The sequence below is a fragment of the Phocoena sinus genome, chromosome 5 (assembly GCF_008692025.1).
Source record: "Phocoena sinus isolate mPhoSin1 chromosome 5, mPhoSin1.pri, whole genome shotgun sequence".
Taxonomy (NCBI): Eukaryota; Metazoa; Chordata; class Mammalia; order Artiodactyla; family Phocoenidae; genus Phocoena; species Phocoena sinus.
The window spans coordinates 6,705,843-6,777,931 of record NC_045767.1 but is presented as its reverse complement, the minus strand read 5'-3'; positions in this window follow the sequence as shown (position 1 = coordinate 6,777,931).

Sequence of the window (72,089 nt, the reverse complement as noted above, 5' to 3'; positions counted from 1 at the left end):
GATATTTTGGGGGACTGATCTCAGGCAAAGGCAACAAAAACAAAAGTAAACAAATGAGATTACATCAAACTAAAAGTTTTATCCACAGCGAAAGAAACTATCAACAGAGTGAAAAGGGAACCTACTGAATAAGAGTAGATATTTGCAAATCATGTATCTGATAAGGGTTTAATACAACTTAATATCAAAAAACTAATCAGATTAAAAGTTGCAAAGGGGACCTGAACTGATATTTTCCCAAAGACGACAGACTGCTACAAGAACATGAAAAATGGCTTAAAATCATAAATCATCAGGGAAATGAAAATTAAAACACCAGTAAGATACCACCTCACACCTGCCAGAATGGCTATATTCAAAAAGACAAAAAATAAGTGCTGGAGAGGATGCGGAGTAAGAGGAACCCTTGTTTCTTGTTCACTGTTGGTGGGAATGTAAATTGTTGCAGTTGCTATGGAAAACAGTATGGAGGATCCTAAAAATTAAAAATACCCAATTTCACTTCTGGGTAATATTTACATGAAGATAATGAAGAAAACTAATTCAAAAACATGTATGTGCTAAGTAAAGGTATTATCCTAAGTAAAGTAAGCCAGACGTAGAAAGACAAAAACTCTATGATTTCACTTATACGTGGAATCTAAAAAACAAAACATATGAAAAAACAAAACAGAAACAGACTCAAAGATACAGGGAACAAAAACTAGTGGTTGCTGGTGGTGAGGAGAGGAGTGGGTGAAATAGGTGAGAGGACTTAAGAGACACAAACTTCAGATTATAAAATAAGTGTCATGGGGATGTAATACACTCAATACGGAATACAATCAATAATACTCTAATTGGTAACAGATGGTACCTAGATCTATCGTGGTGACCATCTCATAATGCATATAAATGCTGAATCACTATGTTGTATTGAAAAACTAATATTATATTGTATGTCAATGATTCTTCAATAGGAAAATTTTTTTTAAGCAAAATACATGAAGCACTAAACTGATATAACTGAAAGGAGAAATATAAATATTTCCAATTTTAGTGGGAGACTTCAACACACCTCTCAGGAATTGGGAAACAGAAAATCAGCATGTATTTTATACTCACTTTGGGATGTAGTACCTGTAGTAGTGACACAAAATTGAGGTAGGAAGAGTACCATTTTAGCAACCTAAGAAATATATGTTTGTATAATTATGTGTGTATGTAAATGTCTATGTTTAGATAAGATAAAGGAGTGAAGGGGCTTCCCTGGTGGCGCAGTGGTTGAGAGTCCGCCTGCCGATGCAGGGGACACAGGTTCATGCCCCAGTCCGGGAAGATCCCACATGCTGTGGAGCGGCTGGGCCCGTGAGCCATGGCCACTAAGCCTGTGCATCCAGAGCCTGTGCTCCACAACAGGACAGGCCACAACAGTGAGAGGCCTGTGTACAGCAAAAAAAAAAAAAAAAAAAAAAGGAGGGAAGGAAGAGGAGAAAAGATAAAGGGAAGAAAGAAGAAAAAATAAGAATGAATAATAAAAGAAAGACTTCTAAAAGCATAACTACCAAAATATTAAAAGTAAGTCTGGAGACAGTGATAAAATATTTGTTCCACTATTTATTAATCTTTGTATCACATGAACATTTTATGGTAATTATAGAGTTGTAAAAATTCTGAGTGAAAAGCTATTTCCTTTCTGAAAACTGTTGATATGACTGTTATCTTCTGGTGATATTAAATTTAATAATATCCTGCAAGTGTTAAAAACGATCTTTTTCCCCATGTTAAATTTTAACTAATAATGTTTTTTGTAAAAACTCAAAATTATACTAAATGGATATTAAGAATGAAAAGATTCATTTTTTGTTTTATTCTACTTCCTTGGAAATACATTTATTGAAAAGACATTTACCACAAAAGGTAACTATACTTCTCAACCATTCTCTGTGAAACATTTAATCAAATATGGAACAGAATAATCCTTAAGCAGAATAACATGGTTATTATAAGCACTGGGTGATTTTTCCTTTTTTTTCTCCTCCTTTTGTAAATTTCTACAGAAGTGTATTTGCTTACATGAAAGTTGAAATTCATTCAGTTTCTAAAATGTTTGTTTCACTTTTGTACAGCCCATGCTCATTGGAGTAGAAGAAATGATTGATTGTCCATGAAGACAATGCCTAATGGAATAATTAAGAAATATTCATCATGTCTTAGGAACAAGAATGATGTTACATTAAAAGACAAAAAGAGCAGGAATAAAATTAATTATATGTAAGATGTTTACCTTATTTTAAAACAGAAATGAAGTTGCAATATACATCATTTTTGCTAATAACTCCAGGTAAGACCACTACGGGGCTGATACCAGTTTTTGTTAAAATTAGTACTTCTTTTTAAACATCTTTATTGGAGTATAATAGCTTTACAATATTGCGTTAGTTTCTGCTTTACAACAAAGTAAATAACCTATATGAATACATGTATCCCTATATCTCCTCACTCTTGTGTCGCCATCCCACCCTCATTATCCCACCCTTCTAGGTGGTCACAAAGCACCAAGCTAATCTCCCTGTGCTATGCAGCTGCTTCCCACTACCTATCTACTTTACATTTAGTAGTGTATATATATCGATGCTACTGTCTCACTTCATCCCAGCTTACCCTTTCGCCTCCCTGTGTCTTCAAGTCCATTCTCTACATCTGCATCTTTACTCCTGTCCTGGCCCTGGGTTCATCAAAAACTTGTTATTGTTAAGATTCCATATATATGCGTTAGCATATGTATTTCTTTTTCTCTTTCTGACTTACTTCACTTTGTATGATAGACTCTATGTCAATCCACCTCACTATAAATAACTCAATTTTATTTCTTTTTATAGCTGAGTAATATTCCATTGTATATATGTGCCACATTTTCTTTATCCATTCATCTGTCGATGGACACTTAGGTTGCTTCCATGTCCTGGCTATTGTAAATAGAGCTGCAATGAACATTGTGGTACATGACTCTTTTTGAATTATGCTTTTCTCAGGGTATATGCCCAGCACTGGGATTGCTGGGTCGTATGATAGTTCTATTTTTAGTTTTTTAAGGAACCACCATACTATTCTCCATAGTGGCTGTATCAATTTACATTCCCACCAACAGTGCATGAGGGTTCCCTTCTCTCCACACCCTCTCCAGCATTTATTTTTTGCAGATTTTTGATGATGGCCATTCTGACCGGTGTGAGATGATATCTCATTGTAGTTTTGATTTGCATTTCTCTAATGATTAGAGATGTTGAGCATCGTTTCATGCTTGTTGGCAAACTGTATATCTTCTATGGATAAATGTCTATTTAGCTCTTTTGCCCATTTTTGGATAGGACTGTTTGTTTTTTCTGATATTGAGCTGCATGAGTTCCTTGTATATTTTGGAGATTAATCCTTTGTCAGTTGCTGCGTTTGCAAATATTTTCTCATATTCTAAAGGTTGTCTTTTCGTCTTGTTTATGGTTTCCTTTGCTGTGAAAAATCTTTTAAGTTTCATTAGGTCCCATTTGTTTATTATTGTTTTTATTTCCACTTCTCTAGGAGGTGGGTCAAAAAGGATCTTGCTGTGATTTATGTCATAGACTGTTATGCCTATGTTATCCTGTAAGAGATTTTTTTTTTTTTTTTTTGCAGTACGCAGACCTCTCACTGTTGTGGCCTCTCCCGTTGTGGAGCACAGGCTCCAGACGCGCAGGCTCAGCAGCCATGGCTCACGGACCCAGCCGCTCCGCGGCATGTGGGATCTCTTCCCAGACCGGGGCACGAACCCACGTCCCCTGCATCAGCAGGCAGACTCTCAACCACTGAGCCACCAGGGAAGACCCCTCTAAGAGTTTAATATTGTCTGGCCTTACATTTAGGTCTTTAATCCATTTTGAGTTCATTTTTGTGTACGGTGTTAGGGTTCTAATTTCATTCTTTTATATGTGGCTGTCCAGTTTTCCCAGCACCACTTATTGAAGAGGCTGTCTTTTCTCCATTGTATATTCTTACCGCCTTTATCAAAGAAAAGGTGACCATATGTGTGTGGGTTTATCTGTGGGCATTCTATCCTGTTCCATTGATCTATATTTCTGTTTTTGTGCCAGTACCATACTGTTTTGCTCACTGAAGCTTTGTAGTATAGTCTGAAGTCCAGGAGCCTGATTCCTACAGCTCTGTTTTTCTTTCTCAAGATTGCTTTGGCTATTCGGGGTCTTTTGTGCTTACATACAAATTGTGAAATTCTTTGTTCTGATTCTGTGAAAAATGCCACTTGTAGTTTGAAACTGATGGCATTGATGTGTAGGTTCCTTTGGGTACTATAGTCATTTTCACAATGTTGATTCTTCCCATCCAATAACATGGTATATCTCTCCATCTGTCTGTATCGTCTTTAATTTCTTTCAGCACTGTCTTACAGTTTTCTGCATACAGGTCTTTTGTCTCCTTAGGTAAGTTTATCCCTCGGTGTTTTATTCTTTTGTTGCAATGGTAAATGGGAGTGTTTCCTTAGTTTCTCTTTCAGATTTTTCTTCGTTAGTGTATAGGAATGCAAGAGATTGCTATGCACTAATTTTGTATCCTGCTACTTTACCAAATTCATTGATTAGCTCTAGTAGCTTTCTGGTAGTAACTTTAGGATTCTCTATGTATAGTATCATGTCATCTGCAAACAGTAACACATTTATTCTTTTCAAATTTGGATTCCCTTTATTTCCTTTTCTTCTTTGATTGCTGTGGCTAGGACTTCAAAAACTATGTTGAGTAAGAGGGGCGAGAGCGGACATCCTTCTCTTCTTCCTGATCTTAGTGGAAATTCTTTCATTTTTTCACCACTGAGTATGATGCTTACTGTGGGTTTGTCATATATGACCTTTATTATGTTGTGATAGGTTCTCTCTATGCCTACTTTCTGAGAGTTTTTACCATAAACGGGCATTGAATTTTGTCAAAAGTTTTTTCTGCATCTATTGAGATGATCATATGGTTTTTATCCTTCAATTTTTTAATACGGTATATCGCATTGATTGATCAATGTATACTGAAGAATCCTTGCATTCCTGGGATAAACCCCACTTGATCATTGTGTATGACCCTTTTAACATGCTGTTGGATTCTGTTTGCTAGTACTTAACTGCAGATTTTTGCATCTCTGTTCATCAGTGATATTGGCCTGTAGTTTTCTTTCTTTGTGACACCTTTGTCTGTTTTGGTATCAGGGTGGCCTCATAGAATGAGTTTGGGAGTGTTCCTCCCTCTGCTATATTTTGGAAGAGTTTGAGAAGGATAGGTGTTAGCTCTTCTCTAAATGTTTGATAGAATTCGCCTGCAAAGCCATCTGGTCCTGGGCTTTTGTTTGTTGGAAGATTTTTAATCAGTCTCAATTTCAGTGCTTCTGATTGGTCTGTTTGTATTTTCTATCTCCTCCTGGTTCAGTCTTTGAAGGTTGTGCATTTCTAAGTATTTGTCCATTTCTTCCAGGTTGCCCACTTTATTGGCATATAGTGGTTTGTAGTAATCTCTCATGATCCTTTGTATTTCTTCAGTGTCAGTTGTTACTTCTCCTTTTTCATTTCTATTTCTGTTGATTTGAGTCTTCTCCCTTTTCTTCTTGATAAGGCTGGCTAATGGTTTATCAATTTTCTTTGACTTCTCAAAAAAACAGCTTCAAGTTTTATTGGTCTTTGCTATTGTTTCCTACATTTCTTTTTCATTTATTTCTGATATGATCTTTACGATTTCTTTCCTTCTGCTAACTTTGGGTTTTTTTTTCTTCTTCTTTCTCTAATTGCTTTAGGTGTAAGGTTAGGCTGTTTATTTGAGTTTTTTCTTGTTTCTTGAGGTAGGATTATATTGTTATAAACTTCGCTCTTAGAACTGCTTTCGCTGCATCCCATATGTTGTGGGTCATGGTGTTTTCATTGTCATTTGTTTCTAGGTATTTTTTGGTTTCCTCTTTGATTTCATCAGTGATCTCTTGGTTATTTAGTAGTGTATTGTTTAGCCTCCATGTGTTTTTATTTTTCACAGATTTTTTCCTGTAATTGATATCTAGTCTCATAGTGTTGTGGTTAGAAAAGATATGTGATATGATTTCAATTTTCTTAAATTTACCAAGACTTCATTTGTGACCCAAGATATGATCTATCCTGGAGATTTTTCCATGAGCACTTGAGAAGAAACTGTATTCTGTTTTTTTGGATGGAATGTCCTACAAATATCAATTAGTCCATCTTGTCTAAAGTGTCATTTAAAGCTTGTGTTTCCTTATTTATTTTCTGTTTGGATGATCAGTCCATTGGTGAAAGTAGGGTGTTAAAATCCCGTTACTATTGTGTTACTGTCAATTTCCCCTTTTATGGCTGTTAGCAATTGCCTTATGTATTGAGGTGCTCCTACGTTGGGTGCATAAATATTTACAATTGTTATATCTTCTTTTTGGATTGATCCCTTAATCATTATGTAGTGTCCTTCCTTGTCTCTTGTAATATTCTTTATTTTAAAGTCGATTTTGTCTGGTATTATAATTGCTACTCCAGCTTTCTTCTGATTTCCATTCGCATGGAATATCTTTTTCCATCCCCTCACTTTCAGTCTGCATGTGCCCCTAGGTCTGAAGTGGGTCTCTTGTAGACAGCATATATATGGGTCTTGTTTTTCTATCTATTCAGCCAGTCTGTGTCTTTTGGTTGGAGCATTTAGTCCATTTACATTTCAGGTAATTATCAATATGTATGTTCCTATTACCATTCTTTTAATTGTTTGGGTTTTTTTTTTTTTTGTAGGTCTTTTACTTCTCTTGTGTTCTCTGCCTAGAGAAGTTCCTTTAGCATTTGCTGTACACCTGGTTTGGTGGTGCTGAATTCACTTGACTTTTGCTTGTCTATAAAGGTTTTAATTTCTCCGTTGAATCTGAAGGAGATCCATGATGGTAATCTTGGTTCTAGGTTTTGCCCTTTAATCACTTTAAATATGCCCTGCCACTCCCTTCTGGCTTGCAGAGTTTCTGTTGAAAGATCAGTCGTTAACCTTATGTGAATTCCCTTTTATGTTAATCGTTGTTTTTCCCTTGCTGCTTTTACTATTTTTTCTGTGTTTAATTTTTGATTAGTATGATCTTGGCATGTTTCTCCTTGGATTTACCTGTATGGGACTCTCTGTGCTTCTTGGACTTGATTGACTATTTCCTTTCCCATGTTCAGGAAGCTTTCAACTATAATCTCTTCAAATATTTTCTCAGACCGTTTATTTTTCTTTTCCTCTTCTGAGACCCCTATAATTCGAATGTTGGTGAGTTTAATGTTGTTCCAGAAGTCTCTAAGACTGTCCTCAATTCTTTTCATTCTTTTTCTTTATCCTGCTCTGCGGTAGTTATTTCCACTATTTTATCTTCCAGGTAACTTATCCATTCTTCTGCCTCAGTTATTCTGCTATTGATTCCTTCTACAGAATTTTTAATTTCATTTATTGTGTTGTTCATCATTGTTTGTTTGCTCTTTAGTTCTTCTTGGTACTTGTTAAACACGTCTTCTATTTTCTCCATTCTATTTCCAAGATTTTGGATCATCTTTCCTATCATTACTCTGAATTCTTTTTCAGGTAGAATGCCTATTTCCTCTTCATTTGTTAGTTCTGGTGGGTTTTTACGTTGCTCCTTCATCTGCTGTGTGTTTCTCTGTCTTCTCATTTTGCTTAACTTACTGTGTTTGGAGTCTGCTTTTCACAGGCTGCAGGTTTGTAGTTCCCGTTGTTTTTGGTGTCTGCCCCCAGTGGCTAAGAAGGTTAGTTCAGTGGGTTGTGTAGGCCTCCTGGTGGAGGGGACTGGTGCCTGTGTTCTGGTGGTTAGGGCTGGATCTTGTCTTTCTGGTGGGTAGGGCCACGTCCAGTGATGTGTTTTGTGGTGTCTGTGAACTTAGTATGATTCTAGGCAGCCTCTCTGCTAATGGATGAGGTTGTGTTCCTGTCTTACTAGTTGTTTGGCATGGGGCGTCCAGCACCAGAGCTTGCTGGCCATTGGGTGGAGCTGAGTCTTAGCTTTGAGACGGAGATCTCTGGGAGAGCTCTCGCCAACTGATATCACATGGGGCCAGGAGGTCTGTGGTAGTCCAATGTCCTGAACTCAGTTCTCCCATGTTAGAGGCTCAGGCCTGACACCAGCCTGGAGCACCAAGACCCTGTCAGCCACATGGCTCCAACAAAAAGGAAGTAAAAAAAGAAAGAAAATAAATGAAAATAGAAATTTAAAAAATTATAATTATAAATAATAAATTTTAAAAATTAACATAAAATAATACTTTTAAAACAAAAAAAAGAGAGCAACCAAACCAACCAATAAACAAACCTACCAATGATAACAAGCACTAAAAACTAAACCAAGATAAACATAAATATCAGAAACAAATCAGTAGCAGACAGCAAACCCCAAGTCTACACTTGCTCCCAATGTCCACTCCCTCAATTTTGGGACCATTCATTGTCTATTCAGGTTTTCCACAGATGCAGGGTACATCAAGTTGACTGTGGAGATTTAACCTACTGCTCCTGAGAATGCTCAGAGAAATTTCCCTTTCTCTTCGTTGTTTACACAGCTCCTGGGGTTCAGCTTTGGCTTTGGCCCCGCCTCTGTGTGTACATTGCCCTCAGGCATCTGTTCCCCGCCCAGACAGGAGGGGGTTAAAGCAGCAGCTGATTAGCGGGCTCTGGCTCACTCAGATCAGGGGGAGGGAGGGGCACGGTAGTCATAATTGGAATGGGGGGCAAGCCTGCAGCAGAAGAGGCTGGCATGACATTGCAACAGCCTGAGGCATGCCATGTATTCTCCCAGGGAAGTTGTCCCTGGATCACGGGCCCCTGGCAGTGGCAGGTGACACAGGCTCACGATGTGGGGGGGAGAGTGACCCACGCTAGCACACAGGATTCTTGGTGGCAGTGGCAGCAGCCTTTGCGTTTCATGCCCATCTCTGGGGTGCGAGCTGATAGCCACGGCTCACGCCCATCCCTGGAGCTCGTTTAGGCAGTGTTCTGCCTTTTGTGGGCAGATGAGGAAGGAATCCCCTCTCCTCGTGCACCCTGAAACCATGGTCCCTTGTCTCTTAGGCAGGTCCAGACTTTTTCCCAGACACCCTCCGGCTAGCTGTGGCACACTAGCCCCCACAGGCTGTCTTCACACAGCCAACCCTAGTACTCTCCCTGGGATCTGACCTCCAAAGCCTGCTCCCAGCCCCCATCCACCCCAGTGGGTGAGCAGACAAGCCTCTCAGGCTGCCAACCAAAGGGTCTGAAATTTCTAGAACATTTCACCCAAGAACAGAAAAATACATATTCTTTAAAAGTACCATTGAAGCAATCAACAAGATAGGTCACATGACAGATTCCAAAAAAACTTCAAAAAACTTAAAAAAATTGAAACTATACAAAGTATGTTATCTGAATATAAAGTAATCAACTGATCACTCAATAAAAGAAAAATAATGCAAAAATCTCCAAACACCTGGAAATTAAACAACAGACTTCTGAATAGTTTGTGGGTCAAAAAAAAGTCTCAAAGGAAAAGGAAAAAAAAAATTGAACTGAATGAAAATGAAAAGTATAACATACTAAAATTTGTGGGATGTAGCCAATGCAGTTCTGAGAAATTTATAACACTGTTTACATTAGAGAGTTTACATTACAAGTTTACAAATGTTTACATTAGAGAGTAAGAATGGTATCAAATCACAATATAAGCTTCCACCTCTAAAAACAGGAAAAGAAGAGCAAAGTAAATCCAAAGCAAACAGAAGAAAGCAAATGTTCGTTCAAGGTAAAAGAAATCAATAAAATTGAAAACAGAAAAACGAGTAAAAATCAATCAACTCAAATGGATCATACATCTAAATGTAAAATTGATGAATATACAAACTGTGGTTTATCCATACAATGAAATATTACTCAGCAATAAAAAAAATCAACTCTTAATATATGATACAATTTAGATGGATCTCAAGGACCTTGCAGTGAGTGAAAAAGCCAATCTCAATATGTAACGTATTTTAAAATTCTTTTATACAGCATTCTCAAAATGACAAAATTACAATATGGAGACCAGATCAATGATTACTGGGGTAGAAGAGATTATAAAGGGGAAGTGTGACAGAGTGCCTCTGGTGAGGTGGGACAGTTCCATATATTGGGTCTAATGTTGGTTATAGAAATCTAAACATCATTGGGGAAGTTGAGTGAAAATCACACAGGAGATCTCTGCACTATTTTTGCAACTTTTCAAAATAAAAACGGATCCAACACACACACACACACAACACACAGACACCCCGCAGATAAAAATGTCTGGATACACAGGCATGCACTCAAGGAGAACACTATTTGAAGATGAAGTCAGAGACTGGGGTGATGCTTCTACAAGCCAAGGAATGCCAAAGGCTGTCAGAGAATCACTGGAAGGTGGGTGACAGGCATGGGACAGATTTTCTCTCACAACCCTCAGAAGGAAAGAACTCTGTTGACACCTTGATCTTGGACTGCTAGTCTCACGAACTGTGAGACAATAAATTTCAGTTGTTTAAGTCACCCAGTTTGTGCTGCTTTGTTAAGGCAATCCTAGAAAACTACAGTCGATGTAAGAGGCAGTCAGGTTTTCAGATTATACCATATTCCCAGGGTAAGACTGAACACATCTTTCTGGTGATGATAAAACAGAAAATCTGTGTAATGGACAGTCTTAGTCTGCTTGGGCTGCCATAACAAAATACCATAACACTGTGTACTTTAAACAACAGAAATGTATTTTCTAACAGTTCTGGAAGCAGGAAGTCTGAGATCAGGGTGCCAGCATAGTCCAGTTCTGTTGAAAACTATCTTCCTGTCTTGCAGATGGCTACCTTCTTGATGTCTTCACATGGCGGAGAGAGGGAGCTCTCTGGTGTCTTTTTTTCACAAGGGCACAAACCTCATTATGAGGACACCAATATTATGACCTCATCTCAACCTGATTATCTCCCAAAGGCCCCATCACCTTAAACCATCACACTGGGAGTTAGGGCTTCAACATATTAACTTAGGTGGGACCGAAACATTCAGTCCATAACAGGCCCAACAGGCACAATTGAGTTAAGCAGGACTATATGGAATGCTGGAGGACTAAGTGACCGTTTATAAAGGGAAAGGATTTACTCGCCACCACATTAATCCCCAAAGAGATTTTAACAATGTGTGACAGCCATAAACTTGATTTGATCCTTGCTGCCAGGCTAGGATTGATTGGTTTTCATCTCTCAACTACCTTTTCAAATTTATGTCCTATTATTTAAAGTCCTGAAGCAGTTGCCCTTTCCAGTCCTGCAAAGCCTTCCCTTTCTTGCTCTACTCTCTTTTATTCCAGGCAATTGTTTTCTGAGTTCATCTTTTTTCATAGAAAACCTTGACAAAAGCAGCCAAAAGCATCTAACACACACCACTAATATCCATTTGTTACAGAGCCGTCTACTTCCCAAGTTATTGCTGAACAGTTTTACCAAATGTTTTGCTACTGTGTACCATATTCACTATTTTTCCAACAACCACTACCCAACTACTAAGTTCATGGCACATGAGACAGTATTTTTTAGGGTACAGCCATAACTTTATGTACCAATGTCAATATCAGTCAGAACAAGCTTAATTATGCTGTGATAATAAACAATCCCTGAATCTCACTGGCTTAACAATAAAAACAGCAAAAAGTTTATTTCTTGTACGTACTGTATGTAAAATGTGGTTGAGGTAAGGGTCTCAGCTTCAGACACTCACAGGCTAAGGCTGATAGAAGCTTTTCCAGCCTGTAACTGCACCATCTGGAGCACTAGACTGACACCGGCCAGTTCTTAAACTATGTGTTAGATTCTACTGCAGACATAAAACATATTCTAAATTCCTTTTGTATTTCCCATAGCACAAAGTAAATATTGAATATAATTACTGCTTTATTGAGCAATAACAAAATAAAAGCCAAATGAAAACAAAACAAAAAATATTGAAACCACTCCCTCCAAATATGAAATCTACAAGCTTAAGTTGCTTATATAGTATTAGATTAAAATAATTGCCTACGTTTTCCCAAATAAAAGTGAAATGTTTCCATTTCTATCTTCTGCTCTGTTTAGACTAAATAATAAATTTATTTATGAATTTATCATCGGTAGATAATAAAACCATGCACTGATCACCCGTTATATTCCAGATATTATATTACAGGCACTATAAATACATGAAGAATATAGAGGAGTATTAAGACATTACTTCATAAGAAAAAAATATGAAATATATATCCTATTCTCAATTCCTAAAGACCTTAAATCATTATAAGTTCTACTTGTTTTATTAAGAAAATAAGGTAAGTATAAAAAGTATACAATTAATCTGTGATTTTAGGAAGGGCTAATCTTAGGGAAAAAATCACTAAGTAAATAAAGGTTATTCTTGTATCATCTTTTCTCGTTTTCCCTTACTGAATACTCTTCCTGTCTTTCTAACTCATCAGCCTGGATTCCCCAGAATTATATCTTATTGTCCAAGGTAATTACAGGAAGCTGTGCTAGACATTACTTCCCTGCAGTGAACCATTGTGAACTTTCTTTAATTCTAACCAAAACATGCCCAGAAAAATTCCAATTCCTACCTTATGACATAAATCCACAAGAATGCAAGCAATTGCAATGTGATTGCTCATGACTTGCTTTTGAATAATTTAAACAAAGACCATCTCTATTATTAGAAGAAAATATACCACAAACATAAAATAAATATATATATATAGGTTCTCTCAATCTAAAGAAGTCACCAAGAGTATGTTTAAGGTAGTAGGGCAGATAATTTTGTCCTGAAAAGGAAGATGATAAGGAAATTGATTTTATTATGCACATGTGTTTCAAGTTGTGTTATGCTACTTTTACACAGATTCTATCAATTCTGTGTAGACATTATTGTCACCAAATGACAGATGAGGAAATTGAAGATTAGAAATTTGTGCAATAATTAACAGAGCTAAGTTGTTTAACTGTTATTGAAAAGTTTTAAAACTTTTATTTCTATTCCATTACACTTTCAGCCCTTATGAAACTATGTTATATAGGTAGTTAAACAGCAGGCATTTTATAGCAAATAATTCAAGATTATAATATGTACCAATGCCCCCTTAAAATTTTAGCCAGTAGAAAATATATTTTGATATAAGAAATTCACATAAGAAAAGCTGAAGAAACATATTAGTTTTCTATTAGTATTGTATCTAATTACCAAACATTTTGACACTTGAAACAACACGAATTTATTTCTCACAGTTTGGTAGGTCACAAGTCCGGCGTTCTTTGGCTGGTTTTGTCTACTCTGTCTCACAAGGTCAAAATCAAGCTTTCAGCAGAGCTGTGCTCCTCTCTGGAGGCCCTCAGGAAGAATCTGTTTCCAAGCTCATTTTAGTTGTTGGCAGAATTGCACCTTGCAGCTGAGGTCCTGTTTCCTTGCCGGCTGTCACCTGAGACCCACCTTGGCTCCCAGGGGCCTCTTCCCCTGTACTTATAAGTGGGTCCCTACATTTCAGAACTAGCAACAGTGGGTGGAATGCTTCTCACAATTCTCTGTCTCCTCTGCCTCCCATTCTGCTGCATCATCTCTCTCTCTCAACCTCAGCAGGAAAAGGTACTTCACTTTAAGGGCTCCTGTGATTGGACTGGACCCCATAACAACCCAACTCAAATTCTATCATCTTAATCACATCTGCAAAGAACCTTTGGAACTGTTTACTGTATTAACAGGTTTAAGGTATTAGGGTATGGATATCTTTGGGAGATGAGTATTATTCAGTCTAACACAATTTCATTAATAACCATAAAATGGGAACAGTGCAATCTTTTCAAACTGCAAAGAAAATCACCATTCAGAATTACTCCAATTCTCCCTCAATAATAGCATAACATCCTATTCTTGTGTCTTTGGACAATTCTTTTGAATCAGTTGTCATAATTACAACTGAAACTCATTTAAGTGAATTAAAAAATAGTTTGGCGTTTGCTAAATATATTCAAAACAGACTTGACTACATATTATTGAAATGAACTCTTTAATATGCTAAATTCTGGGTCACAAATATTATTTTTTCCTTCCAAGTATGTTTAGCACCCAATTTTCTATATTGCCATTTAAAAGGAAAGGATTTGCTTAGAACTGTATTATGATTTCTTTAGATGTAAATTTCAAACATAACTTCTGTTTAGTCTGAATGAGAGATGTGTATGTCATGAAAGTTACCCATCTACATTCTATAAATAAAAGGGAATAACACAACTATAATGGAATAAATGCCAGAAGATGTTGCTTTCAAAAACAGTAGATTACTAATTGACCTTTTTCTGAATTTATCATTTCAACACTTAGCTACCTTTCTGACAAGGGAATTTCTTAAAAATGTGCATGACATTTAACTGGATAGAGTTATTTGTCATTGAATAATTTAATGTCATTTCTTATTGCCTCAGTTTAAATGGTTGATCTAATTTTTATTTGCAATGTACAATTTAGATGACTCATTATATTGGTTAATGTCTAAATACTTTAAAGATTTAGATAAATGTGCTTTCAGTTGTCAACATAATCTAATAGGGCATATGGTAAAGAGATTAAACAGTTGACTACATCCCATGATAGAATACATTTACTTTATATTCTCCCTTCCATCTTGTTTATTCACATCTCCTCTAAATCTTTTCTAGAGCCCACTTTACATCTCCATATCTACAACAATTTCATGAAATTATCAGCTGAGCTCCTTGGATTGATATCCCAATTTTCTTCTTTGTTTTATTCTAAGTTCCAGGGTTTATATTTATTCCTTCCTTTTATCTTCCTCATTCAAATTACACCTCCTTTCATAGATTGCACTGAAAATGAATTTCAGTGTTCTTTATGAAAGCTACAGATAACACTCTCTTATTTATGTACCTTTTACTCATTATAATTTCCATGGTTTATTAACATTTATATATATTAATAGGTAACTTATTTATATCTAACTATTTCTCTTGACATTAACTTCTTCAATACTTTTTGATAGTTTATATACTACTTTTCTGAAGATAACACATCTTTATCACCCTTTTCTGATGTATTTGCCATTAAATATAGTTTTTTTAATTGTAGATAAATTGTCACAATATTAAAAGTGTGTTTGTGTGACAGAGAAAGAGAGAGAAATTGCTGAATAAATCTGATTAATCAGTTTTGTTCTGCACAGAGAATGCTGCTGTAAGTTATTTCACTACTAAATATGATAACTCATTCATTTATTTCCTCTTTGCTACTTTGCTTATATCCAGTAACATTCAGGCCAAATAATCTTTCATGGCACCATTACATTCCTCTTTCAACTTTTTCTTTCTTGGAAGACTGACTTATACTGGCCACTCTCACTAAACCAAATCATCATTGGCTGCTAACATGAAATATGTCTGTAACTCCCAAACGTGACCTGACATTTCTCTTTCCTCAGTCTTCACCCCTACCTATTAATTTGCAACGCAAATAGCTATACCCTCCATATGGGAAGGATCTTATCCCTATTTATCCTCACACACTCTGTCCATTCAACCTCTCATTTTTCTCATACTAGTGGATGTATATAGTCACATATATTGAGAAAAATATTTTATAAGGTGTTATCTTCTTACACAAACGAAGAGAAATGGCTTACAAAAAATATGTATGAGCATTTAATGAACCACAAAAACACAGAAATAGTAATCTGGATCAAAGGAAAGATAAATTGCTAAGGTTAAGTTGCAAATTTATTTCTGATTTCCAGAAAGTCAATATGAAAAAAAAAAAAATTCTATTAGTTAGTGGCTGTATAGCCTAGGACTTTGTCCTCAGAAATGTCCACTTCATGTTGGCCATGAAGTTTTATCTCTTTTTTTGGATAAAACTCATGGACTTTTTGTATATATGATGGGTTGAAATCCATTTATTAATTATTCATTTTTATTTTGCTGTAATTTTCCTATTTTAGTTTATCAGGAATATCATGATTGTCATTTTTATTTCTTTCCTTTGTAACTGGGCTTTCCTTTGCACATCTTTGTGTTGGGTTATTTATCTTTTCCTTCTTAATTAGTAGGCCCTCTTCATCCATTAGGAGTATTAAATCTTCATTTGTATTATGAAAGTATATTTTCCAGTTTGTCAAATCTTATTTTTATTTTTGTGTACTTTTGTGTACTCCTCTTTGGGTATTTCTTCCCATGCAAATGTCTTTTTTATGTTCTACACTGTCAGATTTATGTTCTACACTGTTTTCTTCAGTTCCTTCAAGTAGGATAAAAGGTATGGCTAGAAAAATCCTCCCTACACCTAGGTTGTAAACAATTTCACTTAACTATTATGATTATTTTTAATACTTCTACATTTACTTTTTAATCTCAGATCTATTTGAAATTTATCACAACATATTTAACAAGGAATGTATATGACTTTCTCTTTACCATATGGTCAGTTACCACTTCCAATATTATTTATTACTGAAGAATTGATCATAGCACCAGTTAAATATTAAGATCTAGTAGGTGCTTGGACCTACCCTATAGGATGCAATACACATTTACCTGAATCTGCAAACAATATATGATACCATTTCTCCTTTAGTTGGAATACATAGGTATAGGAACCAAGAGATGGAAAAGAAAGTAGTTCCTCTCACCTGTCTCTCCAGTGTCCCTTCACATTTATTCCCCATTTTTATACTTTCACCTGTTTAGAGATCTAGTTCTAAGAGAATAAAGTTTCTGCCCAGGGGCACAATAATTGTTCCACTTAGCTTAAAGTCAAGACTTCTATCCTAGCCATTTGAACTTTTTGAGTCTCTGAGGGTAAGAGAAGAGTTTACTACACTGATGTGGGTGATCAATCCCTATTATCAAGGGGAGTTTGGGTTCTGCTACATAATAGAAAAAAAGAGAACAGATGGATTCTAGAGGATTCTCTAGGGTACCTTTGGTACTGTACATCCAATGGTCAAAGTTAGTGGGAATCTGTATCAACTCAATACAGGCAGGAATACTAATGCTCAAAAGTTTTAGGAATAAGGGTTTTGAGCCACTCGATTAAGCACAGAGCTCTGAGTTGGTATTCTGCTGAGAACAAAGGAAAATATAAAGGTTAGTGGATGAAAGAGGTCATAAATAACCATGGGAAGATTATAAGAACTGCCTCAATGTCCAAATTCAGGGTACTATTTAGACACCACTCACACTGAATTCTATGTAAATAGCACACACTTGGAGCACAAAACTAGTCATAGAACACAGTGTAAAAGGTAACCCCTGAACTATGTATGATTCCCTAGCTAACAAGGACTCTGATAATGACACAATTTTCTTCCTTGCTATATATCGTGTATGTGCCCCACTGGTGCCAATAAAAATTAAATTAATAGGTCACAAGATATCAATTTGAGATTGTACCTGAACCATAGGAAAAATGATTACCACCAAAAGATGAATGCACTCTTTTGTGAGGACAAAGTGAACCATCTCTGTTTGTAGGATAAATACATACATTATGTTACTCTTGCCATTTTGGCATCCTATTAAACTTATTTTTTGTTGAATTTCCTAATGAGTGAATTTGGGCAGAGTCTGTGGAATGGTTGATTCGAAGATGATTCCAACTCCTACTAAGTATGTCTTCCAGTGTTGCAGATTCTGGAATGCTAATTTCTATCTTTCCCAGATTCCCACGTAGCTAGGGTCATGGATATGATTCAGAGTCCACAAATCAAATACTCTCATGGGAGCATTTAGCTGTAAAACAGGGTTAAATGTGAAGAAAAGCAAGATGTGAAGCACTGCTTTGCTGGGACTGATACTGTCAGAAGTGGCATGGTTCTGCTCTCAGTACATGCCTGAAGATTTCATACCTTTCCAGAGTAGTTATCGAGGCTTTAACCATCCTGCATGGGCAGAGTGACACTTGGGTCTGAAAGCTATTTCTGGAGGCATGAACTATAGCCTACTATTCTGACCTTCAAAAAATTCTGTGAAAGATCTAATATGTGACACTAAATATCTTCAAGCTTACTAGTCACTATGATTTCTGTTGTGTGAAACCAAATGCTGAGTGAAACAGACAGTATTTTCTCTTTATAAAATTTGTACAGCCTTTACCAAAACAAATTTCTTTTAGAGATACCATACTAAGCAAGGGAAGAAAAAATTACCTATTGAATTCTAATTTTAAAAAATAATAAGATACACTGAAGAAATTAAAGAGGAAATAAAAAAATACCCAGAGACAAATGAAAACAAAAACATGATGATAAAAAACCTGTGGAACACAGCAAAAACATTTCTAAGAGGGAAATTTATAGTGATACAAGCTTACCTCAGGAAACAAGGAAAAGCTCAAATACACAACCTAACCATACATCTAAAGCAACTAGAGAAAGAAGAACAAAACACAAAGTTAGCAGAAGAAAAAAAATCATAAAGATCAGAGCAGAAATAAATTAGAGACTGATAAAACAATGGAAAAGATCAGTGAAACTAAAAGCTAACCAGCTTTATCTGAAAAGATAAACAAAATTGATAAACCTTTAGCCAGACTCATGAAGAAAAAAAGGGACAGGGCCCAAATCAATTAAATCAGAAATGAAAAAGTTTAAGTGACAACTGACACCACAGAAATACAAAGAATCGTTAAGAGACCAGTATAAACAACTATATGCCAATAAAATGGATAACCTAGAAGAAATGGACAAATTCTTAGAAGGTACAATCTCCCAAGACTGAACAAGGAAGAAATAGAAAATATGAACAGACTAATTACCAGTAGTGAAATTGAACCAGTCATTTAAATACGACTGACAAACGATAATTCCCAACAAACAAAAGTCCAGAACCAGATGGCTTCACAGGTGAATTCTACGAAACATTTAGAGAAGAGTTAACACCTATCTTTCTAAAACTATTCCAAAATATTGCAAAGGAAGGAACACTTCCAAACCCATTCTATGAGGCTACCATCACCCTGATAACAAAACCAGACAAAGATATCAAAAAAAAAAAGAAAAGAAAAGAAAATTACAGGCCAGTATCACTGATGAACATAGATGCAAAAATCCTCAACAAAATATTGGGTGGGCCAAAAAGTGCCTTCAGTTTTTTAAGTAAAAATAAAACACACATTTTTCATTTTCACCAAGAACTTTATTGAACAATGTATTCACCCTTTTGTTCCACTACCTTCTGCTATTTTTCAGGCAACTTCCATTATTCTCTCTTCCCAAAACTTTTTATCTTTTTCAGCAAAGAACTGTTCCAGGTGCCTTTTACAGTCCTCCGGGGAATTGAACTGTTTTCCATTAAGAGAATTTTGTAAAGGCCGAAATAAATGGAAATCGGAAAGTGCAATGTCTGGTGAATATGGAGGATGAATCAGAACTTCCCAGCCAAGCTGTAACAGTTTTTGCCTGGTCATCAAAGAAACACGTGGTCTTGCGTTACCTTGATGGAAGTTTTCTGTTGAGTAATTCTGGATGCTTTTCGTCAAGTGCCGCTTTCAGTTGGTCCAGTTGGGAGCAGTACTTGTTGGAATTAATTGTTTGGTTTTCTGGAAGGAGCTCATAATAGAGGACACCCTTCCAAACCCACCATATACACAACATCACCTTCTTTAGATGAAGACCAGCCTTTGGTGTGGTTGGTGGTGGTTCATTTTGTTTGCTCCATTATCTCTTCCATTCCACATTCTTCTACAGTATCCACTTTTCACTGCTCATCACAATTTGTTTTAAAAATGGAACATTTTCATTCCATTTCAGTAGAGAATTGCATGGGAAAATATGGTCAAGAAGGTTTTTTTCACTTAACTTATGTGAAACCCAAACATCAAAGCTATTTAACATAACCAAGCTGGTGCAAATGATTTTCAATGCTTGATTCGGATATTTTGAGTATGTTGGCTATCTCCTGCGTGGTATAATGTTGATTGTTATCAATTAATGTCTCGATTTGATCGCTATCGACTTCAACTGTTCTACCTGACTGTGGAGCATTGTCCAGTGAGAAATCTCTAACAGAAAGCTTCTCAAACCACTTTTGACATGTTCAATCAGTCACAGCACCTTCTCCATACACTTCACAAATCTTTTGTTTGTTTGTTTCAGTTGCATTTTTACCTTTCTTGAAATAAGCATAATATGCTGAAAATGTTGCTTTTCTTCTTCCATCTTCAATATTAAAATGGCTACACAAAAATTCACCAATTTTGATAAGTCTTGTTTTAAATGCACGCTGATATGACAGCTGTCACATACAATCTAACAAAATCGTTTTGAGTGAAGTTAAAGACAACTAAGTGCTACCAGAGCCATCTTATGGAAAAAATGAACGAAAGTTTTGGCCCACCCAATACTAGCAAACCAATTCTAACAATACATTAAAAGGATCATACACCATGATCAAGTGGGATTTATCCCAGGGATGCAAGGATTTTTTAATATCCACAAATCAATCAATGTGATATACCACATTAAAAAATTGAAGAATAAAAACCATATAATCAGCTCAATAGATGCAGAAAAAGCTTTTAATAAAATTCAACATTGATTTGTGATAAAAATTCTCCAGAAAGTGGGCATAGAGGGAGCATACCTCAACATAATAAAGGCCATATATAACAAAACCATAGTTAACATCATATTCAATGGTGAAAAGCTGAAAGCAGTTCCTCTAAGATAAGGAACAAGACAAGGATGCCCACTCTCACCACTATTATGCAACATGGTTTCAGAAGTCCTAGTCACAGCAATCAGAGAAGAAAAATAAATAAAAGGAATCCAAACTGGAAAAGAAGAAGTAAAACTGCCATTGTTTGCAGATGATGTGATGCTATAAATAGAAAATTCTAAAGACACTACCAGAAAACTACAAGAGCTCATCCATCAATGAATTTTGTAAAGTTGTAGAATATAAAATTAATATACAGAAATCTGTTGCAATTCCATACACTAACAGTAAAGTATCAGACTGGGAAATTAAGAAAACAATCCTATTTACCATCACATCAAAAAGAATAAAATACCTAGGAATAAACCTAAAAGGAGGTAAAAGAACTGTACTCAGGAAACAATAAGACACTGATGAAAGAAAGTAAAGTTGACACAAGCACATGGAAAGATATACCACATTCTTGGATTGGAAGAATCAATATTGTTAAAGTGACCACACTATACAAGGCAATCTACAGACTCAATGCAATCCCTATCAAAATACCAATTTTTCACAGAACTAGAAAAAGTAACTTGAAAATTGGATGGAAACACAAAAGACCCCGAATAGCCAAATCAATCTTGAGAAAGAAGAACAGAGCTGAAGGAATCATGCTCCCTGACTTCAAACTATACTACAAAGCTAATGCCATCAAAAGAGTATGGTACTGGCACAAAAAGAGACACATAGATTGATGGAACAGAATAGAGAGCTCAGAAATAAACCCACACACTTATGGTCAATTAACCTATGGCAAAGGAGGCAAGAATATACAATGCAGAAAAGACAGTCTCTTTAATAGTGGTGTTGGGAAAACTGGACAGCTACATGAAAAAGAGTGAAATGAGGACATTCTCGAACACCATATACAGAAGTAAACTCAAAATGTATTACAGACTTAAATGTAAGACCAGATACTATAAAACTCCTAGAGGAAAACTCTTTGACATAAATCACAGCAATATTTTTTTGGATCCACCTCCTAAAGCAAAGGAAACAAAAGCAAAATAAACAAATGGGACCTCATTAAACTTAAAACTTTTTGCACAACAAAGAACACCACTGACAAGAGACAACCTACTGAATGGGATAAAATATTTGCAAATGATATGACTGATAAGGGATTAATATCCAACTTATATAAACAGCTCATACAACTCAACATCAAACAATCCAAATAAAAAATGGGCAGAAGAACTGAACAGACATTTTTCCAAAGAGGAAATACAACAGGCACAGGGACAGGAAATGCAATGGCCAACAGGCACAGGAAAAGATGCTCAAAATCGATAACCATCAGGGAAATGTAACTCAAAACCATTATGAGATATCACCTTAAACCCTTCAGAATGGCTATCATCAAAAGGAACACAAATAACAAATGTTGGTGAGGATGCGGAGAAAGGGGAACACTTGTACCTTGTTGATGGGAATGTAAATTGGTGCAGCCACTGTGCAAAGCTGTACAGAGGTTTCTCAAAAAACTAAAAATAGAACTACCATATGACCCAGCAATTCTACTCCTGGATATATATCTGAAAAAAATAAAAACACTAATTGAAAAAGATACATGCACCCCAATGTTCATAGCAGCATTATTAACAAATGCCAAGGTATGGAAGCAGTGTAAGTGTCCATCAATAGATGAATGGATAAAGATGTGGTGTATAAACACACACACACACACACACACACACACACACACACACACACACACAATGGAATACTATTCTGCCATAAAAAAACAAAATTTGCAGCAACATGGATAGACTTGGAGGGCACTGTGCTACGTGAAATAAGTCATACGGAGAAGGACAAATACTGTATGATATCACTTATGTGTGAAATCTAAAAAATACAACAAACTAGTGAATAAAACAAAAAAAGAAGCACACTCACAGATATAGAGAACAAACTAGTGGTTATGTGGGGAAGGTGGGGAGTGGCATTATAGGAATAGGGGAAGGTGAGTTACAAACTATTGGGTATAAAATAGGCTAAAGATGTACTGTACAATAAAGAGAAAATAGCCAATATTTTGTAATAACTCTTAATGGAAATTAATCTTTAAAAATTATGTAAAAATAAAAGATTTTTTAACATAAATTTAAAAACGAAAATACAGTAACTACTGGAAACTGATATCTAGTAAAGAACTGCAAGGTGCAATAAATATTCACTAAAACTTTCATACTGACACAGTGATTAAAGTAATATTTTTAACAAAGCAAAGGATATATTATTTGTAAAGCATATTATTATTTTGCTAGGGGTAATATACCAAAAAAGGCTGTTCAGCAAAAGATTTTTGTTATAACTTATTAGTGTCAAGTCATTTTTTTTCTTTTCCAAACTTCCACATTTTTATTTATTTCCCAAGCAATCCCTGATTGTTTCTCCCTCCATTGATTCCTAGTTGATATAAAAGTTGGTTATACTGTGATAACATGGATGAACTTTGTTGAGGGCATTATGCCAAGTGAAAGAAGTCAGACAGAGAAAGACAAATAGCATTTGCTCTCACTTATATGTGGAGTCTAAAAAATAATAATAATAATAATAATCAACAAAAAGCCAAGCTCATAGATACAGAGAATAGATTGCCGGTTGCCAGAGGCAGGGTATGGGGGGTTGGGCGAAATAGGTGAAGGTGGTCAAAAGGTACAAATTTCCAGTCATAAAATAAATAAGTCATGGGGATGTAAGGTATGGTACCTTGACTACAGTTAATGATACTGTATCACTTATTTGAAAGGTGCTAAGAGAGTAATCTTTAAAGTTCTCATCACAAGAAAAGACATTCTGTAACTATACGGTGACAGATATTAACTAGACTCATTGTGATGATCATTTTGCAATATATACAAATATCAAATCATTATGTTGTACACCTGAAACTAAAATAATGTTGGATGTTAATTATACCTCAATAAAAAAGTGAATTAAAAGAAGATTTGGTTGTATATTTGTATTACTTTACCTCTTAACTGTCATTTTATGAATCAAATTTTCCAAATGTAAAAAGACAAAGCATTCTCATGAAAAAAAAAAAATCAAGCAACCAAATGTCTCCTGAAAATCACGAATCTTTGCCAGGTATTTATAACGCATTTGTTTTATAGGTGGAACCTTCTATACAGGCTTTAAAATGGCATTCTATATTAGAGAACACTTATTTGGAAGGAAGTTCATTCTTTCCAAGGCTGATAATTCAGCCACTATTCACCAGCACTGGCATTTATCCTAGGTATTCAATGTTTTACTGCTCATAGTTTCACTTTTAACAGATTTTAACAAAAATATTTATCAAAAATTTTGAATTTAAAAAAAATTAATAAAATACTCAGAGAAACTTAAACTCTGGAACATTCTGACAAGCACGGGTTTGTTGATCCCACTTTCTATATTTATTTGGGTTAGTTTCAACCTTCATCCAGGGATTCATCCTATTTTTATTCCATAAATTCCTAACAATCCACTTCTCAATTCAGTGACCTGTGAAAAATATTCAGCTAAGATATCACTAGTGAAATGATCCACCTTTGCTCTTGATATCATACATCAGTTGATGAAAACACTGATAGATTTTGGCCACCATGTTCTCATTCCTGGCAAGGGGGCCATACTCTCCAGTACTCCAGAGGGTACAGTTTTATATGACATTTTTGATGATGTGAACTCATGGAGTTTCCACATTGATTAGACTGGTCAACACTCCTGAGCCTTGCCTAGATCTCTTCAGGAATATTATAGGTGCAGTAGATGATTGGCCCCTATCAGGAGTTCAGGCCACCAGTCCACGAGTTGCTGCACAGACAGAAAGGAGAATGGTCACAAATTTCCTTCTAATGTTGACCTGACCTGCTATGCTATGGCCCTGGTTCTACAGCGGGCATAACATATACCAAGGTACCTGCCAGAAACACAAACAAGAGCAGCAGTCACTGGGTCCAGAACCATGCCATAGATCTTGCCCCAGATCCCACTCAGGCCCATGCAAATCTCAAGTTATTTTTTGAATAATAAAAATACCATTTTATGTAAATGGCAAAAGGGATTTTAAAAACCAGATAGCTATATATACTCTGAAATAAGTTGAATATATAACAAGCAAAATTTAGTATCACACATTTCTGCTAACTTCAAGCCCCTCAATATTAAGGAAAAAAAATAATAAAACAAGAATCGCCCTGCAAACTGCCCCCAAAATGCCTAGAAAATACGAGTTGTTCATATTTTTTTATTTATAAGCATAAACCCACAAGTATCCTCCAAAACTTGAGGAATCTGTTAACATTTTCAGAAGGTGTATTTTAAACTCAGGCAAACCTTTTAAATGGTTCTCTATTCCATCTACAATGCATGGTAATACATCAGAATTCTACCTTGTTGGCTACATTTAGTTTTTCCTTCTTTAATCTCAAGAATTACAGAAAAGAAAAAACACTGACAGCAATTCACATAAAAATATTCCAGAGAGTATTAACAGACTTACACTATATTTTCGTAGACTTTTAGGGTGAAAAGTAAAAAATCAAAATTATTTTAATTGTATGATGAAAAGGTGAGACTTAAAGTGCAAAACTTGAGTATTCCTCATCTCATCTCTGGGATTGTACTAAATCCATACACACACCTATGCTATTTTGTTTATCTTTAATATGAGTTGGATAATAATACAGACTTCTCCTGAAGTGTTGTGAAGAATAATTAACAGAAGGAACTCCCTGAAGATTAACAATGTGCTTGGGTTCCCAGCTAAAGTTACATAAACACCACATAGAAGTAATGCAAATAAATCTATCATACATATTTTATACTGGACAACATAGCCATCTGGGAAGATGCAGGAGATTTATTGTACCATAGTTTCTCACCCATTGTAGTTAACAAATTTCTAAGTTATGATCTAAGACATCTGGATTAGACATTTATTACAACATTCACTCAGGTTGTGGACATTTTTTATTGCTTTGAAATCTATTGTAATAAGCATTTATATAACAAATTTAAGCCCTAAGTGTTTTACTTATATTCTTTCAATAATCTGCTCAATTTCCCTATTATTATTATTAGTGTTTTTCTGGTTTCAGAATTCATAGATAAATTTATGAAAATCACATTTAATGAATGTTCTTAATAAAATGGAACTTTAACTTCCATTAAGATTTCATTTTCTATAAAGGATTTAAGAAAAATGTTACTGTTTAAATTACTGTTTAAAGCAAATCTTGTTATGTTTTTTACACTTTATGTATTTTCCTCATTTTTCAAAGAATGTATATACCCAGAAAAAAATAGAAGTCTTTAATGCATATCTTTTACTCACTGATTCCTTTTATTGTATCACTAGTACTAGAACTAAATACTAAAGGAGATTGATTTAAAGTAAATCTAGGAATCTACAAGAGATGACTACTAATTCTATTAAAAAAGAAAAAGATTGGGGATTTCACTCTGGTTTATAAGCACACCAATTTTCTTACATTTGTGTCCTTTTACAGTTTATACTGACATGCTCAAAGGTGTCTGCTAATAACCATGGAGAAAAAAGACAATAATTTAAAAAGCTGAAGAATTTTAAAAACTTGTATTAAAACATAAAACCATTTCTAGAGTGACAAATAAATGTATCTGCACACACATCTTGCATTTCATTATTTTTTTCTTGTGTGATGATTAGAAAGACGAAAATTCCTCTCTCCTATAATCATGAAGAAAAGAGTATGTGTCTTGTAAGAAAAATAATAGGAGGCAGAGTCAAGATGGTGGTGTGGGAAGACATGGAGTTAGGGTTTCTCCACAACTAGAGCAACTGGGGGCCACTGGTGGGGGACTCTGACACCCAAGGAGGCAGGAGGAACCCGCAAGTGAACTGGTAGAACGTGGGGGGACTGAGGGGGGAGGAGAAGTGGAGGCCAGACAGGATCGGTGCCACTGAGGCCAGGGAGCTCAGGAGAGGAAGGTGAGAGGGACTCTACAGGAAGAGCGGGTGAGGAGTGGAGGGCAATCTCCTGGCCCAAGTGAGCTCCCAAGCTGGTAACGCCCCTCCAAAGACCCATCCAGGCCGCGTGGGTCCTGGGGGCATAGGAAGGAGGCTGGGGTGATCAGGAGAAGCAGGTGGAAGGAGCCATCCAGGAGGAGTGGGAGAGAAGCAGAGGGCAACTGCCCCATCCACTTGGGCCCAAGGAGCCTGCTAAACTCCCAGGCCAGTCCCCTGCCCTCCAAAGCCCGCTCCAGGTTGTGTAGGTACTTGGGGGCATAGGAAGGAGGCCAAGGGGAAAACAGGAGCAGGAGGGAGGGGCCCTCCCAAACCAGAGGAGCAAGAGAGGTGACAAAGGCATTTGCCCCATCCACTTGAGCCCAGGAAGCCTGCTGGGCTCCCAGGTGAGGTCCCCTGCCCTCTGAGACCAGGGGTGTGGGGCACGTCTGGGCTAGTTCTGCTCCTTGAGCCTAAGCCCCACCCCCCCCACAGCCTCCCAGGCCTTTTCTGGCCTGTGGGTCATAAGCATAGGCCCCGCCCACCACCCAAACCTTGCCCTTGCTTAGGCCCCGCCCTCAACAGCCAAGGCCTCCCCACTCCTTTTTTTTTCCTTTTCCCTCCTCCTCTTTTTTTTACTATTGTGGTACTGAGGTACCTTCCGGTTATTGATTCATCTGTATTTTTATTTTTATAATCTTTCTAACATATCTGTTACTTTCCTAATCTAATTTTATTTTTTACTTTGCTAATTTTTGTTTGTTTTTTGCTGTCCCACACAGATTGTGGGATCTTGGTTCGTGAGCTGGGGGTCAGGCCGAAGTTCCTGTGGTGGAAACTCTGAGTCCAAACCACTGGACTAACAGAGAACCTCAGACCCCAGGAAATATTCATCAGAGTAAGGGCTCACGGAGTTTCCCATCTCAGCACCAAGACCCAGCCCTACCCAATAGCCTACAAACTCCAGTATCGGAAGGCTCAGGCTAAACAAGAAAGACAGGAACACAATCCCACTCATAAAAAAAAAAAAAAAGAGACAGCAAAAAAATATGTCACAGATGAAGGAGCAAGGTAAAAACCCAAAAGACCAAATAAATTAAGAGGAAGTAGGCAATCTACCTGAAAAAGAATTCAGAGTAATGACAATAAAGATGATCCAGAATCTCGGAAACAGAATGGAAGCACGCATTGAGAAAATACAAGAAATGTTTAACCAAGACCTAGAAGAACTAAAGAACAAACGGAGATGAACAACACAATAACAGAAATGAAAAATACACTAAAATCAATTAACAGAATAATGGAGGCAGAACAAATAAGTGAGCTGGAAGACAAAATGGTGGAAATAACTGCCGAGGAGCAGAATAAAGAAAAACGAATGACAACAACTGAAGAGAATCTCAGCGACCTCTGGGACAATATTAAACGCAATAGCATTTGAATTACAGGGGTCCCAGAGAAAGAAGAGAAAAAGAAAAAGGTCTGCAAAAATATTTGTAGAGACTATAGTTGAAAACTTCTCTATCATAGGAAAGGAAATAGTCACCCAAGTCCAGGAAGCACAGAGAGTCCCATACTGGATAAACCCTAAGAAAAACACACCAAGACACATAATAATAAAACTAACAAAAATTAAATTCAAAGAAATAATATTAAAAGCAGCAAGGGAAGAACAAAAAATAACATACAAAGGAATACCATAAGGTAATCAGCTGATTTTTAAGCAGAAACTCTGCAGGCCAGAAGGGAGTGGTAGGGTATACTTAAAGTGATGAAAGAGGAAAACCTACAACCAAGATTACTCTACTCAGCAAGGATATCATTCAGATTCGATAGGGAAGTCAAGAGCTTTTCAGACAAGCAAAAGTTAAGAGAATTCAGCACCACCACCACAAGACCAGCTTTACAACAAATGCTAAAGAAACTTCTCTAGGTGGGAAACACAAGAGAAGAAAAAGACCCACAAAAACAAACCCAAAACAATTAAGAAAATGGTATTAGGAACATACATATCAATAATAACCTTGAATGTAAATGGATTAAATGCCCCAACCAAAGGACACAGACTGCCTGAACGGATACAAAAAACAAGAACCATATATGTGCTGCCTACAAGAGACCCACTTCACACCTAGGAACACATACAGACTCAAAGTGAAGGGATAGAAAAAGATATTCCATGCAACTGGAAGTCAAAAGAAAGCTGGAGTAGCAATACTCGTATCAGATAAAATAGACTTTAAAATAAAGACTGTTACAAGAGATGAGGGACACTACATAATTATCAAAGGAGCAATCCAAGAAGATATAACAATTATAAATGTTTATGCACCCAACATAGGAGCACATCAATACTAAGGCAAATGCTAACAACCATGAAAGGAAAAATCGACAGTAACACAATAATAGTAGAGGACTTTAACATCCTACTTGCATAACTGGACAGATGATCCAAACAGAAAATAAATAAGGAAACACGAGCTTTAAATGACACAACAGACCAGACAGATTTAATTGATATTTATAGACTATTCCACCCAAAAGTGGGAGAATACACTTTCTTCTCAAGTGTACATGGAACATTCTCCAGGATACATCACACCTTGGGTTACAAATCAAGCCTTGGAAAACTTAAGAAAATTGAAATTGTATCAAGCATTTTCTGACCACAATGCCATGAGATTGGAAATCAATTACAGGAAAAAACCTGTAAAAAACACAAATACATGGAAGCTAAACAGTGCACTACTAAATAACCAAGAGATCACTGAACAAATCAAAGAAGAAGTGAAAAAATACATAGAAACAAATGACAATGAAAACCCGATGACCCAAAACCTATGGGACACAGCAAAAGCAGTTCTAAGAGGGAAGTTTATAGCAATTCAATCTCACCTCAAGAAACAATAAAAATCTCAAATAAACAATCAAACCCTACACTTAAAACAACTAGAGAAAGAAGAACAAAGAAAACCCAAAGTCAGTAGAAGGAAATAAATCATAAAGATCAAGGAAGAAATAAATGAAATAGAAATGAAAAAACAATAGCAAAGATCAAAAAACCTAAAAGCTGGTTTTTGAGAAGATAAACAAAATTGATAAACCTTAGCCAGACTCATAAAGAAAAAAAGGGAGAGGACGCAAATCAATAAAATTAGAAATGAAAGGAGAAATCACAACTGACACCGCAGAAATACAAAGGATTATAAGGGACTACTACAAACAACTACATGCCAATAAAATGGACAACCATGAAGAAATGGACAAATTCTTGGAAAGGTACAATTTCCAGGAAGAATTAGAAAATATAAACAGACCAATCACAAGTAATGAAATTGAAACTGTAATTAAAAAATCTTCCAACAAACAAAAGCCCAGGACCAGATGGCTTCACAGGTGAATTCTATCAAGCATTTAGAGAAGAGCTAATACCGATCCTTCTCAAACTCTTCCCAAAAATTGCAGAGGAAGAAATACTTCCAAATTCATTCTATGAAGCCACTATCACCATGATACCAAAACCAGAAAAAGATATCAAAAAAAAAAATTACAGACCAATATCGCTGATGAACATAGATGCAAAAATTCTCAACAAAATACTAGCAAACAGAATCCAACAGCACATTAAAAGGATCATACACCATGATCAATGATTTATCCCAGGAATGCAAGGATTCTTCAATATACGCAAATCAATCAATGTGATACACCACATTTACAAATTAAGGAATAAAACCATATGATCGGGCTTCCCTAGTGGTGCAGTGGTTGAGAGTCCGCCTGCCGATGAAGGGGACACGGGTTTGTGCCCCGGTCCAGGAAGATCCCACATGCCATGGAGCGGCTGGGCCCGTGAGCCATGGCCACTGAGCCTGCACATCCAGAGCCTGTGCTCCACAACAGGAGAGGCCACAACAGTGAGATGCCTGCATACCGCAAAAAAAAACACAAAAATAAAACCCACATGATCATCTCAGTAGATGCAGAAAAAGTTTTTGAAAAACTTCAACACCCATTTATGATTAAAAACTCTCCAGAAAATGGGCATAGAGGAAACCTATCGCAACATAATAAAGGCCATCTATGACAAACCCACAGTAAGTATCATACTCAGTGGTGAAAAAATGAAAGCATTTCCACTAAGATCACGAATAAGACAAGGATGTCCACTCTCGCCACTCTTATTCAACATAGTTTTGGAAGTCCTAGCCACAACAATCAGAGAAGAAAATAAATAAAAGGCATACAAATTGGAAAAGAAGTAAAACCGTCACTGTTTCCGGATGACATACTATACAGAAAAAATCCTTAAAAATGACAACAGAAAACTACTAGAACTAATCAGTGAATTTGGTAAGGTTGCAGGATATAAAATTAATGCACAGAAATCTCTGGCATTCCTATATACCAACAGTGAAAAATCAGAAAGAGAAATTAAGGAAACACTCCCATTTACCACTGCAACAAAAAGAATAAAATACCTAGGAAGAAATCTGCCTAAGGAGGCAAAAGACTTGTACTCAGAGAACTATAAAACACTGATGAAAGGAATCAAAGATAACATAAAGAGATGGAGAGCTATATCATGTTCTTGGATTGGAAGAATCAATATTGTGAAAATGACTATACTACCCAATCTACAGATTCAGTGCAATCCCTATCAAACTACCAATGGCATTCTTCACAGAATTAGAGCAAATAATTTTACAATTCATATGGAAATGCAAAAGACCCCAGATAGCCAAAGCAATCTTGAGAAAGAAAAACAGAGTTGGAGGAATCAGGCTCCCCAACTTCGTACTATACCACAAAGCTACAGTAATTAAGACAGTATGGGCTGGCACAAAAACAGAAATACAGATCAATGGTACAGGATAGAATGCCCACAGATAAACCCACGCACATATGGGCACCTAATTTATGACAAAGGAGGCAAGAACATACAATGGAGAAAAGACAGCCTCTTCAATAAGTGGTGCTGGGAAAACTGGACATCTACATGTAAGAGAACGAAATTAGAACACTCCCTAACACCATACACAAACATAAACTCTAAATGGATTAAAGACTTAAATGTAAGATCAAACACTATAAAAGTCTCAATGGAAAACAGAGGAAAAATACTCTTTGACATAAACCACAGCAAGATCTTTTTTTGACCCACCTCCTAGAGTAACAGAAATAAAAATAGACAAATCGGATTTAATTAAACTTAAAAACTTTTGCATAGCAAAGGAAACCATAAATGAGACAAACAGACAACCCTCAGAATGGGAGAAAATATTTGCAAATGAAACAACAGAAAAAGGATTTATCTCCAAAATATCATGGAGCTCAATATCAAAAAAAAACCAAACAAACAGTCCAGTTAAAAAATGTGCAGAAGACCTAAATAGACATTTCACTAAGGAGGACATACAGATGACCAAGAAGCACATGAAAAGATGCTGAGCATCATTAATTATTAGAGAAATGAAAATCAAAACTACAATGAGGTATCACCTCATGCCCGTCAGAATGGCCATTATCAAAAAATCTAGAAACAATAAATGCTGGAAAGGACATGGTGAATAGGGAACCCTCCCACACTGTTGGTGGGAATGTAAATTGATACAACCACTATGGAAAACAGTATGGAGGTTCCTTAAAAAACTAAAAACAGAACTACCATATGACCCAGGAGTCCCACTGCTGGGCATATACCCTGAGAAAATCCTAATTCAAAAAGAGACATGTACCACAATATTCATGGTAGCACTATTTACAATAGCCAGGACATGGAACCAACCTAAATGTCCATTGACAGATGAATGGATAAAGAAGATGTGGCACATAGATACAATGGAATATTGCTCAGCCATAAAAAGAAGCAAAACTGAGTTATCTGTAGTGAGGTGGATGGACCCAGAGTCTGTCATACAGAGTGAAGGAAGTCAGAAAGAGAAAAACAAATACTTCATGCTAACGCATATATATGGAATAAAAAACAACAACAAAAAATGGTACTGATGAACCTATCTGTAGGGCAGGAATAAAGAGGTAGGCATAGAGAATGGACTTGAGGACATGGGGTGGGAGGGGGAAGCTGGGGCGAAGTGAGAGTAGCATCGACATATATACACTACCGAATGTAAAACAGCAGTCTGGTGGGAAGCAGCAGCATAACACAGGGAGATCAGCTCAGTGCTCTGCGATGAGCTAGAGGGGTGGGATAGGGAGCATGGGAGGGAGGCTCAAGACAGAGGGGATATGGGAACATGTGTATGCATATACGGCTGATTCGCTTTGTTGCACAACAGAAACTAACACAGTATTGTGAAGCAATTATACTCCAATAAAGATCTATTAAAAAATAATATAGTCTGTGTCTTGGGAAAGGGATTATGATGCATGATTTGAGAGGGAAAGATAAGTATACGGAAGTGTTTGAGATCTGAATTGTGGCTGGATAAATTGGAAGACATCACTTCACACGTCACAGAGGACTGACTCAACCAGAGCTTGATAATATATTGCATTATTCTCTCTCACACAGGACTAGACTTTGTGGAACAAAAATGAATACAAGATAATTCCTAATTTCAAGAAATTTATTATCTGATCATTCATGTACTCATATTTCACAATATACAAATAGAGAACTACAGATTAGAGTGTGATTTTGTTTTTCTGTTGATGAGGAAAAAATCAGGGAAAACTTTAGGTAAACTTCAAATGACCTTGAAAGATAAATTAGATTTTGGCAGAGAAAAGACATTCCAGGTGGAAGACTCAGCATGAAAATGAACAAAAGATATTGTCTAGAAAGAAATATGGTCACAGGTGTATAATATAGCAGCAACTTGAATAATGAATGTGGATATACTCTGGGAAACCTGTGCATTTTACCTTATTTTCTGAATTAAATTTAAAAACTTAAGAATTACAGAAGGCCTACTATGAAATTTAAGTCTCTCTTTTACATCCCAAGTCAGAGAACCAAGTCACAGGGTTCTTATATAGCTTTCCAATACATTCTTTGTACACACAAGTATATACATTATTAATTCCTGTTTTAACTTTTATGCAAACAGTAGTGTAAGACATGTTATTCTCAATTGTGATTTTAAACACAATATCTCTCTCGGATTGATTGTTCCTTATCAGTTACAGTCTTCTGAAATCTATGTAAAATGAAAGTTGAGTTAACTAGTTTTAGTTAAGTAGTAAGAGTTACAGTCTGATTGCAACAATCTGTAGACTGATTATTTGACCAGAAAGTGGAGGCATCTTGTGTAGACTACTATCAAGTTGTGGTGGTGAAAGGGAGAGGCAAAATGAGATAACTGCTCAAAGAGCTATTTTAGAAGATAGCAAATACAATTGAACTAAACCAGCTTTGGTGGTAAAAAGGCTGCTATCCAACTCCAGATTCCAACACTTATTAAGTCTACAACTTTGGGATAATTACCATTCTTGAGCTTCAGTTACCATGTGTGTACAATGGAGAATAATAATAGCTAATCTGGGACTTCCCTGGTGGTCCAGTGGGTAAGACTCTGCGCTCCCAATGCAGGGGGCCCAGGTTCGATCCCTGGTATGGGGAACTAGATCCCACATGCATGCCACAACTAAGAGTTTGCATGCTGCAAGTAAGAGTCCACATACCGCAGCTAAGATCTTGCGTGCCGCAACTAAGACCCGGCATAGCCAAAATAAATACTTTTTTAAATAAATAAATAAGCTGTTTAAAAAATAATAACTAATTCACAGAATCTTTGTCATGTTTAAGTCAATGTTTAGTTCCTGGCCAATAACAGGCATTTCATGTATTTCATCATTATTTACTAATTATCATTTTAAAACAGAAGCCTATGTTATTAATGTCTCTTAATTATATATGTGATATACTCATGTTTAGCTTTTAATATTGTTTTATATATGTAATTTTTTATTTAATGATTTCAGTTATATAAAGTAGAATACAGTGATTCCTGGTTTCATTAGGGTGATGTTAGCTGCTGGAACAAGCAAACTCCAGGATATCAGTGGCTTCATACAATTGTTTATTTTTAACTTATCAAGTAGCCTAAAGCAGCCCAATGTTTCTGGTTAGTGAGTGCCTTTCCCCCACATAATGACTCAGAGACTCAGATCTTTAACATCCTGTGACTCCCCAGTCTTCTGGGCCTTAGAGTCCTCTGCTTCTAAACAGCAGAAACAGCTGTGGAGAAGCCTCATCTGATCCTTAAACGCCCTCTTTAGAAAAAGATACTCTTTATTGCTGTTCATACTTCACATAACTATAAATGCATGTGAGAAGCCTAGCCGCCTTTCAATGACACTCTGTACTCTCCTAGAAGAAGGATCATATGTTTTCATCAACAGCTAGCCATTTCGATCATAATAGTCCAATAACATCATTCACAAATGAAGAAACTTAAGACCTAGCAATTGTTAGTTCAGCAGGAATAGTTACTGTTTGCTTATGGTGTTTCCTTGACCTAATGTTCTTTGGTAATGCAATGGGTAGAATCTCATTAAACCGTGGACAGTATGAAAGGAGAAAGTGTTAGATTGTAATAGGCAAATAATAATGTTGGTCGATATATTTACATTTAATTATAGGATATGGAGTTTCATTTTTCCTTTTTAAAAATAATTATTTAGTATTAAAGAATTATCATAAAATATGACATTGTTAAGAAGCTCTATGATTTTGGTGCTGAGGCTTCATTTAGGAATTTAGCACCTAGGTTGCATACATCATGATAATGAAAAAGCTTTATTCTTTTTTATGCTGCCTGCAGTAGAAAAATGGGAATTGCCTGTGCTGTATGAGCCACAATGTAACTATGAACAATACAATCTAAAAGGAAGGAGTTTAACATTTTCAAAGCCGTATTTTTAAAATTTATCCCAAAGTTCTCCATTTGTCAGCACAAATATTTTTCTAAGTATACATTTGAAAGCCTTTACATCTTTGCATCTACATTCAATCATTGAGGCAGCAGGAAAATTATGCTCTACATGTACAAAATAATGCTATGTTATTCAAAGAAGACACTATAAAGCTATTTAAAGAGGATATTATGATATAGGAAAAAGATCTATGTACAGGTGTGAATCATTGGTATCATCACTAATCTACTAAGTTATTTATTATGAAGATGAAATTGTTTTCAAATCTTGGTTGAAAAAATGGACAAGGAATACTGAATTGTATAAAAAGAAATACTTATTTATTCAACCACCAACTGAACACTCACTACATGCCAGGCACTTTTTTGGACACTAGGGATACAGCAGGGAACAAAATACATGAGTTCCCCACTTGCCCGTTTTTCTTTTATTTTATAAAACTAGAACTCTTTCTTTAAGTAACAAACTAAGAAATACTACACATAATCAGACAGCTATCTTTGAGGAATGAATTTTCTTGGGTTACCTACTTTGAACATCAGAACTTTCACCGAGAGTGAAAACAAAGATAGCTGTTTTAATTAGAATCTTAACATTAATTAGAATAGCCACCAATGCCAGCAGAGAGATTGCACCAAATGGCAAGGGCCAACCCTGTCATACAAAGGCACAGCCAGAAGAGGGAGATGAAGCAGGTTTGTGAGATGCACTGAGAAAATATCCTTGAACATACTATGCTTCCAAGTACTAGGACTTCCAGAAATACTTAGTGTGGACTTTTAAAAAACTGTAGAACATTATGAATTTTTGATTATAAGAATTTACCAGTTGCTAAATATATAATTTTTAAGTTATTTTTCTTTGAAGACGTTGTCTTCTGATATATGGTAGGTAGTGTATTTAGAAGTTAAGTGAGTTGGTGCCAGGTTTCTAGTGGAGAATTTAGTCAAGACATGTGTTACCTCTCTATAAAGTAATCTTGGCTTTTTGGGTAATGAGTTACACATATTTGGGTTATAATTCAAAATTACTACGCAATTTAAAAGTGAATTATCCTTTAACAAAACCAATTTTGAGGGGATAAGTCAGTTTTTAAAGTTAGTAACAAGGGCTCAATATATTTTTAGAAAGTGGAAGACTGGGTGAAGGATACTATAATTTCTACAGAATTCATGATAAGTATAAAAAAATGTTCCAACTGTGCCTTGGCTTATACTTAATACATACAATAGAGAAATATTTTATGCGTCAAAAGTTTATAAATATTTTTCACTCATATATTATGCTATTGCTTATATATTCTATTCCATTATTCACTGGTAAACTTTAAGTTTATATGCCTGTGTGGAAAATAAATACAAGTGATATTTAACTATAAAATGATATTATATATATTGAAAAACATCTATTTGTTTGGTTTATGGGTCTATTGTTGCAAAGGAATTTACATATTATATTGTGGTTTTTATATTTCTACATCATCATCAACACTCTACATCATTTGAAAACATCACTAACAAAGCAAAAAGGGAATATCATAGGATTAATAGCTGAGGCGCTATAGTCCATAGTTTGTGTCCTATTTTGTGTGATCCACAAATTAGCAGTATCAACATCACCTGGAAGCACATTAAAAGTAAAATCTGCATTTTAACCAGATCCCCAGGTGACTGTGTGACCATTAAAATTTGAGAGGTCCCAGTCTGGTCTATGCAATAACCTTTCTGTTTCCTCTTTGCTAATAGGACCCATATTTTGTTCACATTTTGGGTGGTCATGTTAATCATGATCCCTTCCTAGCCCTGGGCAGCAAAGGTTGATTAGACTAAGCCAAGCATGATAATTTAATTTCCTTTTCCTCTGTTTGAGTACAGGCATGTGACTGCAACCCTAAACAAAGTGCTGTAGGAAACATTCTGGAGGCTTACAGAAAAACAATGTCATTACCCTCAAAAAGGTACACAAAACAAGGACATGGCTACTCTTTTGCTTCAGATATTTTCTTTCTGCAAACAATGTCTGCAATGGCCATCACCCTTTTAAGACTGTGAAGAGAAGACCAGGAAATAGCAGAGAAGCTGAGCTAGAGTCTTTAAGACCTAGAGTTCTTTCATCCAGCTCAGGAACCCCTTGGCTGCTAGCATGCTTGTTAATGAGATAATGAACACTTTCTTGTTGACGCACCTTCAGTGGGCCTCTGTTACTTATCCAAATATATATATTAACTTAAAATAATCATTGGGATCAATAGCTTGATTAAACACATTACTTGTCTTTAAATCTCCACTTCTAAATCCACAGATAGGATAATTTTTGTGGATCTGTGTTAGTGAATACATACAGATCCTGAGATTCTCCCAAAAGAATGTCAGTCTCTAAATCAGAAGATTCACTTGCTGGGTTATGACTGAACTAGAAATTCAGTTTAAATTTCCCTATGTGGATTTTCCTGCTATTTAAAGATTACAATTAATTGGTTTTCTATATTCTGTTCTATCGACTTGGAGAAAAGAGCAAAACAGTAGCCCAAATTTAGATTATGTTAGTTCTGATTGAACAGATTAAGTTTTTAGTGACTTCCCTAAATAGCTCATAATAAGTTAATTACTGCCAAATTTACTTTCTTATAAAAATCATTCTGGGAAAGCTCAATTTAAGAGCACAACTAGGGCTTACCTTCTAATTTTACTGTACATAGCTGATTAGGGTTTTTCAATAGAAATATGTTTTCATTAGATGTATGTTCATTAGATACGTATAATATAAATTCTACTGGACAGTATTGATGTAATTACTATACAAGCCCTTTAGGACATATTTTATTCAGGAAAACTTCATAAATTTTTAGCACACTAGGCCACTGCATGTTCACTTAGTACTTATATATGTATCTTATTTAATTAAAATTATTATTATTTATAAAAGTATGGCAGATGCTATCCTCCAAAATTTGCCACAGGATTCTTTCTGGTCCCAAATGCTAGTTCAGAACATTTTCACTTCCCTTTAAGAGGTACAGTTCATCTCCTCTTCCCTTGAACTCAGGTGTGCTTGCGACTGCTCCAACCAATAGACTAAGGAAGAAGTGATACTCTGTCACTTGTGAGGCCAGGTCAGTAGAAGGACATGCCTCTCTTTGACTGCCCCCTCTTTCTTGATATGCTTATTACTCCAGGAACTCAGCTACTTACTGTGAGGAAGTCCAGGCTACCCAGAGGAACCACAGGTAGGTCTTAGACAATAGCCAGCCAGCATCAACTGCCGGAAAAGCGAGTGAGAAAGCTTTCAGCTGATTTCAGCCCTCAGCTCAGCTGTCTTGTCCATTGACTGAAGCCCCAGACATTTTGGTGCCCAACCCCACGGAGTGTGACCTGACTGAATCCCTGACCCACAGAATCTGTGAACATAATAAATGGATGTTATATGCCACTAAATTTTGAAATGCTATGAATGCACTCATTCAAATCGTAAAAAGAAATTTCATTCAATGTGTATGTTAATCTAAGACGCTGCTAATAGTGAAATCAGTTGGTCAATAGAAAGAAGCTAGGCTTATTGTCAGATAAAATCAGATATGAATTCTGATTCTATGGGTCTTGTTCAAATTACTTCAACTTTCTGAGCTACAGTTTCCTTATTACTTTAAAAATAGAGATAAATATTCCTATTTCAGAGTTGTGAGGAGATTATGATTAAATATACAACATATAACTTAGTGCCTAGCACACAGTAGATAATTAATATGTTTGCTACTGTAACATGTTTTGGATGACTAGGAACTTTACAAGAATAACATCAATAGTAAATCTGAGCATTGACTTGAGTGTTTACTATGTGCCAGGTACTAGGCATGATGCTCAGCATGTGTTGTCTCAAGTAGTAATTTATTTAATACATTACAGCATTTTATACACATTTGATTTATGTCTTAGAAACTCATACAATTAATTAATTCAATAGATAAGCACGTTTTTGTCCCAAATGCTGTGTCAGCCATTGCTAATTAAAATTTATAGGATTATCTTTAAAATACAATTGAAAGATCAAAATATAGAATACTGACAGAAAATCTTAGTTTAAATATCCTTTTTACAGACAAGGAGTTCCAGTTTAAAGAGTAAATCGATATTTCTAGTAACATAAGAGATTAAGTAATACTAAATAATTTCAGTGTGGTACAGCCAGTGGCTGTCTTGTGCAAAAAATATGTATTACATAACCTGTAAATATTTGGGTTTAAAATATGTAACTAAATACCAAAAAACTGGTTAAGTTTTAATATACTACATATATTAGTATGGACTCTATTGATAAAGACTCAAAATACTGCACTAATGATCCATTATTCCTTCATTTCACATTTGAAAGCATAGGCTGAGAAAACTAATCATAAGAGCATAAGCACCTTAAGAAACCTGTAACCATCTGGAATACCTTAAGCAGCAGAAAACAACATTTGTGATGTTATTTTCATCACAGGTCTTTCAACAACACTCTCTCCAGACAAGCCGGGAACTAAGAGAAATTAGTGGCCATTCAAGGACATGGCTCAAAGACAATTCTATTCCATTAGTGTATGTGTAGCTTTTCTTAAAGCTATGATAAATTTCCCCAAAATGTGGCTTGTTGCAGACCAACATCTACTCAGCTCATAAAACGGAGGGAAAAAAAAACTCTGCAGTTCATTTAAACAGCCTTCTTAATGTCAGAGAATGTTTAGCTGGAGAAAGACATTGCCTTTATTGCTAGCTTATGTTTTTTTTGTTTTTTTTTTTTGCTAGCTTATGTTAAATGAATAATTCAGAGTGAAAGCAGTTGCAGCATAACGATAAAATTACATAAACCAAAGGGTAGATGTTCAATCCAAATATCTGTAGAAAAAAGTCACATTTCCTATTCTTCTGTTTACTTACAAAGTTATTTTGTTTGTACAGATGTTCCAAAAACTATCATCACATTTCTTTGCAATATTTATAACCTACTCGAAATGCTTGCTCTAAGAAATTTTTCTTCTCTATTCAATACATCCTTAAGCCTGATTTGTCTTCTGTTGTCCAGCAGAATCTGTATATTAATGACAGGCAAAGTTCAACGTAAATGACCATTTGATACCAGAATAGAGAGTGAGAAGAAGGGAGGGAATTGATAATTATCAGATGTCTCTTTTGTGCTAGGTGGCAGGTGGCCTACTATTTCATTTTTTTTTTCCTCACAACAGCTTCCTGGGTTATAATACTTATTCTGATTTTTAGATAAAGATAGCTTAGGGTAATTTTTATTGTCTAAAATCACACAACTACAAAGAGGTGGAATCACATTTGAAATAAGTCTGACCCAAACCTCCTGCTCTTTCCAGTACATGAGAACAACCTGAACATTTTAAGTCATCATATAAGCAGAGTAGCTTTAAGACAAAATGTTTTTTAAAAAACAGAAATTACAAAGTTTTTAGGCCCAGAGTTTAGAAATAAAATGTCCAATACTTGGATGATTTAAGTAAAGTTTATTTTAAATGTCATGACTTTTGGGGGTACTTTTCAACAACATGATTTTTTCCCCTTGTTAAAGCAGAGCCACATTTTAATACATGGATTTCTGGACTTACCTGCACAAGAAATCTTAGCCTGAAACTCACTGCTTGGAAATGGGCCTCTCCTCTGATTAGATTCACGTTAAAATCCACCACATGTTAAATTGACTTAAGAATAAAAAGTCATATCTGCACAATTGCCTGAATAGCTTATTGATTCAGATTTTTTAAAATAGTGAGTTCAGCAAAATCAGAAGGGCAACAAAACCAATCATTTCAGCCCAAATGGTTCATTCCCTAGCTGCACGCAGTCACAAATAGAAGAGAGGGCTATCTCCATCAACATAAGGCTGTGCATTGTCACTTGCTGTGTGCATTGCTTATTTCCTTACTGAGGAAGAAATCAATGCTGCTACATTTTGCCCAGCATTGCTTGAAATATTCATAGAAATTTATTTTAGAGCAGGTCAATTTTGATGTGTAAATTTTTATATTCTAACTGCTTACCTATTGTAAATTATACTGTTTCTGCATAAAATAGTCATTAGTAATAAAATATTATTGTAGTCACTCTTGGTTTTTAAAATATACTAAGTTCTATACTGTGGTTTTCTTTTCATGAGTCTGTAACAAGGCAAATAATCACATAGAATTATTAAGCTTTCAAGTAAAAGTATTAAAATTCACCAGAGCCAAAATTCACATGGGTGCATTAAGTAAAGAAATATCTTAGAAATTATCTCTATTACATATTTTTTCAACTTCTGTATGGATGCTCCACGTAAGAAAGTATGTGTCTACCTATGTAGCAAACAGATTGTTTGAGTGACTTTTGAAATCTTTAAATCCTTTCCCTCATACCTCAACTCTTTAGACCTATAATGTATTTACCATTAAAGAGGTCTACATCCTGATTTGCATGCCAAAATATACTTGATTTGCTATAAGTTAAAAATAAGAACATATTGGGGTTGGAAAATTATCATATTTTTGACCTGATAAACAAAATACTGACATAAGCCATTTTCATTATTTCAGTACAGAAAAGTATTATTATTTTATTCAGAGGACCATAAGCAGTAGCGGATCGTTATTTAGAACACTTTGACACTCAGGCATCTGAGTGTCAAAGAAAAAGCTAGAAAACAAGGGGGACCTCAATTTTCATTTAATATATGACATAGCTGTAGCTAAAATAGAACTAGACAAAATCATAATTTCTTTATCTTCAAAAAACCTCAAGCAATTACTGCCCAGTTAGTTAACCTTTAGCAGAAGATAGAAATGACCTTCTGGCAGCTAATACGTATTTTATTCAAAATTTTGTTGTTAAAAATTGGTGTAGTCAATACTAAATAGCCTATTAGTCCAATTCTAAATTATCACCAGTAAGAACAGTTATGCCTTTAACTGATCTATATTTTATATTACATGAGATACATTTATATCTGCTACATCAAAATAAAAAATAAAGAAGCCATTATATAACCTGTTATTTTATACATTCTTGTCATTTGAAAATTCATAGAAAATGAAGACTTGCTGCTCTAAATCTGAGATGCAGTTGCCATGACAACCAAGAGGCACAAGTGGTACTGCATACCACTATTCAAATGGTATTTGAATATCAGAAAGAATCTACTACATTATGTATTATTCTTTCTCTGCATTTAAATAATAATAATTTAGTCCTTTGTTTTTAAATAGGTATATTTGTTATAATTTTAGCACAGGAGGTTGGTTTAAGATAAAGTATGTAGATAGGTAACAAATGAATCATTATAACAAATTCTATGCTTTTTCTGAAATTTCTGATTTGCATACATAAGCCACAGTGAAACATTTCTTCTTTGTATAAAATAAAGATGTAAATAAATATAATATTCAGTGATTTAAATGGTTCTGTGATATGATATTCACCCTTATGTAAAGTTTTCAATGCACATATCTAAGCCTAACCTCTCCTCAAATCTTTATGATCACACTTCCAACTATGCTTTGTTGTCTCCACTGGAGTGTGCTCATAAGCACTTCAACCTATTTCCAAACCGAATATATTAGCTTTCCCTAAAGCTGCCTCCTTGCATATTCCTTAGATTTTGCTACTGGCAAAACTGTCTTCCCAATTACTCAGGCTCAAATATCAGAGTAATATTTGACTTTTTCTTCTCCTTGTCATCATTATTTAATTCATTGACTAATCCTACTGAGTCTACCAGGAGAATAATAATCTATTGTTCTTTTAATTTCACTATTGGTTCAATATTTATTTTGTACTGTCAGAAGAAAAATTAATTTTATATATTAATAAAAGTTTACCTATTATATGTTAAATACATGTATTCCCTAAAATAGGAGTTATTGTAGTGACACAGGAATGGAGAGATGGAGCAGTGGAAGAGGTCAGAGGGGCAGGTGACAACAAGGCTGGAAAAGCATCCATATTATGCTGCTTGGTTTTATTCTGTGGTTATGAACAAACCAAGAGAGATTTTTCAGAAGAGAAATTACTTAAGAAAATTTTGGAGAAATTAATTCTCATAGAAATATGGAGAATGACTTAAAGAGAGAGATTAGTGGCAGAAAACCAGATAGAAGTCTCCTACTATAGTTCAAGAAACAGACAATGAGGATATGAAAAAGGTATTAGTAGTGAGATTTTAAAAGATTTGATGAATTGAAAACTTGTCTTGGTGCTTTAAAGCAAGAAGACACATTGAGTAAAGAAAGGAAGAGAGCAGTATTGTGTCTTGAAAGATAGCAATTTGATAGAGAAATGAGGAAAATGGAGAGTCCTTGATACAGAAAGAAGAAACACACAAAAGAATTGAATGAGCAGTGCAGTGCTTGTTTAGGGACAATAAGATTATTTTTATAAATGAGAAACCTAGAAAAATTGGCAAACTGGAAAAGTAAAAATACACTTAATATCTGTATTAAAAAGTCAGATCATGAAGAGACTTTATAAAAATCAATTGTGAAATATCACACACTCTTCTTTAGGATTCTGAATTATTTTAATATAACAGAATTTGATTAAATGAATAACTGGTAATCTAATTTTACTAGGCAATTTTGATAAACTAATTTGAAATTTTACTAGCTATATTCATGTAAAATAAGAAAAGAACACTGAACACAACTACAATAGATGAAATTTCAACATTTTTTCAAGATGAAATAAAGAATGAAGAGGAAAGGGAATGGAGAAAAGCTGAATACCAACTGACTACAGAAGGGGAAAATAGTGAGAAGCATGGCAATTCATTCATACAGCCGAATTAGAGAAAGGCTTAGGAACTGAAGGCACTAGCTAAAGGTACAAGTAGAGGAAAAGCTAGATACTGAAATGAGGATTGCTCAGAATTGTGTAATAAGGATTATTTAATGGAACAAATATGTCTTAGTCATGATACTAGAGTAATAATTATTGTTTTATTAAAACTACTTCTGACATCACTTTGGATATCTAAACACCATACTTATTATTGTTGAACAGGCATCCTAAAAGACGGAGTCATTTTCCTTAGGCATTACATATGTTCTCATTACTGAAAAACTAACTCCTTTGAATAAAAATTTTGTGGTAAGTAAATTAAGATTATTCTGTTCATAAACACAGTATCACAGAAGTGGTAGTACTAATGATAGTAACAATAGTAAAAGCTAATATATAAAGATTAACCACTATGTTCCAGTAATACATTACTTCAGGCGTCCCCAACCCCCTGGGCCGCGGACCAGTACCAGTCCGTGGCCTGTCAGGACCCAGGCCGCACAGCAGGTGAGCGGTAGGGGAGCCAGCAAGGGAAGCTTCATCTGCCGCTCCCCACTGCTGGTATTACCACCTGAACCATCCCTCCACCCGCTGTCCACGGACAAACTGTCTTCCATGAAACCGGTCCCTGGTGACAAAAAAAGGTTGGGGACCGCTGCTTTACATGCATTATCTTATTTATTCCTCGTGATAATCCATAAGATATTATCTTCAGTTTAAAAAATCTAGAGCAGCCTTTAGAACAGGAAATACCAAGTCATTTCTACATGTTAAAAGATACTATTTTTTTAATGTATGTGACTGCCCAAGATTCAAAATTTAATATGCACTGTTTTGGACAAAGGAAACAGGTTTTGTCCTGCATTGTCAATGAAGTGTAAGTTATTTATACTTCAACAGGTGGCAATTTGGCAATTTGACTTAGCAATGTTACTTTTTAGTACTACATTTCATTGATTCTAAGATGCACAAATTGTTACCATATTTCATTGATTCAAAGACATATTTTAACATCTCTAAAATCCAGGTGCATTTTATAACTGATATCATATATTATTTTTATGATGGTGTCTTTCTCTTTCTTCATGATGCAAAAATTAGCGGCTTATCTTACAATCAATAGTAAAGATTTGGTGAAATGTGTCATTTATCTACAGATATATTCATCTAGGAATACACACACAAATACAAGTTAGTACCATCATCGGTTGTAATGCCAGAATACTGGAAACTACAAAACTCTAAAAAAAATTGTGATTTACACAAACAATGGAGTACCTTGCAATCTTTAAAAAGAATAAGGCAAAACTATGTGACCTTTATGGAAATATTTTACATTATAATATGTGGAAAAATGTCAAAAAACAATGTTTGTATAAAAATGCTATCATGACTGCTTCTGGGAGGGGAGAGTTTAGGTGATCAGAATAGGGGAAAAACTGATTTTTTCATTGTACACCATTCTGTAAATACTGAATTTTTCTCCAACTGCAAGTTTAGCTTTCAGGTAATCAAATACATATTTTAAAATATTTTTAAGCTATTATCCATAACAACTTACTTCTAATTTTTAAAATTCCTTCAAATTTTGAGATTGATTACTGTCACATGCTCCTGAATGAGAATTTATTCTTCTTAAAATTAGAGTATAAAATTATTACTTTTCTTCTTCTTTGCATGTTTTTCTAAAGCTAGGTTAAATTAACTGTATGTGATGTATATTACTTATCCCATAAATATTTGGAATGCTTTGTTACATATAGTATTGGGTTTTATTTGTTCAGTTAGGCAGCTAAGTATGATGACATTGTTTGATATGATTTCTATTTGGAAGAGCAAAATATTTTTCTTAAATTATTTCTGTTATGACTATCCTTTGGAGATAATTAAGTTTTTATTTCAACACTGGCCAATGTGATATCACTTTGCCTTTAAATTACCTGGGATACATTTTATATCTACGGCTTTTATTGACTTTCTCCCAGATCTCTGAGGAACACCTACTTCATTTTTTTTCTCTAGTTTTAAATTTTACTTATAATGTTTCACTTGGAAATAGTATGATGGTCCTCAAAGGGTTTTAATACATCTTTTTGAAATCTACTCTGTGGTATTTGGGAATCACTTATTTTCTTTGAGAAAGTGAAATGTACAGCACTGAATGATTATCAATAACTTCAGGGCCAAGAACCTCAAGAATTAACCGTGTATATGATGTTAACCCCAAACAGGCATCAGCAAGCTTCTAGAGCCACAGAAGCCCAAGAGCAAAGTCTTTATATATGGAAAAGAACGGATGTTGTCTCAGCCACACTGTTGCCTTCCACTTCTATTGCTTGTCTAGGAAGTACTAAAAAGCCTCTGTGGATACATCCTGGAGCTATTTACTATCCCTAAAAAGACAGAATCTTAGTTTACAGACTTATCTAAACTTCTTCATTGACCCTTTATAGTATGTGCTCCAGTGGACAATAAAAATGCTCAGTTCATTTTAAAAAGACACATCTGCTTCTTTAGGAGGTCTGTTTTACCCAGAGTTTTATATGACTATTGTAACTTTCCTCATGTTGTTCAGTGCTTTCCATTTTTATTTTTCCTTTGGAATCCTTTGGAAAAGTAGAAGTTGGTGTCCTTAGGTTTCTTTAAATTTTTACTGTCGGCTTCCACCAAAAAGTAGCAATGATAAAATCATGCTGAGGTTACTTATTTGGAAAACTAGAAGTATATATATATATAATATTTAAAAGTTTAAATTAAATCTGAGAAATCTCGCAGAAGTGACTTAGAACAAATAGAAAGCTATAATCACATGTTGAAATGAAAAACACAAAGAAAACGTCATGCACTACTCCTCTGCTGTATTTAGGTGTAAGTGTTCCACAGAAAATGAAGTGCTGGCATTAACATCATCAATGTGTTTATTCTTGTGAAGAGTGAACATCTTAATGTCATCCTGAATAAACAATGTGGTTTGTGCTGAATTGATTTCTGAAGAAAGTACAAGAAATGTAGCTAGAGGGGCCTCATTTACTCTAGTGAATAAACTTGCATGCTTCTGTGAGTGTCATATTTATATGCAGATAAACTGAACACCTGGAATATTAAAAATAAACCTTAAGCTACTTACAAACTTCTCATTGCATTCAGTGTACTGGTATATAAATACCTGCAGAGGAAAAATCATCCCTTAGAAACTAATATTTTGTAATTAGATTTTCTAATATACAAGAACATAGACTCTCACAGGATTCAGAGGAATTACACAATAAAGGTTTAAGTATAACCTTTCTTTACTGTCCTCCTTACTTTTTTTTTTTTTTTTTTTTGCGGTACGCGGGCCTCTCACTGTTGTGACCTCTCCCGTTGCGGAGCACAGGCTCTGGACGCGCAGGCTCAGCAGCCATAGCTCACGGGCCCAGCCGCTCCACAGCATGTGGGATCTTCCCGGACCGGGGCACGAACCCGTGTCCCCTGCATCGGCAGGCGGACTCTCAACCACTGCGCCACCAGGGAAGCCCCTCCTTACTTATTTTTTTAATTGACATATAGTTGATTCACAATGTCACCTTAGCTTCAGGTGTACAACACAGTGATTCAGTTTTATATATATATACATATATATATGTGTGTATATATATATATATATATATATATATAATTTTCCAGATTCTTTTCCCATATAGGTTATTAGAGTATTGATTAGAGTTCCCTGTGCTATACAATAGGTCCTTGTTGGTTATCTATTTTATATATAACACGGTGTATATGTTAATCCCAACCTCCTAATTTATCCCTCCCTTACCTTTTCCCTTTGGTAACCATAAATTTGTTTTCTATGTCTTTGAGTCTCTATTTTATAAATAAGTTCACTTGTCTTTTTTTTTTAAGATTCCACATACTTATTTATTGAATTATGTATAAATCCTTCATTTTCCAGGAGTGGTACAGAACGAATTGTACAATACTGACCTTTCCCTTTTCTAAACTTCCTAATGCAACTTCAGTAGAATGATTCAGAAGAAAGGACAAAACCAGTCCTCTAAGATGTCTGAATGCAATTCAAAATAGTCACCATCAGATGGTGATGGAAGCTGAATCGCCAAGGAGTTTACTTTTGATACTAAACGTAAAGAGCTCTGGATATACAGGCACCCAAATTATAAACAATCTGTAAATAACAAGACATGTCAGTCATATTTGGAATTGGTTACACCCAAACTCCAGTATCTACATTTGAATTTGATGCTTAGAAGATGTTAGCAAGATGGAGTTTCTCCTTCCCTTGTTTCTACATATTGATTTATATCTGCTAATTTACATTATCAGCTGAAGAGTCCTTTGGAGATAGAGGGGAATTGGACTCAACCCACAATGAAGCTGTATCATATAAACATTTTGGAGGTGAACCTGAACTGACACCAGTTAAACATACTACAAATTAGGGCTCTGTTTTGATGACTGAAATTCTACCAAGATTAGAAGGTTTAAAGAGAACCAGTAATATGTCCAGTATCAAAACTAAATGTCACCAAGTCACTGGGTCACATACTTTGGTGATGATGCCGGTGGAACTTTGGGATAATATCTGTGTCTTTTTTTGTGTGTCAGTGACTCTGTGAATTGAAAGGAATGCAACATTTACAGCTGTAATTTTTTGGTCCCTAGGTAATTTTGCTGTGGAATGCTTCCTGATTGTGTGTGACACAGACCTTCACAGCTTTCAACCTTTTTCATTAAAGCTAGCAGTGATGTGTATTAATTGAAACACCTCTAATATTCACAGTTTCGGGGCTTGGTAAGGGGGTTGCAGGGGGGGGCGGGGGGGGGAGGCCAATGGCTCCTAGTTCTGCCACATTACAGAAGAAGCCTGGAGCAGTTAGTACTCAGTGAGATCAACAGTGTCTTGGGGGCTCATTGTTCCTTCAAGCCTTTGTGAAGAAGCTTGCTTTACCACTGTAATCAAAGCTGGTAAACAACAGCTTAGTTTCATTTGCAGCAATTTTGGTGATTTCCAGAAATTTAAAGGCAGAAGTTCTGGGTTAAGGATGGCATACCTATCGTCAATCAGGTGGAAGACCAGCACATAGAGATTCAGATTATTTCTGCAGATGTAGCTTCTTCTACATCCATGGACATGTGGAACTTGGGATTCAGAAGTTATCCATAAATACAAATAATGATTAAAATATTCAAGTGGGGAATTTTTTCCTCTGTATCCCAAGTAAAACTATCTTCTGTTTCTTAATTCTGAAGCACCAGTGAACACAACTTAATTAGATTTTCTTTCTTTCTCATATCTGTGAGTACTTCTGTTGTTTGAATTCTGAATGTTATTTGAATGAAGACCAGTTTCTGTTCCAACTTAAATCTCAAACATCCTTTACCCCTTCCCTCACCTCCCAAATAGTGAAGACACTAATTTCCCTGCTAAAACTTCCCAAACTGAGTATCAGAATATGGTTAAGTATTAAGAAAAGGTTGATTATTTGCCTTTAAAATGCCACTGAAATAGGGCCACATTGGACATATATGCTATAGATCTAGCTAGAGAGCTAATTTTAAAAGGCCAACAAAAGGAAGACAGGATTAGAAATACATAGGACAGAAAGAATCAGACATGAAGAGATCTATGTGGACAAGAGGAGGTGGAGCAAGACACAGTATCGGACAAAACACCCCAAGTGGGATAACTGAGAGAAAGAAACAGAATCTCACAAAGTACTAAGATTCTAGTGTTGAAAATGAAGAAACAGAACAGAACTAATAGGCAAGCCCATGAAGATTATTGGTTTCAGAGATAAAGTCAGAAAGGATGATCATATATGGGTATATAGGTGAACAGAGGAAAAAAGATATCAATCAATTTGAAGGAGGAAATTATGTGAATTAGAATTAAAACTTTGCACATATTTATATATTAATCTATATATAAACATTTGTAAATAACTAGCACTTTATAATGACCATAATGTACTTTTAGGATATAACAAGCTCTATATAGACTATAATGAATATTAACTCTATTATCTGGATATAAGTACTATTAAAAATGGTGACAAGAGACACTAGGAATTACTTTTGTATATAAAAAAATAGAAGATTCTTCTATTTATAAGATATTCATATAATTATAGGCTCAAAACGTATGAATTTAGTATGAAGATTCCTTTTACTACAGTGCCAAAGAACTTGCCAGAAGTAACATAAAGTTCACACCAGTGAATACCGCCAAAACATGTTTTATAGCATCTAGTAATGTCCTTTAAAGTTTTTCCAATTTCTGAGGTGAACGTGATCTTGTGACTATAACAGCATTTCTTTAACTCCTAGTGAGCTTGAAAAATTTCTCAAATGCATATTGGTCATATGTATTTAATCTTATAATTGTATGCTACATATTTTATCTTTTTAGATTTTCATATTTAAAGTGTAGCAGATAAGTAATCATTAACAGTATCTACTGTTTTTAGAAATTTTTCATTTAGCAAAATGTCCTGAAAGGTCACGCAGACAACACGGCTTGGAAGGAAACAATAAAATGATAGTTAAACTACTCTGCATAAGAAATGAACAGTTAATAAGGGGAATGTAATGCAAAGCAAAAAGGAAGGGGGAGTAGAGAGAAGGAAGAAAAATGGGATTAGGAAGCTCTAGCTTGAAAAAAAGGTGGCAAGCAACAATCTTCTAGTATCAGGATGACCTAGGACTCTTAAGAATAGAGAACTGTTCTCATATTCACAGCTTCTGTTGCCATAAGGAATACCACTTCAACGAATCAAAAGCAAATAATAATATAAGCCCCCCAAATTTGCATAACATTGGGGACAGCATTGGCCTTACCATTAGAAGCAGGATTATAACTTTAATCTCTACCATATTATATTTTTATCATGAAGAGTAATCCCAGTTAACTTGTAAATTGGCATAGTAATTGAGATTCTGGACTCTCAGTACTTTGTACATATCCTGGATTCCACAATAAGTAGTCTTATGAACTTAATCTTTCTAAAACTCATCTCATCTGTCAAATGAAGATAATATTGGTACCTACATTATACAGTTCTTATGAGGATTTAGTGAAATAATCCTGATAAAATCCTCAGCTCAGTGTCTGAAACAAAGTAAGCACTCATTAAATGTTAACCATTATGTACATCTTTCTGCATACATGTTTATATTATATAATTGGGAACAAAGAATTTGTCACAGAAGAGAATTTTGTATCCTCTGTTTTTCCCTAAATATTCCAATATGTGTCTTTGTTATGTGTTTCAACATTTTTCAAAACTACAATTTTGATATTATATGGATATAACTTATTTAAATGTTGTAAAAACTAACTTCTCCAACTTCTATGTGTGTATATATATGCAGGCATAGACATATATATTTGCTTGTAATATAAATTATTATTTCAATATGTACTTGTTGGATAACTAATAATAATGAAATGTTTTTATCAATTACTGGCATGGGATTACTTCATTTTGAATTGGCTATTCATATTTTGTTTTTGTTACGTTTTTAAGTTGGGCTATTGGTATTTAATTAATATTTTTAACATTACTGAAATAAGAAAATATGTATTATGCTCTAAACAAATAACTAACAGATGTACTTGCTGTATTCCATCTGTTGACAATGTGAGGATTACCTGATTTTCTCTTTCTTTATTCATTTATTTGTTTGTTTATATTCCAGAGATTTTTACAGACATAATTAAGGCAGCTTACAAAAATGTTAGCATTAAAATTATAGATCTAAAAGCAAGTTAGGACTGAGTCTAAAATAAATAACATATAATGTAACAAATGGGTCTAAACTGCAATAGAATGCAAGCTCCATGAGAGCAGAGAATCTTATTCAGTAATGTATGCCAAGATTCGACAAGAATGTCTGACACAAAATTGTTGCACAAAATATACTTTTGAGTGTAAATTTTAATGCAAACAAAGATTAGAGCAATGAATAAAAATATATGCACCATCCAGCCACAACTGAGCTGAAGTGTCTAGTAGACACAAACACTACTGAATCCTCCTTCTGCAGAAGGACTATCTCAAATGTTTTATTTATGCAGTTATTTATAAGTTTACTACACATTATTTTATTCCTAAGCAATAAATTATATTAATTTCCATATCTAAAAAATTTATACTTGCTTTTTGTGTTTAACATTTATTTTATTTGTTAAGTTTCATCCTTATTGATAGTTCATTTACTGTTACTGCTCTACAGCAATCCACAACATGAATATGTAAATGTTATGGACTGAATCATGTCCCCCTCCAGATTCAAACCCTAACCCCTAATGTGACTGTATTTGGAGACAGGGCTTTCAAAGAAGTAATTAAGTTTACTTGAAGTCATAAATGTGAGACACTAATCCAACAGGAGCGATGTCCTTTTAAGAAGAGAGACAGACATCAGGGATGCAAACACACACAGAAAAGGACATGTAAGGACACAGGAAGAACATGGCCATCTGTAAGCCAGGGAGAGGCCTCAGGAGACACCAAACTACCGACCAACTCCTTGATCTTGGACTTTCAGCCTCCAGAATTGTAAGAAATAAATATCTGTTGTTTAATACACCCAGTCAGTAGTAATTTTTTTATGGCAGCATTAGGTTAACTAATACAGTCACTATTTTTCTATTTTCATGTTACCAGACATTGGTATTGGATTGTTTCTAAGTTTCATCTCGAAAAACAATAGTATGATTATCTTTCTTTTACTTGTTATCTTGTATATTTATGCAAAAATTTCTCTGGGCTGGATTCAAAGAGGTGAAATTGTACCTTAGAATCTGGTCATCTTCAATTTTATCTTATATTACCATATGTTTTCTAATGTGATTGTGTCAGTCTACACTCTCATCATGAGCATATGATTCCCCTGTTGCACCATATCTAAAACATTTGATATTATCAGAATTTAATGTTTTCCCAATCTAATGACTGGAGAATAGTATCCCATTGTGCTTTTAATTTGTATTTTCCTAATTAGTAGTAAGACTGAATAATTTTACACAGGTTAGTGTCCATTTACGATCCCTCTTATGTGAACATCTTTATCTTTTGTCCATTTCACTACTGTGTTATCTTCCCTTACTGAATGGTCAAAGTTTTCTGTAATCTTGAATACTAACCATTAGCCAATAATACAATACAAAGGTTTTCTTTCTGTGATTTGTCTTTTATATTTTATGAGGTCTGTCACAGAATAGATATTTTAAATTTTGTCATAGTTATATTTATCAATAATTACCTTTGTTGTTTATACTTTTAATGTTTTTAAAAACCTTTTATTATACCCAGTAATAAAAATAATCAAATTTATTGGTAACATTTGTTAAATTGTGATTTTTTTTTTTTTTGTGTTACGCGGGCCTCTCACTGCCGTGGCCTCTCCCGTTGCGGAGCACAGGCTCCCGACGCGCAGGCCCAGCGGCCATGGCTCACGGGCCCAGCCGCTCCGCGGCATGTGGGATCTTCCCAGACCGGGGCACGAACCCACGTCCTCTGCATCGGCAGGCGGACTCCCAACCACTGCGCCACCAGGGAAGCCCTTAAATTGTGATTTTAAGTTAAGACTTTCATCTACCCAGAGACTGTTTAAATATTGTATGAAGTGGGGACCCAATTTTATTTTTTAACTTTCTAATCTAATACATAGCAACATTTATAGTTCATATTTTCCCACAATGGTACATTTAACATTTTTTTGAAAAATACAATTCTTGTGTTGCTGCTTTTTAACTATAATTTATTTTTGAATATTTATTTTGCATCAAAATCTCTTATCCAGTATTTATTAATTTTCATAATTTGTCCATAGAGTCCCTTAGATTTTCCATATTTGCAATAATTGTTTGCAAATAATTAAATTTTTGTTTTATTACAAAACTTTTGTTGAGATCATATTATGTGAGATGATATCATGAACTCCATAATGATCAACTGTGATTAAAAAACAACAAAAAGATGAAAGTCCTTTCCTGAAGATTACATTGACATTTTTTTTCTGGTTAATTATGCAAGGGTTTTTCCTTACTTCATTAACCTCCCCTGCATCACTTCTCCTACTAATAATGCTGCCTTTCCTTTGGGGTTCCAATTGTTTCTGGTTCCATTTGTTTCCATTTATTTCCAGGAATAAATAAGAGAAGAACCAATCAGTGTTTTCAGTTTCCTAGGAAGCAGTAATTGTTTCACAGGTTGCAGAGAATATATCTAAGAATTCATTTTCACTCACTGATTTAACTGGTGTTTACTAAATCCTTACTAGTGAAGGAAGATACAAAGATTTTAAGTCAAGGTGTGTGTCTTGATGTTAATCTCTAGAGTGAGAAAAGTAAACAACTATCAGTAACGTTGTTCACCAACTGAAATAGGAGCCAAGCAAGTGGGGCTACAAATGCTGCCTGAGTTTATCAAGAAATGTTTCAAATAAGGGGTGACAGAAGAATAAAAATTCATGCATATTTTAGATATCAGGAACACTGAGAGGGAAAAGAAAGACACCTGCTTTTAAAAATGCCCTAGTAACTCAATCAGAAGACTTTTCAAAATCAAGGGTAGAGTTGACCTCTTAGAGAAGAAAAATATATATAGTATACTAAAAGAGATGTTCTGGTAATTGAAAGAAAAAGGTTTGAAGATCTAGAATTTTAAAATGTGATTTCCATTCATATGGCTTTTACCAAATTTACTTTCTGTGCAACTATTCCAGATAATCCAAAGGGAAAAATCTATAATACTGGTTTCTAGCTGTCTTTTCACAGGATTGTTGAATTAGCTTAAGGAGCTACATCTGCATTAGTTAGTGGTTATTTCTAAACCCTTTGAAATGATTTCATAATATTTTCTTTTATTTTTCTCTGAAAAACAAAAGAATTCAATAAAGAAAATTATAGTGGATAAAGTAAGAAACGTGGACCCTATAAAAAATGTTCAGGAATGACTTGGAGCTATTATAAATATCACCTATGAATTATTTACAAGCCAGATGAAATATTTTGCTTCCTTGGGATGAGTGTGACAATGACTTTTTTCCCCAGTCTTTTCTTGGAATGTACATTTTGTTAACAGTATTTTTTGTTTAATTCTTTAATTTTTTCCAACCTTATTGAGGTATGATTGGCAAGTAAAAATGTTATTTGTGAAACATATCATTTTTTATGACACAAATAAACAATCAATAAAACAAACATCCATGCATTTAAGGACAAGCTTTATCAAATCTTAATACTTTTTTCTATTTCACCTGACAATTTTTTAGCTGAAAATCAGTTAACATTTATTGAATGCCTACTAAGGAAAAAAGACACAGACCTACTAGAGAATGGACTTGAGGATATGGGGAGGGGGAAGGGTAAGCTGGGACAAAGCGAGAGAGAGGCATGGACATATATACACTACCAAATGTAAAATAGATATCTAGTGGGAAGCAGCCACATAGCACAGGGAGATCAGCTCGGTGCTTTGTGCCCACCTAGAGGGGCGGGATAGGGAGGGTGGGAGGGAGATGCAAGAGGGAAGAAATATGGGGATATATGTATATGTATAAATGATTCACTTTGTTATACAACAGAAACTAACACACCATTGTAAAGTAATTATACTCCAATAAAGATGTTAAAAAAAAATTTAAGTCACATAGATTCACATTTTCCACAAAAAAAAAACAACAAAAAAGTTGTATTTAGCTTTACTTAGGATGAAATATTTCAACATGCCAGTAAATGCACAAAACAAAAATATACAGCCCAAGATTTATCACAAAATTATCTTGTCACCACCATCCAGGCTAAGAAACAAGATATTTGCTGACACCAACAAGCTCCCTCCTTGTCCTCTTCCGTTACTAGCTATCTCCCTTCTTCCCTCCAAAAGTAACCACAATTTTGACAATTTCTATTGGGGATATAGGGGGAATAGTAAACCCGAATAAACTAAATCAAGTCTTTCTGACTAAAGCTAACTGACGCTGGGCTTCACTCTCTCAGAAAGTCATCCTATATCTAGCTAAAAAACTTGATTTTGTATTTTAACACTTCAGGATCCCAGCCCAAAGATGGTGGATTTATCTGGGATACATTCTTCCTCAAGGAAATTCCTGTACTCCAATTTTTATGTTGCTAGTACACAAGACTGTCAGATCAGTTAAGAGTCTTGGCCTCTAAGTCACCTCTTCCAGAACTGACAAATACCGCCAAGGCTAAGGCAGCCCCAAATGCCAGATTCCCATTGACTGAATTACAGCTTCTCCAATGCTTGGTTCATTAATTTTTCAGTCTTGCTAACTTGCCAGTTTCTTCAAACAGATGACTTTCTATGCTTTGTAAACCAGTTTTTCCAGGTGTTTTCAGCAGGACAGCTGATTAAATTTACTAGTGCACCAATTCTGGAAGCTAAAATCTCATCAATATTTTTTAATAGAATTACTATAAATACAACTAATATTCCCTGTGTTCTATTTCTTTAATCTCATGCCCCTCATTTCTTTCCTTTGTCAAGACAGAACTGCTATCCTGAACTGTAGTTTTTCATTCCTCATATTTCATAATTTTACTTCATACATAATACACAGTATTGTTTTGTACATTTTTATATTTTTAAATATGTCACAATACTGAAAGTTCCATTCTAATTTTCCTACTTCAAATTATATTTGTGAAATTGATCTTTGTTGATACATGTAGTCCACTTCAAATATTTTAACCGCTAAATAATATTATTTGTAAAAAGTATAATGCAAATAAATTATCCGTCTTTTTATTTTGCCACACCATGGGGCATATGGGAATCCTTCCCTGACCAGGGATCAAACCCATGCTCCCTGCAGTGGAACTGCAGAGTCTTAACCACTGGACTGTCAGAGAAGTCCCAACCCTCTCCTTTTGATGAACATTTAAGTCATTTCAAATACTTTGCTCTTATACCCAATGTTCTAATAAATGTTCTTAGACATATAAAAACTTTTTTCATGGAATTAACTATGAGTAGAAATGATGAGCTGTGGAATATACATATCTTCAACTTTACTAAATTTTGTTTAATTACTTTCCAAAATGCTTTATTCTTTATTTATTCTCATCAGCCTAATATCTAAGTTTTCTTTGTTCCATATCCTTGATAACAGTTGGTACTTTCAGGATGTTAGTATTTTATTTCCAGCCTGACAAGTAAATATTTGACAGTACTTTGAATTTGCAATTTTGTACACCATTCATTTTTTTTTTCATAAATGTACTGGCTCCCACAGTTTCTTCTTCTCTGAATTCCCTTTTAATATGTTTGCCAATTCTTCTACTAGTTTTTTTTGTTTTCTTACTGGTTTATAAGATCTGTATACACTTGACATTTAGATCCTTTTTGCTTTATATTTGTGTAACACATACTGTCTTTAAGCAGTTGTTTAAGTTTGTATTTGATGGTGTCTTATTTTAATAGTCATATTTATCTATGCTTTCATTTATGGTGTACATTTCAAAATTTGTTAAATAAATTTCTCATGGGATACATAAAAGACATAGGTTAGATTACACAACAGTAAAAAAATAATCCACAATGATTTAACACTACAGTGTTAAATCCATACTCACGTAAAATACACTGTGAGACACAAAGATACTGTGGGTAGTTCTCTGTGTAATGACTGCGATGCAGGCTGTTTATGCCAGCTAAAATGACATTATTCTTCTGTAACTCCTTTGTTACATTCACACCTCATGACCTTTTAACCAAAATACTTCATTGTAAAAGAAAAAAACACTATAAATTGTTGCCTAAATCTCTCAAATAACAAAAATAGCTCTTTGCTATGTACAAAACACTTTCAAGTAAATCATCTATTAATCCTTTCAAAATTCTCAGAAACTAATGCTACTGCTCCATAGCATGGCTGGAAAAACTGAAGCTAAAATCATTTAAGCAACTTAGCACAGGTTATTCAGTTGTTAGGTAGCAGAGTGATGATTCAATCATCTGACTAGTCTTTCTAGTACATTGTAGATGAAATAAATAGTCTAACACTCATATCTTCTTACAAAAGAGTGACTTGGATTTGGGAGATCCGAAGTAGTAACTCAAGAAATAAGATTCCTCATTTTTATAATTGAACAGTATATAAGATTATGTCAAATATATTTCCCAACTATGTTTGTTGGCAGGTACATAGTCTGCTCAAGATGTTATTTAAAACAACAAAGCATATTTCAATTGTGCTGATTTAACTGAGAGAGGCAGGAACCACCCATTACAAGTGTAACTCTATGATATTTAGCAAACAGAAAAAAATTGAATATCCATTTATCCCAACTAGCTTGCCTTTGCTGTGCTGAATCAAGGTCATAGCAATCACTGAGAAGAACTCTGCCTCTTCAAAGTATATTAGCAGAGAGATACAAGCAGACCATGAACTGAAAGATGGTTGGAAAAAAATCAAAGTGGTTAGTCCTACATAGTAATTTTATTTATCTATATTTCCTTCATTTCAAATGCTCCTTCCAACATATAATAGAAACATGAAGAGCATGTGAATGTTATCATATGTCATGTTTCCATTCTAAGAAAAGGTACTGATGATTTTCCTTTGATGAATAAGAACACAATATATTTTATGCTCTATATTTCTCTTTTATACTCTATAACTGAGTAACTTTTAGTCAGAAAGAGTTTTGTAAAACGGTTTCAAAGCAATAGTCTGAGGTTTGCTAACACATACTGTTTCCTGAGCTTTGGAATCAGATATTTTTTAAAAAAACAAGACAGAAAAAAATTCAGGCATTCCTTAAAATTCTTCAAAATCTCTAAAAAGCAGGTGAACTTTCCTATAAGGTAAAAAACTTAGGAGTATTTATTGAAAATTATAGACTTCAATATATTTACACAGAAATATTTGTTTTGCATCTGGTGATATTACCCATTCACTTTTCTCCTGAAAATTATCCCTCATTTCCCAGATCATAGTGGTCAGATGATATAAGGGCTAATAAAACAGTTTAAGAATGTTAAACTTCATCCTAATGACAATGAGAAGTCACTAGAAGGTTAAAAAGTGAGTAACATGACTGGATTAAGTTTTAAAAATATCATGTGGGAATATCTATAGTATGGAAATTTGATCAGAGGAGCACCATGTAGTTGTGAGAAGCCCCGTTAAGAGGTATGCCTTAAGGAAAGATGGCTACCTGGAGGAAAGAGGTTTTGCCCCGGAGTTGGAAAGGCTTGAAGAGAATTAAAAGCAATTCAGTTATGCCCCCTATCCTCATCCCCTGCTCTCTGACTGTATGGAGATCAGTGATTGACACATTTGGTTAAATCAGAGAACAACTTCTCAAGCTGCATCCTTCAGTATCACAGAAGGACTGGCTGTGAAAATATTCTCCCTCTTCCTCTGCCACATATTTCAGTGAGCTGTTGGTAATAGTCTAAAGATTAAGTCAGAAACCTTTTTCTTTTCCATCAGAACTTCAAATAATCAGATAGGATCTAGTGATCACAACTCACAAATGGTAGAGATGAAGAATCTTAAAGTCTCAAAAAATACTTCATATCCTAGGGGTAATATACATTTAATTTTCTTAATTTCTAAGTCTTTTGTGTGTCTTGTGTATGTACGCGTACACATGTGTGGTCTAAAAAATAAAGAACACACACCTCATAAAATTACTGTATTCATTTTTTTAAAATGTAAAACATATAGTACAGTACCTGGCACAGTGGAGATGTTCAATAAATACCTAATCCCTTCTTCCCAACTAACCCTTTCTTAGCTAACAGCCAGAAGATCAGGGTTCTTGTAGAGATACTAGGTAAAAATATATACTGGTAATCCCTAAAGAACAGAGACCATGAAGAACTATAACTTTGTTTGCCTTAGAAGTGTCCAAGTCTAATTTGTCATTCTAAATATATCTAGATTCTTTGTTTTAACCAAATATAGAGTTGATGTTCTTTCTTCTTTAAGCCCCTATATTTAACTAAGGAGTAGCTATGCTATAGCGACCTTTTTATATATTGAAATCTTGGAGTAAAATATTTTAACTTCTCTTCCCTGGGAGTTTTAAAACAAAATTCTAATGAAAGGGAATGGAATAGAAAGTTAAAACCTAATCAACCTCCATACACTGCAAAAAATCCGATTCTCAGACACATTATTATCCTCCATACTTAGGGAGTTCCCAGAAAATCCAAGAAGAGATACTAATTCGCCACAGATCATAGAATAACTCTGGCAAAAAAATTTCAGAAGTCACAGGCAGATTGCAACTAGGCAATATAAAGAAAAGTGAACAAAATAAGGCTGTCATTTTTTAACAAGATGGCAAAGACATTGATACTCAGTGATCTGGAGATGCCATAGCAGTTTGCTTCCTCTGTTCCATCCCATCTACCCCCTCTGTTCCAACTCAAAGGTAATCAGATCACTTCCTTGGGGGATGTGGGTAATGGGACAGAGTTTCCATCCTATTTATACCAGATAAAATGACCTCTATTCCACTGCCACTGTGATTAAACTTGTTATAACTATGAAACAAGAGACCAGACGTAAGTATTAGAAATTGGTAAGAAATTCTTCTTTACATATCACTTTACTCTTGAGATTCTTTGACACTTCCTTCCATGAATTTCTTATGCCTATTTTCAAATCTTTGACTTTTCCTATTAAAATAATTAAAGAGATTACTAAAAAGGTCATAAGGATTTAACAAAAGAACTATTTGTCCTCCATTTCTCTTGTTACTATGGAGTGGATAGGCTCTGCTTCTATGCAGTGCTGAAGATATACTCAGGAGGGAGTGGATACTGAGTGCCACTTACTTAGCGTAAAAAACATGTCCAGGAAGCTTGCAATTGGACTTCTGCCCCTTTATTTACACTCTCCTTCCCCCCACCACGCCGTCCCCACTCTCTCTCTCTCTCAGGCTATATCTTAAAGGGTACTGGGGGCATGATGTTTATATCCAATAATTTCTTTGTTACAATATAACATATCACTCCTGTAAATTCCCTCAGAATGCTGGGAATTAATTAAAACCCTAGTCTACAACACTTAATTCTCATAAAAAGTCCCTTCAATCTGAACTGTGAAGAAGGGCAAGGGAAATTTCTAAACTAGATCCATCCTCCCAACGGCATCTCATTACCACTCTGTTCTTTCTTGGGGGTAGGATTACCTCACTGTTATGAACTCCCCATCCAATATATGAATAATCTTATATCATAGTGGGGAAAAAAGTCAAGAAGTACCACTAGGCATACAAGAGCTAGGAAACTAAATAAAATATGCAATTTACATCTAATAAAAGCTAACAATGACCTAGAACAAGTCATTAATTCATTGTTAACTGCCTCTGCATCTGAAAATGAGTTTGACTCTGGCCTCTAATATCCCTTCAAAATGTTATAACACAAATTATATCATTAAATTTCAGTATCTTATTGATATATTGGCAGTTTCCTGAAATGGTTTTCTTTCCTTTGGTTGAAAATTCATAGTAAGCCAGAATTTTATCACACATCCTAATATTTAATAATGGTCAGTCTCTAGTATGAGCAAAAAACATGGCATATAGAACTAGAATTCAATCTTCAAATCAGATGCTTAACTCACTGTGCAATCCTTTCTCATTTCTCAGTCTGATTTGAAGGCTTCCCTTTCTGCAGCTGATGTCATTTGGGAATTATCTGAAGAAGTGAAGAGGAAGATAAAGAAGCAAATTTGGTGTTTATTAGTTTACAACACTATGTGCTGCTAGGTGAAAATTCCCACATTATCCCTGCCTCCACCACTACTACCATTTCCCAGATATGTGGTTGAGTTTGAGTACAATAAAAGAAGTGCTTTGACTCCTTTCTTTCTTATTTAATTCTTATGAAAAAATCAGTAGTTTTTTTCTGACACTTAAGGGAAATAGGAATGCAGATTATGATAAAAATATTTCCAACACAGGGCTTTTCTGAAGGTCACAATCTTCTCTTATGTTGCGTGAATATACATGAGAATTTATTTTTATATTTGTCACATGAGACTACTTTTATAGTGCTAATATATGCTACATGTATATTCAAAACATGTATCTTCAAAACTAGTTATGTAGTGATAGACTGTTAAGTAATATTTGTATTTTAACCCTCATGGATACATATTTTATGTTACTTCTTAAAGTGATAAGAAAGTACTAAAAATGACTTCCATTGTTAGGATCAAAAATAAAAATTCTTATATAATTATGTTTGAATAAGTAAATGGCATGTTGTTGGAAATGGAGCATGGTGGGGAAAAGTGTGTTCCAGAAACTTTTTTAAGAAGGAGGAAGATTAAGTGTCTGAAGTCATATATGTGAGTTTTTTACAAATTTCCTGTTAAGTATATACATAGTTTTAAAAAATATATATTTATCCACTATAAATACTCCTTCAACGTAATTTTTTCACATATACGCACATTGGAGGTCAAGAAATACTCATTTAAATTTCTACAAAGGACTTTAAAAAAACTTAGACTGGGCTTCCCTGGTGGGGCAGTGGTTGAGAGTCTGCCTGCCAATGCAGGGGACACGGGTTCGTGCCCCGATCCGGGAAGATCCCACATGCCGCGGAGCTGCTGGGCCCGTGAGCCATGGCCGCTGAGCCTGCGCGCCCGGAGCCTGTGCTCCGCAACGGGAGACGCCACAACAGTGAGAGGCCCGCGTACCGCAAAAAAAAAAAAAAAACTTAGACTATTCTAATGATGTGAGCTTATACCAACCTGAAAATGCAAACATTTGTAAATTTTTTAAATGGTGCTAAAGGTTAAAAAAGAAGTTTTGTAACTAGCAAAGTGAAATATCTAGGGTTTACAAGATCATATATAGCATTGTAACCCATCTATACTTTTAATTTTCTTTTTTTAAAATGGTGTGTAACAAATAATTTACATTATATATAACCATTATAAATAACCTTCTGTATAGAGTCATGCTAAATGATGTCGTAAAAGTATAACTTGATATATTTGCTACATTTTTCTCTCCTTTGTTTTTGAAAAGATTTACAGTTATTTCTCTATTTAGCCAGCAGATGTGAAGTGATTTCAGGATGATCTGTAGCCATCAGAAAGTGCCACATGTTTCTTATTTAACTCCATTTCCGTGGGAACCTGAAGATGCCTCATGCATCGTCTCTTCAGTTTCCTGAATAAAAATAACTTTCATTATTTTGGCACAAGGCACCCTTAGAATGTCCTATATCAAGAATAATTAGAATTTTACTTTTCAGCATCTCTCCTGCAGTATATTGACTGTCTAAAGGAGCCCTGCTGTCTGGTGTCTGATAAATGTGCTCTTGAGTGTATGAACTGAAGCGAATCTGAATCAAACAAGTCAGAGCTGTCCATGTGAAAGTATAAAGATGCACAAATGTACATATTGAGACATTCATTAATTTACTTCATGAGTATTCTACTTATTAAAATAGAGGTTACTTTGACAGACTAGCTCAAATGCTATGTCTATAGAGAATAAGAAAATATATCTAACTACATGGTTACCATGGTGTTTGCAAATTGAGTTTTAACAGCGACTATCATTTCATGAAAAATAAAGCATCAGATTAGTATTGGTTCTAAAGACTTTTGCAGACTGTAAGGGTAACAAAGAAAAGTTCGTATGAAATACTGGAAGAAACAAAGACAGTAAGGGGGAGAGAGCAAATACTTTATACAAAGTGATACCACGCCTGACCTCACACTGCTTTTCCACAAGTACCTGCCATTTTACAAGTGATCCCTCTGCCTAAAAGGTTTGTGCCGTTTCCCTTTCAGACAATCCCATCTTCTCTTTTCCCCTTATAGCATTTCAAAACCTCTGAAGGTTATTCTTTCATAGCATTTCCACCATACCTTAATTGTGATACTTATCAGCACTGCGTGTTAATTTTATATTTATTTTCTTGCCCCATTACACATAAGCATTTTGAATACAGTGACATCTTGTTTTTATATACATTTAAAAGGGTTTGATATAGAGATCACCCTCAAAAAACTGCTTGATGAATGAGTGAATGACTGAAAAATGATTGAATGAAGAAAAATACAACCAACAGCACCTTTACAACACTGGATAAAATGAAAGCTCTGCATTCAGTGCTAGTGTCAGAATGGATAAAGAGATTCCACTGATTCTTCAGTCAGATATGGATGGCAAATTCTTAAGAAACTCATCCCGGCTATTATTTTAACATTAGACCATATTTCTGTATAAAAACTGTTCCCCATTTTTATTATTTAATTTGTAAAATAACAGCACTTACAGATATGGCAAACAAAATGATGCTGGACTTGGCTGAGCAATATAACATAAGGATTGTGGAGCATATAAGATACAATTGATAAATCAAACTAAGGAGCCATTGGTGAGAAAAATGAATTTAATAGCTGAATCTATAAGTAAGTATTGAAAAGTGAAGGGCTTTTAAATTAAAGAGTTTAGAACTTAGAAGTAACAGGACGGAATGGAGGAAGAACATATGGAAAGCAAAGTTTGTTTAAGGAATTCTAAGATGTAGCTGTATTACAATAAGGTGAGAATAGAAAACAAAAAAGATTAGCTTTTATCAATTAGCCCAATGTAAATTATGATGACTGATGAAAACAGTACCTGCTTAAGTAGAAAAGGAAGAAGAAATTAAGATCCTTATCTGAAAAAGAAAAAGTGGAGGTTGAAACTGGTATGAACACAGCAGAAGGTAAGTCAAAATAGCTCCAGGGTTGCTTTCAACCCATGCCACTCTGAGTAGAGACTGGCATTATGGTAGGATAATCCCAAATCAAGAATTTTCATACGATATATTTCTTAGAGAAGCTAAAAAAGTCAGTCTTGACTTGCTAATTTTGAGGAAGAATTTACAGATAAAGGTGGAGAAACCCTGATGCATTTGAAAGCTCCATCGTAAAGAGAGGGTAAGAATATTTGACACTTTTTAAATTTTTTAATTTATGAAGTTAAACCATTATGGATTTAACCATCATTAAGAGCTGAAAGTTGCAGGCTAAAATACGTCGGGCCAGAGCCGAGGTCTAGGTGACTTCCGAAGTGCTCTATTTTTGTAAAACATGCTCTTGCTGCTAAACACCACACACACACACACACACACACACACACACACACGTACATTCAAATGTGAAAAAAAATACGTCGCAAGCAATGCTCCATATGGATTGAAAAAGTTCTCAAGATCATTTCTAAATGGATCTGATGCATTTTTAAGTAGCAGGTTCATTTAGAAACAAACCCCCAAATTGGTTCATTAAAACCTTGCCTTGCAAAACAGAAAAATCTGCAACAAGATCAGTAGCTCTTTAAAATGAAAAATGATGTCAGTTTTGAGAAATGATGTCCAGATTGGCAATGTGTTTCATGGTGGGCCTTCCGTGGGGACAGTTCCAGGGATGGTCTATCTCCCTCATGTGGGTGATGAGCTTCTTCATCTCACTTGTGTTAACAGCTTAAAGTACATACTTGAATATATGAATGTTATAAAGGAAAGAACTGGAAAGAATAGGAAGAAAAACAAACATAGACTCAAATTAAATATGAGGCTAATTAGTAAGGCAACAAACAGAAAAACAAGCCAGAAAAACACAAGAGGCAGAGAAAGAAGATCTAAGAATCATGAAAGTATAAACACATGTTTCCAAAGAAATATCCAAGTAGAGGAGTTAGACAACTTTCAAATGAGAAGAGGAGCTAATCCTAATAAGAACTGAATGAGCGTAGTAGGTATGTCTACGGTATCACTGATAATTAGTGCTAGAATAGACAAAATTAAACATAAAGAAAAAAAAAGAAGAGAGGAAATTGAAATCTGGTATGTGCTCAAAAGGGGCTTACTCAATATATATACTTATTTAATTCTCACAATTTTATGGGGTTAAGCATTGGTTAAGACTGAAGGCCACAATTACCCACACAATGGATCCTCTTATGTTGCTGGACATATAGAAATCAACAGGGGAAGATAGGCTCTCTGTGGCTTATCAAAATTCAATTATGAAGGATAAGAGAACTTAAGATATAAACTATCCAAAACTATCACAAGCCCAAGAGCAGTTTTTGTTCTGGACTTTTTAATTTAAGATAAAGCCAAAGTTGGTGAATACCTGAAGGCAAGTAGACATTTGGTAATACAATTCTGGGACAAGAGGGAATAACAATTTATTGTTCTCACAAAAATAGTTGTGAAAACCTATAGTTACAGAATAAACTTTGAAAAGAAAGCTAAATGCAAAGGCTTTGCAATTTAGACAGAGAAAAATGTTTTATAGCAAGACTTTCAAAATGTTACCTCATATCTAAGCATGAGCAAGTCATATTGCTGAGGTATGTAAGAAAGCCAGCTCCAAAAAAAGGCTTCTGTTTTTATAAAAAACAAAACTGAAAACAACATAAAAATGAACAAGCAATTCCTGGTTCTTCGTGATAAAGTAGATGATTCTGAAAGTTGTTCAAAACAATACCAGCTAAGGTTAATAGGTTCACTGGAAGGTTGGAAATTAGGAAGTTGGCCAGTTTTATAGAGGTATACCATTAATGATATACCAGCAAATTCCCCACAGTTATTTATGGTTTTTTGTTGTCAACAGAATGTGTACATCACATGCCAGCTTCCTTCATATCACTGAGAACCTTCCTAGAATATTTCTTTCATAGTTTACTTTCTGATTGATAATCAAAACGATTAAACCAAATTTATTATACTGAAGTAGATGATGAGTGATAGTATTAATTATTTGCATTTTGGAGCTTTAAACATTTTGAAGAGTTAACGAACTTTTACTAAGGGTACAGGCATTAGAAATAATTTAATCATGACTTTGCCACTTAGCATCTTGAAAATTTAGTTCATTACGTGTAAAATGAACATAGTAATACCTACAGCATTGAGTGGCTCTTAGAATTGAAAGGACCTGTAAATCTACTTGAATAGAACCTGTTACACAGCAGAATTTGAAAAACAATGACACTAAGGGCTTGAAAGACAAACTGAAATGATATGTATGTCAGTAACATAAAAGCATAATCTTGAAAAACGTAAAACCATGACTCTCATCTAAATATAATATGAACAAATTTCAAATATATAGTTTAATTCATTAACTAATGAGAGAGCTTGAAAGATGTTACATCTGGTCAATGGATTATCCTAAAAGCAGATACATATATTGTATAAGCAAACAGGAATACTGAAATTAATGGTTAATAGATAAAAGAATTTGACTCGTCCACAGGGTTTGTAGAAATCAACTGCATCTCCACTCATCAAAATGCATCTGTATGTATATGAACAAGAATTATTTGCACCACTAGCAGTTATTTACAAGGTTGTAAAAATAGCTCAAAGATAATAAAAGACAGAGGTAAGTAGGATCTGTGCACTAAACAAGACATCCAGTAATAATTTCTGCCCATTTCCACTTGTCCACTCACACTGATTTTTCTGACAGTCTTCCCACCTTATGTTCATCATAATATCAAATAAATTTTATTATTGGTCACAGACAAATAGACTGGTCTTGTTAGGTTTGATCTGGTTATTTATATAGATCCAGTAAGAGTTCTTATTAACCCTGTAGGCTTCCTTTAGAGTTCTTTTGCAAATCAAGTGCCATAGAATATTGAATAAACCCACAAGAACACAAAATTCATTTCCATGAAAAAGTTTGCATAAAAAAAAAACTCAGATCATACTTTTAAATACCTCTATTTATTTGCTATCCAGAGGATAGGAAAACAAACCCAAGAAACTGTCTCCAGCAAAGTTCAACTACAGTGCCTCTACATTTAAGTGAATTCTTCTCTTCCAGAGATGTCAAAATTTCCTAAGGCTCCTGGCCTATCAGGAATTTATCTTCCTTACCACCTAGAAGACTCAGCCCTGTAACCCAGGTATAAGGCCAGTTTTCCTAACCCAGGTATTGGCTCTGTCAATAAAGCAAGCATTGTTATTAAAAACCAGCTTGTCACACCCAATTCAGTGAGCTTCACTGAATCATATGACATTCCAGGTGTGGCTGTAATTACACAATTTGTCAATTACGCACCAGTAAAAAGGAGAAGAGATTCTTAAAAAAACCAATGCAAGCTATTTTTATTTTTCCATAAAAAGTAGAGACTCAGATTTTAAGAATTCTGCAAGGTCAGTGAGAATCAGATCTCATTTTAAATGTATTATTTCAATTATAAATGCAGAGTTACTATATTGTTTTGAGTTGCAAATAGCTTAAGAAAAAAGAAAAAGGACTTCCATACATATCTGGAAATGGCACATTCAAACAACACCAACAATATTGAAAATAAATAGACACAATGTAATTTCTCTCCTTGGTTCACTCAATCCTATGTAATTAGTTGAGTTTTTTTAACTTGTTTGTTTTTCTGCTGGAGCCTAGGTTACCCATACGCTTGCAGGTGGCTGCCTTTTTGTGGATTAAAATGAGCCTTGGAAATTCCGAGTCAGGTCACTGGTATGGTCTGAAAGTTATCTGAGTGATGTCTGCTCAGAGGCTCCACCTGCGAGTCTACGCTTTAGTGTCAATAGTTTGAAGTGCCTGATGGAGTACTTTTCCACAAAGCTCTGAGACTTTCTTTCTTGAAAGCACATTTTCTGGGGACTGCCCTGGTGGCCCAGTGGTTAAGAATCCGCCTGCCAATGCAGGGGACACGGGTTCAGGCCCTGATCCGGGAAGATCCCACATGCCACGGAGCAACTAAGCCCACAAGCCACAACTACTGAGTCTGCGCTCTAGAGCCCACAAGCCACAACTACGGGAGCCCGCATGCCTAGAGCCCGTGCTCTGCAACAAGAGAAGCCACCGCAACAAGAAGCCCGCGCACCGCAACAAAGAGTAGTCCCCGCTCCCCCAACTAGAGGAAGCCCACGCAGCAAACAAGACCTAAAGAAAATTAAAAAAAAAAAAAAAGAAAACACATTCTCTGGCTTATAGCTTGTAGGAGAGTCTTCAAGAAAGCCTAATAGTAAAATAAAATCTAACTGTAGATGATATTGGATTAATTTTTGGTTGTAGTTAATTTCTGTAAGTAATGCTATTAGGATAGGAGACTAAAATTCTCTATGGCAGCATAGTACAAAACTATCTCATAAGAACTGATCAGTACTTTCCCTGAGGGTAAATACATATTATGGAAAGCAGCTTATTAACAAATCTCCAGAATCTTCCCAAAATGCATACAGTTTCTAAAATAGTTATATTAATAATACTTTACCTCTATAAACTTAGGGAAGACTGAGCATATCTTCCGACCTGACAATTTTCTCTGCAATTCTTACAACAGTACAGCACATCAAACAAACCTAATGATTTCTAGCTTCTCCCTTTACATAAAGAGGAAAAGGAAGTATGTATGATTTTCCAGGAGTTGACTGGAAAATCTCAAGGAAAACTTTAAGTGGACTTTTTACAAGTTTTAGTGTAGATTTTGGAAAGCTGAAATCAAAATACTTGTCAGAAATTTGGGCACTTGATTAGGATAGAATTGTGGTTGCCTGAGAAGCAGTAGTTGGTTTTATATTTAATCAAAGTGACAAGAAAACATTTTAAGGACAAATGAAAAATAACACAGTTGTAAAGAACTACAGCTTTTCCAAAAGTGAAGAAACTTTGGCCTTTTTTCTCATTTCTTTAAATAGTAAAGAAGATTATAAATTCAACATAAGACACAGAAAATTAATCTGATACAACACAGAATCTCTACTACCTAGGCAGACTGCATCAAATTGAAAAATAACCTCTCTTATTGTAGCTAAAGGTGCTAATTCGAAACTTTGGAAGTAAGTTCACCCCCAAATTGAGTGAATCCAAATGTTATCATTCATTATGCCCTTTTGTTCTCTGGAATCAATGGACACTTTAGGACAGTGGTTCTCTCATGGGGTCTGCAAGGTCAAAACAATTTTGATAACAATACCAAGATGCTATTGACATTAAAATGTAATGTGCTCATTATCACTATCTTAAAATTAATCAAATTAATCAACAAGTGTTAAAAATGTCAGTTTCTATTTCTAATACAGTAAATATAGAGAGTTAACACATAAACAAAAGCTCTTTGAGGTCCACAAAAGTATAAAAGGTTCAGAGACTAAGATGCCTGAAAACTGCTGCATTAAGAAAACACTATACTTTTTCTTAAATTGATAAACAAAAACAGACACATAATTGTATTTCTCTCACCACTGCTCCTAGTATAGTTTCATAACTTTTAACAAAAGTAACTACTATTTCATAGAAAAAGCAAGGGATTGGATAAATGAGAACTGTCTTACTAGCAGCTCCATGAAGGTACACAATAAAACTTTCTAATGTCACACGTATCTCTTTTATACATTCATTACCCAAAGCTATAGCCTCTCTATAGAATATTAAAGTAAAAGGGCATATAGAATCAAAATGATGCTTAGTAACTAGGCTTTGGTAACCTTATTTAAAAATTATTTAGGTATACAATGAATGTCCATTAAGTAACTTAGAGGAATATGAGACTACGGTTTTAAATTATTTAAAGATCTCAGAAATTTCCTTTGAAGTGATGTACTACAAAACATAATTACTGTAGGAATAAAAAGTTTGACAAAATATTCAATTTAGTTGAACAAATTTAAATTTTTCTTAATGTTAAACATTAACCCATGAGTAATCATGGCCTTATTGGATCAGTAAGATTATAAAAGTTTGGGAAAACAAACCCAAGTAGAATAAAATATATGTTTTTATTAAACAACAATAATAAATCAGCAAAAAGATCAATGAAACCAAGAACTAGTTTTTTGAAAAGATAAACAAAATTGATAAACCTCTAGCCAAGAAGGCTCACCAAAAAGAAGAGAGGACCAAATAAAAACTGAAAGAGGAGAAATAACCACCAATACCACAAAGATACAAAAAAACCATAAAAGAATACTACAAACAGTTATATACCAAAAGATTTACATATATAGAAAACAAAGTAGTGGTTACCAGTGAAGAAAGGGAAAGGGTGAGGGGCAAGATAGGGGTATAGAATTAAGAGATATAAACTACTATGTATAAAACAGACAAGCAACAAGGCCATATTATATAGTACAGGGAACAATAGCGAATATCTTACTTTTAATGGAGTATAATCAGTAAAAATACTGAATCACTATGCTGTGTACCTGAAACTAATACTATAAATCAACTATACTTCAATTAAATAAAAAGTAAATATGGATAAACTATAAAAAAGAATAAAATCATAACCCTCATACAGAAAATGAACACATAATCAACATTTTTATTTAACTCATTAATTAGTGAGAGAACCAGTAATGTATTGCAAAACAGTTCAAGGAAGAATTAAGAGACACATATTAATCAGGAATGCTGAAATGAATTTGATCAATAGATGGAAAACTGACTTCTTTGGGAGAGAGGAGAAGGAAATCAAATGGTACCTCTATAGAAGAAAATTTACTTTACCTGCCTATGGGAAAATTATATCCATTGCTATCAATTATCTACAACTTAGAGTGGTTACACAGATCAAAGGTAGTGAAGGATGAGCTAGACAGAACACCCAATGATTTC